Consider the following 72,089-nt stretch of genomic DNA (forward strand, 5'->3'; position numbering starts at 1 on the left):
GGATCACAACAATGATCCATGACAACAACGATTTTTTTTTATTTTTTTAACTGGCGAAATCGATTTTATTTCAACCTGCTCACCTCTATCGAGGACTCGAAAGATTGTGGTGTGAAGTAATGGCCACTTGATGTACGAATGTTTTCGTAAATTTTACATATTTAGTGTACATTGCACGAATGTTATTATTGAAAACGGCAATATTCTTCCGGAATGAAACGAAATGTTTCGTTTATTTTAATAAACGGTTGTGTATATTACGAACGATTTTGTTGGTCGCACGAATTCATTTCGTTCATCTTAGAAAAGTTTTCGTATTTAATAGCATATTATTTTTAATTTGCTCCAGCAGAGCAAAACTCAAACTTCTTCAAACAAAACCAACGAGCAGTTTGCGATGGCTCAATTGGATCCGTACTGCTCCGGATTATGGATCAACTGGAAGCGAAAGAGGTTCAGGAAATCTTCCTGAAACCGGAGGACACGGATACGGTTACTAAATAGTCAGACCGAGATCGCCGTGATGATCAACTATTGTTGACCCATATTCTACCTCTCTTTTGACGTTGATGGCTTGACGAATGATGCTTGTAAATATTACGAAGACTTTCGTATATAGCAGTGAACAATTCGTTTGCTTAATGAAGCCGTTTCGTAATAAGCCAACGAAAGTCGTTTCGTGGTTTTCACGAAAAACTCGTAGTAAGAAATAAAAGTGTTTCAATTGAACTACGAATGGTTCATCATATGTACGAAAAAAAAATGTATATTTTATGAAAATTGTCTGTACGAATCTAATTCGCAGCGATTTACGAATATATTCTATCAGTGAATCTATTGCACATCATTCTAAATTCGACACACTATAATCATTATTAGCATCTACTGAAGCGATTATATATATTCGTGGGTGTAAATTCATTCACATTTCGAGAAGTATGTCGGCCACTTTTCATACGCCATATTGACATTCTGAATCTAAACCAATTTTAACTTTTGACCAGGTTAAACTTATACTACAATTTAGCCCCCTAGCCACACCTCTGAAACCTGATGATACACGAACAAGTGTTGGGCTCATTAATTTTTTTTGAACTTATGATTTTCGATAGATTTTTGAATGCATAATTATGCATTTGAAATCATAAATGGGTTTGTACAAAGTATTACTATTGTCCGAAGATGGAGACTAGCTTGCATGGAGGTTTCAAACTGAACTGAACTAACTACTGAGCTACCTACATGTTTCCTTTGTACAACCAGACGACTTTATAGAAAAATGCTGCTTCTGTGGCGTCGTGTACATATTGGCCTAGTATCTCACTCCCGGTTACAGGTTGAGGCAATGCTGGTGGCCGGATGCACATAACTGTATATTTATACGATATTTAAGATTTTCAATTAATTTCAATAACAATTTAGAGTCTGAAGAAAAAGAAAATTTTCCGGAACAGCTCCTCAGAGTCCCTTTATTTTTTTTCCGACTGTAAAAAGTCCACTCCGAAATTTCTGGAGAATATTACATACTTCAACCACCAACTTAATCAAATCCACAAGCGAGTTTCGCATGGTTGATAACTAAACATGAAATGCAGCTCTCCATAGGTAAGATTTTTTACTCCCTTATAACCGATTGTATAACCTTTTTTCAGATGAATGAATGATAGCAAATTCCGCCTGTTGAATCGCGATGTAGATATGTAACAATGCTTTCGAGTTCATTTGAAACTGGAATTATTACGGAGCAGGTGCCCGAGCAAAGACGAAGGCCAAAATTGAATGAAATCGAATAAAAATAAGTTTGATGTAAGTATCAAATAAAAATCGTAATTTTATTTCAGATTATAATTTTCTCTTGTTTCTTTCAAATACCTATGTAGTGATTAAATATTCAGTTTCTTAGAGCAAATTGCCAGCTGATTTTGCTTTTGCAGTGTTGTTTTTACTGTCATTATCATCTCAAATTAAATACTTCTGTTCTGTTATCACAACAAATCTGGCTTGGTATCCAATATTCTGTCACTGACAACAGCACTAGTTATCCGTTTAATGATATTATAATCGACTTTGATATGTTGATCGTTGGAAGTGATCAAAACTTTAGCCAACCGAGTTTGATATACAGTCGTGATTCGCTGGTTGGGCCACAGCCACTGTCCAACTACCGGATTTGATTCGTTGGTTGGCCCGACTGACAAATGTCATAAACTCTCCAAAGAAGACATTAGTAGTGTTAAAGATTGTTAGATAGATTGTCAAAGTAAATTTGACATGAGATTTTGGCGTTCAGATGTTTCTTAGTTGGACAATGATCCAACTAGCGGAGGTCCAACTAAAAAGCGGTCCAGTTGAAAAGTGTCCAACCAGCGAATCACGACTGTATCCCAATATTGAGGTTAGTTTTTCAATTCGACTTCAATTTCTGCTCGGGTTCGGGGTCTTCTCGACGAGTGATCTCGCCTCTTTTCTTTGTTTCCGCGCTGCATTTCACGGTCTGTTGTGGTTCGCGGTTTAGTTTTCTTTTTTAGTTGTTTTTCCCTTTTTCATGATGTACAATAAATCTCAGCTGTTTTGGTTTGCGCAGTCCGTAAATATATGAGTGTTATAAAATGCCGGTAACAATCTGCTGCAAGACGGACGGCTTTTGAACATGTAATATTTGAGGCAGAACTGATTAAGCGAGTCTGTTTGAATCCACGTTCAACAGAACTGTTTGTTTTCGATATAGCATGACAAATTACGGCAGCTAGGAAAGAGAAATTACACTTTGTTGAAAGAATAATTACTTATTGCGTGGCGCTCAGTTACCCCATAAAATCGCAGCTACTAGGTCAATAATTTCTCTGTGGCAATTGGTGAAGCAAGGTTACAGTAAAAAATAATATTGATTTTGTGATAGTTTGAAAAATACTTGCAGCTGTCCTTCTTTCAGGAGTCGGGGCTCTTTTTGTTCTTTGACAACGAGTAGGTTACTAATCATGCTTGAAAAAATAACACTACTTGATTGGGCAATCAAAAATCACAAAAGTTTTAATTATTTGGTACGACTAGTGTGAATGAGATGCCATCGAATGTTGACAACAATCTAGCAGTGTGTACACCCAAAACAATTTCCCAATGCAAAAATGGCATTACATCCTTTCGTGCATATTCCGAATTAGAATCATGCTTTCTTCGCATTGTAGACCAAGCATAGCTACTGCATTATACCAACACCGCTTGATTCATGATGAAATAAATTGATTGAGAATACACGCTACCATATTATCTGCCCGCATGTAAAAGTATTAGTTGGTTTTGCTTGCTGAGTCTGCCAAAAAGGTGGTGTATTCTATACATGAATATCTCTGTGGTGTTTGTAAGAACTTCTGTCTTCATACACAGTTACGCTTTTTTTGTCTGCGAACAACTCAATTCCAACCACACTAAACACGGGAACAGTTTACGTTCAGGGTTACCACATATACAGATTATTCTGTATTTTACAGATTTTTCTTGATAATTTACGACCAAGATTCTGTATATACAGATTACAGATTTTTGACTAAAATACTGATTTTACAGATTTTTAGTGTAGATATGTAGTACCCAACGTATTAGAATTTCGAATAACACTTAAAAGGCACCCGGTACAGTTCAGATTATAAGAAACCACTAAACCGTGGAACAAAATTGTGAAATTTTGATATCATTTGTTCTCCAGACAAAGATTAATTAATTTTTAATTGTCAAAATATTTTTTGGGAAGCTTCTAATTAATTTTTGAATACAGATTTTCGATACAGAATTTTTTTTCTCGCGATGCAGATTTCCAGATTTTTTCACGAAAAATTACAGATTTTAATGTGGCAACCCTGTTTACGTTCACGAGAGTGTGTGATTTGTGCTCAGATTGATTTGCGATGATTGTTGCCCAGGGCGATGATGTGCGCTAGATTCGCATGTTAGGGAAATAATATAAACTGAAATTAACTGCCAGTGCCACTGCTACTCAAAAGTGCAAAACCATGTCATCACTGCCCTTATAGTTTATGATACTTTAAATTTAGATACTTTTACTGCAAAATACTGATATGATATCACCTGAAAGTACTGTTGATATGAGGAATGCCAGAAATGATTGGCGGACGGCTTCTATCCGACAAATGTTGAATTAACTTGTTAACCCAATGTTCCCATATAGGTAACTTTCTCCTGCGTATAGTGCGCTTAAATAATCATTAATCATTATTTATGAACCTATCTAGTGGCTAGAACTCGCATATCGCTGGTAAATTTAGGGTTTAGAGAACGCCGAAAGCTCAACATATTATCAAAACAAAATCATCACCCACACCCCACCAATTTGATGACGCTATAAACTGTACTCTCCAATATGCAGCATGTGATCAGTAGAAAGGCGAAATGGAAACTGGTCCTTGAGCGTGTATTAATATTTTCAGAGCACACATGTATCCGAGTGGAGATGTCCTTTACATGTGTATTAGTGCGGAGTCATTTTAATACTAATGCTCCGATATCGTTAAATTCACTAATACATTCTCAATTGTGGGTTTGTGTAAGTTTCTGTGGTGTAATCGCCTTAATGCATTTTTGTCCCGGACCAATATCGCTTTATATGCATTATACCAGTTACAATGCAAAATTCTCATTAGAATCATGCTTATTCGCATGTAATTCATGCGGTTCGCGTTTTGGGTGTACCAAGTAGAACCAATATTCAAAAACTCGTTTTAATCCACCTAGTGGTGCAATTGTGCCTTTCTCATTTATCCAAACTACGAGTCCATGGCTGGTTATGTTTAATATAATGGTGGAAATATCTATTAGATATTCAGTGCGATTTACACTACGAACAATGAATCGACAGCTACGAAATTGAGTTGCTATGTGTCGACGCTGAAACACTTGAAACCAGCGGCGGATCCACGAGGAGGGTTCGGGGGTTTGGACCCCGCCAAAAATTTTCAACTTGTTAAGAAATTTTAAATTAGCTTCTCAACTCAAAATCATTTCAAACCAAATTTTTCACTTGTTTTTCAAACCCACTAGGAAAATTTATTCTACAGGAATTAGAAACTTTTATTCACGTAGAGGGGTACTTGATGAAGGAAGGGCGGTTTAGGGAAGGGTGGTGAGTGATGTAGGGGGTGCCCCTCACCGTATCCCCCTAACTACGACCCTGTTAAAATACAGAAAACCAAAAATTGCCGGGATTAAGATGTTCAGAGTGATTGCATAACCTTTCTATAGGAGAAAGGCAAAAATGAAGCGAAAGTATCTTATAAATTGTTTTTTTTTTTTTTTAAAGATTAAAAGATTGAAAATCCATTTGCAATCTTGGTAGATTTATAGCTTTGAAAAAAACCATTTTTGTTTTGAAAATCGCCTGTAACTATGCGAACGAAAGAGATGGAAAGATTATTGCTTCGGCAAAAATGTGCATTTACAAAAGTTCTAAAAACATTTGGAACAATATTTGCGAGCAATTAACACATAAAAGATATAGATAGAAAACCAATTTTTCAAGAGCCACCCTACCTTAAATATTGCAAAAATCATAACGCATGAAACATTAGAGATAGCCATATAGTTCTTCTGAAAAGTTGCTTCAATTTGATTGTTTTATAATTTTGTAAAACATTATGTAGCTGAAAAGTTGATATTTTGAACAGCTTAACCACAAGGACCACTAATTCAACTAATGCAAAAAAAATCGGCAAGAAAGTTATAAGAAATTTTGCCGAAGATGTTATATGTCTAAAACGAACGGTTTGGGCGCAGTGTTGTCTTCCTAAATACAGCTTTGGGACCATAGTGACGAATTTCGCGCCAACTCGAACAAATGTTGGCAGCACCCTCACAGATTTTAATGAAACGTTTTAAAAATGAAAATTTTGTCACAAAAAAGATGGGTGGGTAATGTCTGCGACATAACCGGAGAGATGTAGAATACATAAGGAACACGTTCTTCAAATATGTTGATATTCATTGGAATTTTCGGACAAAAGGTGATTTGGGCGAGGAATATTTCAAATTATTCTTTACAAAAATGATGGTGGTTCTGACAAGGACCGTTTTTGTTGGCGTTGTTGGCCTTGGTGGGGAGATGCGCTGGCTTCGATTTTCGTTGGATGCTTCTGACTTCTTACTATTTCCGGGCTTAGCTGTTGTCCAGGAGGTGATTCTGACATGATTGGTGTAGGTGTAGGTCGTCAACCGGTTATAATTTTTCAAGCGTTGTTTACATTTGAAATTAAACCACTGGATCAATTAAAAAAAGTATTGGTCTGTGATATGAAAAGATGGGTGGGTAATGTCTGCGACATAACCGGAGAGATGTAGAATACATAAGGAACACGTTCTTCAAATATGTTGATATTCATTGGAATTTTCGGACAAAAGGTGATTTGGGCGAGGAATATTTCAAATTATTCTTTACAAAAATGATGGTGGTTCTGACAAGGACCGTTTTTGTTGGCGTTGTTGGCCTTGGTGGGGAGATGCGCTGGCTTCGATTTTCGTTGGATGCTTCTGACTTCTTACTATTTCCGGGCTTAGCTGTTGTCCAGGAGGTGATTCTGACATGATTGGTGTAGGTGTAGGTCGTCAACCGGTTATAATTTTTCAAGCGTTGTTTACATTTGAAATTAAACCACTGGATCAATTAAAAAAAGTATTGGTCTGTGATATGAAAAGTACGAAATATATCTTCGGGTTTCTGCATTGACGTTTTTGACAAATACAAGATCAATGCATGTGCCTGCAAGTGTAGTTGCTTGTGATGGATCAGAGATCAAACGAAGCTTGAAACATTCATTCATAAAATAAACAAATTTCAAATTCTCTTGTTTTGAAACATCTATGTTGAAGTCGCCTGAAACGACCATTGGAACATTCTGATTTCTAGACTAAATATTCTACATTAAAAGATGGGTGGGTAATGTCTGCGACATAACTGGAGTGTCGTAACTACACTTGTGACGTTAATCCAAATCTAATGATATGCAACGAAATTACGTTTGCATGTGAAATTTTCAAATGATTCGTTATAATTATGGTTAAAAATTCTAATTGGGAATTCTTTTCCATCACCAACTATTTTTCTTTTTTTCGAATCTACAGCATTCTTTGAAAATATTGTTGAAATGTTATTGATGAAAAACTGAAAATGCGTTTGGCAACACTGCTCACTAAATGGATGGTGGGAAGACGCACATTCGTTTTGATTATGCTAGTATTAGTAGCAGGAAAGAATGAAAAGGAACATAGCCCGAAAACGAGCAAGCGAGAGAGCGATAGTAATTCGTATTCGCTCTACTAAACTAAAAAAAGATGGGTGGGTAATGTCTGTGACATAACCGGAGCATCGTGACTTCACTTCGAGACGTTAATTTAAATCTAATGATTTATGCAGTTAATCAAAGGAGGCTGCCAAAAAGTTCGAATAAAAGCACGCGACTAGTGTACTTTGCACGTTCTATATTTTATCAACACTAGAGACAATCGAAAAAATAATTCAAAGTGTAATAGCAACATGCAATTGTGGCAACACTGGCCATGGGATGGTGGGGAACACGCACATTCGTTTAATTTATGATGTATTAGCAGCAGAAAGGAATGGAAAAGCAGTGCGCGAAAACGAGCGAGGATAATTTAAATTCTCTTTCTATCCACATATCGTATTTCTAACCTACTTGCTGAAAATTGTTAAACACCTCAAATGGATATTTCAGTTTAACTCTTATTAGAACACAATTAATTGGTCCTGAAAAGAACCGTTTATTGTTTTATTGCGGGAGCATAATTCAGACGCACTCCCCGCGACACGGTGAGCCAGTTTAATATATTTGGCCTGAAAGTTATGCGTTTGGTGCAGTATTTTGCATTCTCGAACAAACCAGGCGCACTATTTTGCATTCTCGAACCAGTAGGCATCGTTGGCTTCTCGGGGCATCATTACGACTGAGGTTTGTAAGCGTAGCTCGACTTTGCAGTCCTGTACAATCTCACGAACCAGACGCTGGAACGATAGCCTACAGATTAGTTGCCCTTTAGTTGGGGCGAAATTCTTGCAGGGCGACAGTTCCGATGAGTCACCAGTAGCTGGGGCACTGTTTCCGTCCATCGCCATTGCCAACTGCTTTCCTTCGGTGGACTGGCTGCTTGCTAGTGCTTGAACGAATACGAATGATGAGAAAAACCGACTGACCAATATTCATATATAAACACACGAGAAAGCACTACTATCGCTCTCTCGCTCGTTTTCGTTCCATTCCTGCGCCTTTCCTTTCCGTTCGGCTACCAATACTAGCATAACCAAAACGAATATTCTGTCTTTCCATCGCCTTCAATGTAGTGGCCAGTGCTAGCAAACTTGCATGTTCAGTTTTTCAATAACAACATTCAAACAATATTTTCAAAGAATGTTACAGATTTGAAAAGAAGGAAGGAAAATATTTTCACAAATTTAAATTCTTTTGTGTTATTTGTTAGCGCTGATAAAGGCTATTTAGTTTGCTACTAGCAAGGAGCTGCACAAACAAATCGATTTATGCAGTTAATCAACGGAGGCTGCCAAAAAGTTCGAATAAAAGCATGCGACTAGTGTACTTTGCACGTTCTATATTTTATCAATACTAGAGAGGATCGATAAAATAATTCAAAGTGTAATAGCAACATGCAATTGTGGCAACACTGGCCATGAGATGGTGGGGGAACATGCACATTCGTTTAAGTTATGATGGTATTAGCAGCAGAAAGGAATGGAAAAGCAGTGCACGAAAACGAGCGAGAGAGGATAATTTAAATTCTCTTTCTTTCGTTCCACACATCGTATTTCTTATATAGACGCTGGAACGATAGCCTACAGATTAGTTGCCCTTTAGTTGGGGCGAAATTCTTGCAGGGCGACAGTTCCGATGAGTCACCAGTAGCTGGGGCACTTTTTCGGACCGTCGTCATTGCCAACTGCTTTACTTCGGTGGACTGGCTGCTTGCTAGTACTTGAACGAATACGAATGAGAAAAACCGACCGACAGATATTTATATAATCGCGCTAATATGCACTACTATCGCTTTCTCGCTCGTTCTCGTGCCGTGCGTGAGCCTTTCCTTTCCGTCCGGCTTCTAATGGCCTAACCAAAGGAGTATGCCGTCTTTCCCCCACTAACTGCTCTCGTCAAGCAACCAAATACGAATAATCATAAAACAAACATGTAGTGGACCTATATATAAACTTTTCATTATTTTATTGTTCGGTTGGTCCACCATTTTGACGGCTCTGTGCGGGATGGGCTGAAAATTTTCACTTTTCCGAGTCGTTTTCGAAAGATTTTTCAAAACACAATTTTTTGTTATTAGTGCATGTTATACATACTTAAAATTTTAATACAGCATAGAGGAACATATTTTCAACAAATTGGCCTAAAAATCAAATCATTCTGTTAAGTATGATAAAAGTTATTAACGTTCAAAATCTGACGCGGTGCCGCAGCCGATATTTTGAAACGGGACCCCTATATTGAAAGCTTAAATGTATTCTACATTAAAAGCCACTTTGCATAGGGGAGCCCGGGGCTAGTTGGCGGTTGGGGTAAGTTGGCGGAATCCCTTTTTCTCTGTTTGTATTAGACATATAGCGCTGCCGCTTCTTGTGTACCTCAAGTTATGCGAAACCCGTTATCCAATGTGTTTTTGTTGCAAAACGATTTGTTTGGTGGAAGTTGTGGGTGATATTGTGTTTTCGAGCATACCAAGTAAATTTTCTAAATTTTAAATACTTTGCGTTATTTAGGATGATTTTCAATTCATTTCCTGAATGATTATATTTTTCGATAGCGCATGAAAAGAGCTTTCAGTATCTAATATCTATACTTCTATCCACAAACAAAAGTTATTTTTTAAATAGTTTTTAATAAAATATGCGGTTGGGGTAAGTTGACGGTGCTGCATGCGAGGCAAGTTGGCGGTACTATTTACAGTGCAAAAAAGTCATCAAAAAGTTTTATTTCTGGAATTCACTCCAAAGTAAGAAAATCTTTTTCTTGTGTATCTCGCCGATGTAGGAGACATTTATTCTGGCCAATTGCATGAAGAATTTCGAAAATTAGCTTTTGAATAGGGAGTACACGTCAATGTCAAAATGCCGGGGTATTGAAACTGAAATATAATAGCAAATATCGGTTAATATACAGTTTTCTTGAAAAGACATTCAGCACGTTTCAAAAGGACCCTTGACGTAATTGAATCTCCATTTGATTGGTTAGTTTTTGGAGTATTATCACATACCGCCAACTTACCCCGGGGCAGGGATAAGTTGGCGGGTTTTCCGCGTCACATATTTTTGTCTCTAAAAATGGAGACAATGCATCAAACACTTAAAAAAAATCAGAGATGTTGCCAACAGTCTGCTCTTTCATGCCGTGTATTCTATTTTGCAAGATCTACCAACATCAAAAGGGTAAAAATTGAAAACTGAAAACACCGCCAACTAGCCCCGGTCTCCCCTACTTTGTTTTTCCTCAAATGATCTAGACTGTCTTTTCAAAAGGGTAAAACTTTCTTTACCAATTTTTTTTTTAAGTTGCTATAGTCGAAAAATGACAAATCCTACAAAAAATATTGTGGATGTGATTTTCACGAAATTAGTCAAATTTTTAAATAAAAATATTGAAAAAGTTCTTTTTCGACTACTACACTAAAAAAATCAATTTTAAAAATTTAAAATCGATTTGCAAAAAAAAAACATCTTTGATTTGAATGGAATTTTGTTCCAAGATAGGTAATTATGCTCCCTACCTACCGTCAAAAATTCAAGTTGGGCCCTTTCAAGGGAAATAAGTTATTAGAATAAAGCTTTTCCTTGTGCAAACTGAATTCAGTGTTTTTCAGTGTATTTTTTATCAAAAACTAAACCAATGAAAGTCATAATCATCTCAGAATCTAATTTCCCAACTTCTGGTTGCCTGATACTTGCAAAAAGTATCAGCAACGAATTTGATATAGTATCTCGAACTGGACTGGAACAAGGCCGAAGAGATTCGTTTAACCGTTGTGTGTCCGACGCGGTACCCGGGTACCTTTTTAAGTTTCAATTAATTAAATTTCTATGTTTTATCCATAGCTGGAAATTGAAACTTAGTGACACCTTAGAACTTCATTCGGTTCTCAGGAATCCGGATTTCCGGAAGCAGGTTCCAGTGCTGGGGTACTATTTGCGAACTTCAATGGAATACTAGCAATATGGGTATCAAAATTCTTGGAATTGCACCAGTAGGCTGTATCTCGTGGTTTTGGAACCATTTAGTGATTTGACCCCGGAACGGACATTCCGGAGCAGGTTCCCGTGGGGCCTTGAGTGGCCATTCCATTCCAATTCCATTGTTCAAATTGCCATAGGGTCCCGTACCAATAAAAAACAGATTTTCGAGACAATTTGAAGAGTTTTGATATTCATATTGCTAGTACATTATTATAATTTACAAATCATATCCTAGTACTAGAACATTACTTCGGAAAATCCGGATTACCAAAAACCAGATCCATTACTCCGGTTCTATTGTACAGAATCAAAAAGTGGACGAGTTCCTGAATCCAAATTATCTAAAAGTGTCCAAATCGGTTAAAGGAAGCCATAGTTATGAGCATTTCAATTTGTGGGGACTCGGGTACCCTCGTTGGCCTGTTAAAGGTGTTTTTTTGTTGGACACATAACTGTTAACGGAGATCAGTTTTGTGGGGAGAATGTTGGCAGCACAGCCTCTTTTATGATTGAACTCACCACTACTGTCATAATAATTAGCGTTAGCGATAGCGATAATAAAAGCGATGCATAGCTGTCATCATATGACGAATGTTCCGTGCATTCCAATCGCAATATGAATCGAATACACAACGTAGGCCCAAGCCACCAGACGAAACACTATTTCTCTGATGATCTGTCCGTTAATCCGTCGACAAACCGGTGCTAATAATCGCGTTTTTCAGCTTTCATCAAGTTTTTCATTTGCATTTGTAGCGTCGCGTATATAGGGAAAAATTCGGGCGATCCGATGTTGAAAAGTCCCTTTCGCGCACAATTCTAAGCAATCTCTGCCCACCATGAAGTAGGAGACTGTAGACGGTTGCTCGCGTCGGGTACTCATTTCGTCTGACCTTTAATCGTAGCGCAAATGCATTGTGTGAAACCTGGGGGAAATGTAGGGACTGAAATATAGACATTTGGGGTGTTTGATGTCCCATGTGGAAATTCCTGATAGTTTCCAAGATTACCAAGACGAGGAACCACTTACTTCGGTTTTGGTAAATTTAAATAACATCGCTTACATGCTAACAACGTCTACACAATGAACAATCACATTATCAACTGCTGTCTTGTCTTGTACACTCAATCTCCGTTGGTACTTTCTTCTTTAGCTTCTCTATTAGGCCGTTGTATGCAGACCTAAACTTAATAGAATCCCGTTGTAGATTGAACGTGTCCGACTCTCCTTTTATTTTTATTTGGAACATTTCCACAATCAACCGGGTATCGGTTCTAGGCACCTCGTCCAATATTTTAGCATTTTTAAAATCAAAAAGGTGGCCTTCATTGATTGTATGTTGTGCTACTGTTGTGCGAGGTACCCCGAAGCCTTTACGAGGAAGCTTAGGAGAGAAATTTGATTTTCTTCTTTCGGAAATTTATAGGCAAATTAGAAGATGTTCCCATAATGGGATGGTCAGACACTTGCTCTTTAGTATACAAGGAAACATAGAAATTAATTGTTGTCGGTGGCGTAGAGCTCTTTTGCATTTCTTATCGGAGCGTTCCTTCAAAGAATGTTTCATTTTGTCCTCACATAATTTATATACGGGATATGTCGAGAGATCATGCGGAGTCTCTCCACAGTAGGAAAACTTTTTATGATTCTCTCCGCATTTTCCACAGTGTACTTTGTTTCTACAATAAGTCATTATAGGTCCAATTGTTTGCAACAACGGCAGTTCATGCCTCGCGGCACAAAAATACGAACCCCGTCCCGCCCCGTCCAAAACATCAAAGTTTAAAAGAGCAGATTCGGCGAATGGTTCGAAATGAGGCTGATGTAAAATAAGTAATTTTCGTATACTCCTCGATTTTTCCTGAACACAATTGCTTGCTTACTAGATTTTCTCCGTACTTCGCTATTAAGACCCATGTTGGAGACTACACCATCAATCTCTACTTCCTGAGCGGGTATATAGACAAGATACTTCTTCGTACACGGCCAAGTTTCTTATGAATATATACCAACTTCGTTACTGATACTTTTTGCATGTATCGGGCAACTAGCAGTTGGGAAATTGGATTCTGAGATGATTATGACTTTCATTGGTTTAGTTGTTGATAAAAATACACTGAAAAACACGGAATTCAGTTTGGACAAGAAAAAGTTTTTTTCAAATAACTTTTTTTCTTTGAAAGGCCCAACTTCGATTTTTGATGATTTTATTGGTTTAGTTTACGATGAAAAATACACTGAAAAAAATTCAGTTCGAACACAGAAAAGTTTTTTCAAATAAGTATTTTTCCTTGAAAGTGCCCAACTTCAATTTTTGACGGTAGGTAGGGAACATAATTACCCATATTGGAACAAAATTTCAACAAAATCAAAAATGTTTTTTTTTTGTAAGTCGACTTTAAATTTTAAAAATTGATTTTTTTCACTGCAGGAGTCGAAGAATTTTTTCAATATTTTTATTCAAAAATTTAACTAATTTTTGTGAAAATCGCTCTTATAACATCTTTTTTTGTAGGATTTGTCATTTTTAGACTATAGCCGTTTGAAAAAATTGGTGAAAAAAGTTTGACCTATTTGAAAAGACAGTCTAGATCATTTTTGAAAAAAAAACAGTAATGTCTTTTTGTGACAAAGTCTTCTTCATTTACAGAAAGTTTCATTAAAACCCGAGAGGGTGCTGCCAACTCTGAATACGATTTAGCACGAAATTTGTTTAGTGCGGTGTCTGGACATGTATCGCGAATGTCAGAATTTATGCTCGGCAGAGAACCTGGAAGAAATCATCGACTTCGTGGCAGATCCCGCATTCGTTGGCTATCCTAGATCGAGTATCCTGGAAATGTAAAAACATTCGACCATGATACAGAGCTCTTCGATTGTTCGGCAACAATAGTATTGATAATTGGACCAGGTCCAGTTAGAACGTTTCAACATATACGAAAACAGTTAAAAAGAAAACTGTAAATTTCCGTTAAATTAGCTGTAATAAAAAGCATTCATCGAATATAACAGCTTATTATGTGGTTCTAAAAATATCTATATACATGACCTCAGCGTCATTAACAAAACAATGGCAACCAGGAACATCTAGACTTGAATCGGTAATTATTTACGCACTGGATACATCACATTACTAACTGAGCCATACCGACACGCAGTTGCTAGATCGTTGAATGGCATACATAAAATCAACAACTATCTATCTAAGCCTAACAGAAACGAATGATTATTAATTAGACAATATTATGTCAACTGTAGTACTAAAATTTGTGTAAAAGAGTGTGCTTTGTACTAGACGCAATCACTCGAGTTATAATATATAGCGCGGCCTAAGAAAATAATAGAAAAATACTATTCTAAATATTCACTTCACTCAAGGATAATTTTGTAGCATAGACATGACAACATCCTTAAAAAATTATCAATAATTCTCGAGTACTTTTTCAAATGGACGTAAGTAACATTGAGAGCCTCCCTTTGTTTACTTTCTCTTTCGTTTATTACGACGTCATTACAACACTTTGTACTAATTTTCCAGTACATATCGAAAGCCGACGGTTTTTACTACAATATTATGCAAAGAGTAGAGTAGTAAATGTTGAAATGGCCGAGTAATGAACAGAAGAGAAAGACCTCAAAGAGAATCTCTCATTGTTACTTACGTCCATTTGAAAAAGTACTCGAGAATTGATAATAATTATTACTGGATTATGTATGTAAATCAGACTGATTTATCAAAATAGTTCACGACGAAAAATTTACATATTGTATATTTCAGGTTCCTTTTTTAGTTCAATCTTTAAAAGAATCTCATCATCAGCTGATTTCGTATAAAGTTAAAAATACGGAAATATCTACCTACGCGAACATTAATGTACCATGTCGTATTTTCCTGTGAAGATTTCCATTTCAACGATAAATGCACACGTTTCTTCCTGCGATAATCACCTTTGCTTACGTATTTATACGACTTTACTTTCATGTCTTTGCAGATAAAAACAACGACCAACACAGAGTAAAAAAGCCAGTAATTAACCGCAAAAAGTGCAACGAAAAGCGAACCAGAGAAGAACCGTGTATTGAAGTGGAAACAGCACTCTTTCTCTCTGTTAGCGCCACAAGAAATCGCGCTAAATTATCGAGAGCGAGCTGAGCCTCAACCGCGTGGCGCACCTCTTCGCGCTTATTGATGACGACAGCAACGCTTATGACGACGACCGACACGACGGTACTGAACTGATGGATGAAGAGTAGTTGCTACTGCTGAATTCGCATGCAGATAATTTCGCGTGCGCGCCCATCGAACTGTTGCGCGAGAGCCTGAGTGGAGTTCTGCGTCGACCGTTGACGCGAGCGGACGCTTTCGAAGGTTTCTAAGAAGTGTGTGCGTGCTCCAGAAAGCAATTTCTTTCCCATCGATCGGTTGCTGTGTGGTCTAGATTCCGTGTTCAGATCGATCTGGTTCCTTGAAGGAATCGGTCACAAATTGCATTCCACCACGAACGGAGTGAGTGAATGTGTGGTGGAGAAACAAGCGCCTAATCGAAGGTAGATTCGGTTTACAAACCGGCAAGGTTGGAGGTCGGCTAGTGATTTAGTTTTTTTTTTTCGTCGTCTGGAGTGAAGTTACTGGAGCACAGCACAACGATGGCAGTCGATCATACCTTGGAGCAGTTGATGGGAATGTTGGGTAAGTTTTTCGTTCGAAATTGCACCTTGGATGGCGGATTGATTTTGCGGTTGACGGAGCGAAGTGTAAAGCAGTTGAACGTGTTTGGTGTGGAAGGGGATTTTGTTTCGCTCGTAATTTTGTGAAGAACCATTAACCGGTACCGAAGTGAGTTGAATGTTAATGATAGAACCGGTGAATACTAATGCATGAGAATTGGAAAGTGAAATGTGTGGATCGTTGATGGAATGAGCCATTTGGTGGAGTTTGCTGTTCTGGTGGGCTGGTTTTACTTGAACTGAATTAGATTCGGTTAGTGTTTAATATCGTGTTTACCTTTCTTATGTTAGAAAGGTTACAAAATCGTATTAACAATCAGGGGCTAGTTCAATGAGACGAGACATGTGTTTTTTTATTAGGCATTTTCTATTGAGATAATAATGGTGTTTTTGCTTGACATCGAAGTCGAGTCAGGTTCTAACCCTAACGACTATAAGTTCATACACGTTGATGTCAGTTGAGGTTTATTATTTATTTCGCCTCAAGCAAAATCATCAACGGTGATTTTTGTTTGTTATAATTTTAGACTATCTCTTTTTTCGAGATATAACATTCACATTTTATCCGGGGAAGTGGGAGTTCCCTGCGTTATGACTAAGGCACACTGAAAAATCCAGGCGGGACACGGAGTTGAATATTAATTGATTAATTTAGTTATGAAATTTAAGCTTCGACTTCGTCTCATCAGAATCCGACACTAACTTACTCATGTCACTAAGATCGTCCAGAATTTCGTCGTCCAATCTTGATTGCGGCCACTACAGTTCTTGAAATTATAAACTTTAGTTTAATCGTAACAGGTAATAGTAAACATAGTGATTCAAAGATTCCTAGCATGCACTTTTTTCCATTTTTTATTTCAACTAATATGTAGTCACATTTTCTTTTTTTACTTTTTAACGACATTCAATTAGCTAGAGATTACTGAGTAGGGAATGTTATGAAAATTTAGAGCCATAGTACTCAAGTGAGAGCAAGGATGTGAAATATACGGATCGCAAAACTAGAAGTCATTAGAAACAGGCTTAAAATCCTACGGCTCAATCTTTTGTCTTCTGTTGGCAGGAGTCGAGCTTAGGTAGCATAACTGTGAATCACTAAAGTCTATCAACATGTCTCCTGGTAAAGACAAACTTGTTTCTATATACCGTGAAAACCGATGAAAAACCGGGTCGGCTCGCACTGTAATGAGGAACAAGTCTGTCTTTACCAGGAGACATGATGGTAGACTTTAGTGATTCGTAATCTCGACTCCTGCCAACAGAAGACAAAAGATTAGCCCGTAAGGTTTTAAGCCTGTTTCTAACGACTTCTAGTTTTCCGTTCTGTATATTTCACATCCTTGCTTTCACTTGAGTACTATGGCTCTAAATTTTCTTAACTCTCCCTACTTAGTACTCTCTAGCTAAGTGAATGTAGTTAAAAAGAAAAATAAATTTTAACAGTAACTGTTTCGTAGGCACTGCTTCACCGGTCAGAAACAGTGCATCCAGCTTTTGAAAGTTCAATAGAAAAACGAATTCATCGGTTGTGCAGGTCCTACTTGATTCCGACGATATAAATATCATCCTATTTACGGTTCGCTACTATTTCTGGATCAAGTAAATCCAACGCAGGTCTTGAGCTCGACGAGAATAGGAGCAACTTAAATCCACCTTGCTCGTGTATCTTTATCTCACGCTGAACCATTTCGATGGCCGATGTCTCTATGGAAGCACAATCAAAATAATCGTCCACATAATGCTGTTTAATGACATCTCGCTTAACGCCAGCGCACTTTTCATCAAGCTCCTTCGCGTTGTCGTTCTTGATGATCAATGGAGACGAAATAGCGCCAAATATCATCATTATCATAACGTATACGCTGGAAGGGTTCACACGATTCGTACCACACCACACGATGCGTTGGGAGTCTTGATCTTCTCTTCGGATGAGTACTTGGTGAAAATTGCCTTGATATCCACGATGAAAGCAGAATCGCAATCAGTGGCGGAACTAAATCGGGATCCTTCAGTAACGGATCGAAAACCCCTATGACTTTGCTTTGGCAAATGGAACTTTTCGGCTTTCACCATGCTGAAATGAGGCAGGTACAAGGTGCTCGTCGTTTTAGCTATTTCTTTAGGCTCCCATTCTCTAGCGTACCCCTTATTAATGTAGCGTTGAATGTTGTTACAACATCGCTCAGCGAAATCAGAATACGAATCCATTTTCTTCTCGGCAATCTGGAGCCGACGTAGCGCTTGCGGTTTGCTGTTCGAGAAGACAAAGTTGTGTTTGGAAATCTGGCCTACTTCAAATCGTTCCCCACGTCGTTTGATCGTGTGGATAGTGATGGTCCCGGCCATTAGGTCGAAGGTCACTAGGGTAAAATACATTCGGCAGAATGAATAATAGGTAGAATGGATATTAGGTCGAATGGCTATTAGACCGAATGGACATTAGACCGAATGGACATTAGACCGAATGGACATTAGACCGAATGGACATTAGACCGAATGGACATTAGACCGAATGGACATTAGACCGAATGGACATTAGACCGAATGGACATTAGACCGAATGGACATTAGACCGAATGGACATTAGACCGAATGGACATTAGACCGAACGGACATTAGACCGAACGGACATTAGACCGAACGGACATTAGACCGAACGGACATTAGACCGAACGGACATTAGACCGAACGGACATTAGACCGAACGGACATTAGACCGAACGGACATTAGACCGAACGGACATTAGACCGAACGGACATTAGACCGAACGGACATTAGACCGAACGGACATTAGACCGAACGGACATTAGACCGAACGGACATTAGACCGAACGGACATTAGACCGAACGGACATTAGACCGAACGGACATTAGACCGAACGGACATTAGACCGAACGGACATTAGACCGAACGGACATTAGACCGAACGGACATTAGACCGAACGGACATTAGACCGAACGGACATTAGACCGAACGGACATTAGACCGAACGGACATTAGACCGAACGGACATTAGACCGAACGGACATTAGACCGAACGGACATTAGACCGAACGGACATTAGACCGAACGGACATTAGACCGAACGGACATTAGACCGAACGGACATTAGACCGAACGGACATTAGACCGAACGGACATTAGACCGAACGGACATTAGACCGAACGGACATTAGACCGAACGGACATTAGACCGAACGGACATTAGACCGAACGGACATTAGACCGAAGACCAAGAAGCTGAATGTTTAGCAAAGATTATTATTTATTTATTTATTTATTTATTTATTTATTTATTTATTTATTTATTTATTTATTTATTTATTTATTTATTTATTTATTTATTTATTTATTTATTTATTTATTTATTTATTTATTTATTTATTTATTTATTTATTTATTTATTTATTTATTTATTTATTTATTTATTTATTTATTTATTTATTTATTCATTTATTTATTTATTTATTATCGAAAATAAATTTGACAAATTTTCGTAAATTTCACAAATTTTCGTAAATTTCACAATTTTCGTAAATTTCACAAATTTTTGTAAATTTCACAAATTTTCGTAAACTTCACAAATTTTCAAAATTTTCACAAATTTTTGTAAATTTCACAAATTTTCGTAAATTTCACACATTTTCGTAAATTTTACAAATTTTCGTAAATTTCATAAATTTTCGTGAATTTTACAAATTTTCGTAAATTTCACAAATTTTCGTATATTTGCACAAATTTTTGTAAATTTCACAAATTTTCGTGAATTTCACAAATTTTCGCGAATTTTACAAATTTTCGTAAACTTCACAAATTTTCGTAAATTTCACAAATTTTCGTAAATTTTACAAATTTTCGTAAATTTCATAAATTTTCGTGAATTTTACAAATTTTCGTAAATTTCACAAATTTTCGTATATTTGCACAAATTTTTGTAAATTTCACAAATTTTCGTGAATTTCACAAATTTTCGTGAATTTTACAAATTTTCGTGAATTTTACAAATTTTCGTAAATTTCACAAATTTTCGCAAATTTCACAATTTTCGTAAATTTCACAAATTTTCGAAAAATTCACAAATTTTCGCGAATTTCACAAATTTTCGTGAATTTTACAAATTTTCGTAAATTCACAAATTTTCGTAAATTTTACAAATTTTCATAAATTTCCTAAATTTTCGTAAATGTCATAAATTTTCGTGAATTTTACAAATTTTCGTGAATTTTACAAATTTTCGTAAATTACACAAATTTTCGTATATTTGCACAAATTTTTGTAAATTTCACAAATTTTCGTGAATTTCACAAATTTTCGTGAATTTTACAAATTTTCGTGAATTTTACAAATTTTCGTAAATTTCACAAATTTTCGCAAATTTCACAATTTTCGTAAATTTCACAAATTTTCGAAAAATTCACAAATTTTCGCGAATTTTACAAATTTTCGTGAATTTTACAAATTTTCGTAAATTCACAAATTTTCGTAAATTTTACAAATTTTCATAAATTTCCAAAATTTTCGTAAATGTCATAAATTTTCGTGAATTTTACAAATTTTCGTGAATTTTACAAATTTTCGTAAATTTCACAAATTTTCGTATATTTCACAGATTTTCGTAAATTTCACAAATTTTTATAAATTTCACAATTTTTCAAAAATTTCACGAATTTTCGAAAATTTAACAAATTTTCGTAAATTTCACAAATTTTCGTAAATTTCACAAATTTTCGTAAATTTCACAAATTTTTGTAAATTTTACAAATTTTCGTGAATTTTACAAATTTTCGTGAATTTTACAAATTTTCGTGAATTTTACAAATTTTTGTGAATTTTACAAATTTTCGTGAATTTTACAAATTTTCGTAAATTTCACAAGATTTTGTAAATTTCACAAGATTCTCGTAAATTTCACAAATTTTCGAAAATTCACAAATTTTCGTAAATTTTACAAATTTTCGTGAATTTTACAAATTTTTCTGAATTTTACAAATTTTCGTAAATTTCACACATTTTCGTAAATTTTACAAATTTTCGTAAATTTCTCAAATTTTCGTAAATTTCACAAATTTTCGTGAATTTAACAAATTTTTGTGAATTTTACAAATTTTCGTGAATTTTGTAAAATTCACGAAATTTACGAAAATTTGTGAAATTTACGAGAATTTGTGAAATTTTCGATAATTTGTGAAATTTACGAAAATTTGTGAAATTTACGAAAATTTGTAAATTTTTGTAAATTTCACAAATTTTCGTAAATTTCACAAATTATCGAAAATTTCACAAATTCTCGTAAATTTCACAAATTTTCGTAAATTTCACAAATTTACTTAAATTTCACAAATTTTTGTAAATTTTACAATTTTTGTAAATTTTACAATTTTTGTAAATTTTACAATTTTTGTAAATTTTACAAATTTTCGTGAATTTTACAAATTTTCGTGAATTTTACAAATTTTTGTGAATTTTACAAATTTTTGTGAATTTTACAAATTTTCGTAAATTTTACGAATTTTCGTGAATTTTAGAAATTTTCGTGAATTTTACAAATTTTCGTAAATTTCACGAGTTTTCGTAAATTTCACGAATTTTCGTAAATTTCACGAATTTTCGTAAATTTCACGAATTTTCGTAAATTTCACGAATTTTCGTAAATTTCACGAATTTTCGTAAATTTTACAAGATTTTGTAAATTTCACAAATTTTCGTAAATTTCACAGATTTTCGTAAATTCACAAATTTTCGTAAATTTTACAAATTTTCGTAAATTTTACAAATTTTCGTGAATTTTACAAATTTTCGTAAATTTCACACATTTTCGTAAATTTCAAATTTTCGTAAATTTCTCAAATTTTCGTAAATTTCACAAATTTTTGTGAATTTTACAAATTTTCGTGAATTTTACAAATTTTCGTGAATTTTACAAATTTTCGTAAATTTTACAAATTTTCGTAAATTTTACATATTTTTGTAAATTTCACAAATTTTCGAAAATTTCACAAATTTTCGTGAATTCACAAATTTTCGTGAATTTTACAAATTTTCGTGAATTTTACAAATTTTCGTAAATGTCACAAATTTTCGTGAATTTTACAAATTTTCGTGAATTTTACAAATTTTCGTGAATTTTACAAATTTTCGTAAATTTTACAAATTTTCGTAAATTTTACATATTTTTGTAAATTCACAAATTTTCGAAAATTTCACAAATTTTCGTGAATTCACAAATTTTCGTGAATTTTACAAATTTTCGTGAATTTTACAAATTTTCGTAAATTTCACATATTTTTGTAAATTTCACAAATGTTCGTAAATTTCACAAATTTTCGTAAATTTCACAAATTTTCTTAAATTTCACAAATTTTCGTAAATTTCACAAATTTTTGTAAATTTTACAAATTTTCGTGAATTTTACAAATTTTCGTGAATTTTACAAATTATCGTGAATTTTACGAATTTTCGTGAATTTTACAAATTTTCGTGAATTTTACAAATTTTCGTAAATTTCACAAATTTTCGTAAATTTCACAAATTTTCGTGAATTTTACAATTTTTTGTGAATTTTACAAATTTTCGTGAATTTCACAAATTTTCGTAAATTTTACAATTTATCGAAAATTTCACAAATTTTCTTAAATTTCACAAATTTTCTTAAATTTCACAAATTTTCGTAAATTTTACAAATTTTCGTAAATTTCACAAATTTTCGTAAATTTCACACATTTTCGTAAATTTCACAAATTTTCGCGAATTTTACAAATTTTCGTAAATTTCGCAAATTTTCTTAAATTTCACAAATTTTGGTAAATTTCACAAATTATCGAAAATACCACACAAATTCTCGTAAGTTTCACAAATTTTCGTGAATTTCGCAAATTTTCGTAAATTTCACAAATTTTCGTGAATTTCGCAAATTTTCGTAAATTTCACAAATTTTCGTGTATTTTACAAATTTTCGTGAATTTTACAAATTTTCGTAAATTTTACAATTTTCGTAAATTTTACAAATTTTCGTAAATTTACAAATTTTCGAGAATTTTACAAATTTTCGTAAATTTTACAAATTTTCGTAAATTTTACAAATTTTCGTAAATTTCACAAATTTTCGTAAATTTCACGAATTTTCGTAAACTTCACGAATTTTTATAAATTTCACAAATTTTTGTAAATTTTACAAATTTTTGTAAATTTTACAAATTTTTGTGAATTTTACAAATTTTCGTGAATTTCACAAATTTTCGTAAATTTCACAAATTTTCGTAAATTTCACAAATTTTCGTAAATTTCACAAATTTTCGTTAATTTTACAAATTTTCGTAAATTTCACAAATTTTCGTAAATTTCGCAAATTTTCGTAAATTTTACAAATTCTCGTAAATTTCACAAATTTTCGTGAATTTTACAATTTTTTGTGAATTTTACAAATTTTCGTAATTTTTACAAAATTACAAAAAATTTCACAAATTTTCAAAAATTTCACAAATTATCGAAAATTTTGCAAATTTTCGTAAATTTCACAAATTTTCGTAAATTTCACAAATTTTCGTGAATTTTACAAATTTTCGTAAATTTTACAAATTTTCGTAAATTTCACAAATTTTCGTAAATTTTACAAATTTTCGTGAATTTTACAAATTTTCGTGAATTTTACAAATTTTCGTGAATTTTACAAATTTTTGTGAATTTTACAAATTTTCGTAAGTTTCACAAATTTTCGTAAATTTCACAAATTTACAAATTTTCGTAAATTTCACAAATTTTCGTAAATTTCACAAATTCTCGTAAATTTCACAAATTTTTGTAAATTTTACAAATTTTCGTGAATTTTACAAATTTTTGTGAATTTTACAAATTTTCGTGAATTTCACAAATTTTCGTAAATTTCACACATTTTCGTAAATTTCACAAATTTTCGCGAATTTTACAAATTTTCGTAAATTTCGCAAATTTTCTTAAATTTCACAAATTTTGGTAAATTTCACAAATTATCGAAAATACCACAAATTCTCGTAAATTTCACAAATTTTCGTGAATTTCGCAAATTTTCGTAAATTTCACAAATTTTCGTGAATTTCGCAAATTTTCGTAAATTTCACACATTTTCGTAAATTTCACGCATTTTCGTAAATTTCACACATTTTCGTAAATTTCACAAATTTTCGTTAATTTCACACATTTTCGTAAATTTCACAAATTTTCGTTAATTTTACAAATTTTCGTAAATTTCACAAATTTTCGTAAATTTCGTGAGTTTTACAAATTTTCGTGAATTTTACGAATTTTCGTAAATTTCACAAATTTTCGTGAATTTTACAAATTTTCGTGAATTTTACAAAATTACAAAAAATTTCACAAATTTTCGAGAATTTCACAAATTTTCGAAAATTTCAAATTTTCGAAATTTTCCCCAATTTTCGTAATTTTTGCAAATTTTCGTTAATTTCACACATTTTCGTAAATTTCACAAATATTCTTAAATTTTACAAATTTTCGCAAATTCCACACATTTTCGTAAATTTCACACATTTTTGTAAATTTCACACATTTTCGTAAATTTCACAAATTTTCGTAAATTTCACGAATTTTCGTAAATTTCACAAATTTTTGTAAATTTCACAAATTTTTGTAAATTTCACAAATTTTTGTAAATTTTACAAATTTTCGTGAATTTTACAAATTTACGTGAATTTTACAAATTTTTGTGAATTTTACAAATTTTCGTAAATTTCACAAATTTTCGTAAATTCCACAAATTTTCGTAAATTTCACACATTTTCGTAAATTTCACACATTTTCGTGAATTTCACAAATTTTCGTTAATTTTACAAATTTTCGTAAATTTCACAAATTTTCGTGAATTTTTCAAATTTTCGTGAATTTTACAAATTTTCGTGAATTTTACAAATTTTCGTGAATTTTACAAATTTTCGTTGTTTTCGCACATCAAAGCGTCTGTATGGTTTGTCGGTGAAGATTCTTTATCTGCCTAGTAAAACTCTGGGACTTTCTGTTTTACTCTTTTACTGTTTATTGTAGCGGATTATATCAGACTGGCAGACACGGAGAACACGGAGGACGGTTAGCGAGCGAACTTAGACTGTATTGTAACGTTTATAGACGGACTAACGGATACGGAATAACGAACGACTGTACTAACTAAACTGTATTCACAAAGTAACTTAAAAAGTATAAACGTAAAGAAACGTAAAGAACGTGAAAACGTGAAAACGAATCTGATCTGGTGTGAGCTGGGTTTATATAGTCCTGATACACTTTTGGACGAACGCTATTGGTTCAACCGGAAACCCTTTTCTGACCCGGAAACATATACTGACTTGGCAATACTGCCAACAGAAGCGTAAATTATGCTTACTACAACTACACAAAATGAAACTAATCTAAATGGTATACAGATTGCACGTATGCTATGTGTACCCTATTAATCTGACGATGATAGATTAGAAATAGGCGCAAACATTCGTAAATTTCACAAATTTTCGTAAATTTCACAAATTTTCGTAAATTTCACAAATTTTCGTAAATTCACAAATTTTCGTGAATTTTGCAAATTTTCGTGATTTTTACAAAATTACAAAAATTTTCACAAATTTTCGAATATTTCACGAATTTTCGAAAATTTCACAAATTTTCGTAAATTTCACAAATTTTCGTAAATTTCACAAATTTTCGTTAGTTTCACAAATTTTCGTAAATTTTACAAATTTTCGTAAATTTCACAAATTTTTGTAAATTTCACGCATTTTCGTAAATTTCACACATTTTCGTAAATTTTACAAATTTTCATAAATTTCACAAATTTTCGTAAATTTCGCAAATTTTCGTAAATTTTACAAATTCTCGTAAATTTCACAAATTTTCGTAAATTCACAATTTTTTGTGAATTTTACAAATTTTCGTGATTTTTACAAAATTACAAAAAATTTCACAAATTTTCAAAAATTTCACAAATTATCGAAAATTTCACAAATTTTCGTAAATTTCACAAATTTTCGTAAATTTTACAAATTTTCGTAAATTTCACAAATTTTCGTAAATTCCACAAATTTTCGTAAATTTCACAAATTTTCGTAAATTCAATTTTTGTGAATTTTACAAATTTTCGTGAATTTTACAAATTTTCGTAAATTTCCGAACCGAATTGAACCCGTACACAAAAGTCCTAAAATTGAATATCCGAGCCCAAGAATATTAGGAACCTATATTTTATGAAACTGTTTATTTTGTTGTTTTAACTAGAACTTTGTTTTAACTAAATCTGTCAAGTTATGAAAATGTTGAAATGGCGTAATTGTATTTTTTCAGTTTAAGTATACAATGTGGAATTCACAAAAAGTCTTCTTTCTGATGTCAATTCATTGTAAGAATTTAAATTTCACCTTATCAGTGCTGTAATGCCTAGCTTCGAAATGAGGCTGGCATCTTAGATATATGTAGCTGGTATCACTGCCCGTTCCGGCTCAGACGCTGTTTCGAGCTGCTCATAATACGGAGAATATTGCATATCAGGAAGACCGTTTCCGAAATCCGAAGCTTTATTTTTCAAATCGTGAATAACATTTCTTTTATCGAGTACACCCTCCTTTATAACGTGGCCGGATCCGCCTATGGGCAGTGTAAACACTGCTAACAATATAAATCTGGATATGAAATTTGAATAACAAATTAGTCCATTACTCGACCAACAACGTGGCGGTAACGTCGCTACAGCCGAAGAGTTGTCAAACAATGATTTATTGTCAATGTTATTGAACTGAACTCTGTCGGTAAGCGGAAGAATGCTAATGTTCGCCGTTATCAATGCCCTCCGGGCCTCGGTCCACTGGTAATTCGAAACCGAAAGCACACAGCAACGTCATATTTCCAACAAGCAAATAATATTTGAGAGTAAGAAATATTGTCGAAAAAACGACATTTGGCAACGCACGGAACTGTGATAAGATAACAACTTGACACGCTTCAGACGTCTGCTAATCCGAACAGAATGCCTCATGTGAACAGCATGCAGTCTGCTTGAGTTCGTTGATATAGCTGTTATCAGTTATTTGTAGTACTTAAATTTTAGACTCGGATCGTGCGAAGTTTTAGCGAATCGGATGGACGGTGGGATGAATAAAAGGCTTTTTGGTTCTGACCCGAGCATCTGTCGATCGAAAGTCAAGTGACAGACGTGAAATAAACAAACGAGGAAGCTGCTAAGCACAGGTTTTTGTTTGTAATTATTTTGCGCTATTTCCACAGCAACAGAAGCGATGAGATTAACAAATTTGTCAAGAGTGTTGGCATCACCAAATAGGGTAAAGACTTAATTTTCGCCCCATTAGGGAGGGTGCCACACTATTCTATTAATTACGCAGTCTACAGTCGATGAAATGCACATAAATTGGCATCAGTATCCTTGCTTCGTTCCCAAGAACCAATTTAATACCAAAAATGTCCTGAGAATGGGGAAATACTTCTGTTTGAGCGCCACGAAAACTCGAATCGAATGCTCCTATTTTCGCACTACCATATGGGCCAATGCGTTGAACAAAGATGGCAGACGCTGCTCTAACTAACGGCTTCAAATGGGTAGGGCGATAATAGAAATAGGGTGAAAATAGTCTCCACACACTATAACCTTACCTTTGAGCGATTGCTGACAGACTATTGTTGATTTCGTTCGCTCTAGGTTTGCTCGAAACTGTCACTTTCATACGGATTTGGTAAACATTAAAGCGACTCGAATCCAAAGCCGAAAGTATCATATGTTCGAAACAATGTTTATCACTTCGTCTTCGAAGCAATTTCTGTGCATTCTTCCGAGTAAACTGTCATTCAATACATCGTAAGGTTTGCAAGCTTGCAAGTAGCACCTAATCGTGGCTTTACTGTGCCCGGGGCGAACGGTTATGGTGTCGGAGGTGTTGCTTTTGCTAATAAGTTGTCTTGTCATCAGAATCAATTTGCAGCGCAGCGTAATTTAACTTTATTTTGCATATACTTTACAGGTTTGCAAATGAGCCGTGTATGTGTGTTTTTCGAATTTGCATATGACAACCATCAATCATAATCGATAAGTCTGATCTGATCAGCAAGGTGCGCGTCTGGTCTGCACTGGACTGTATATTGTATGGTGTTGATAAGATATATGGCTGTGGAGAAGGTATTAAATGGATTTTCAAGTGCTCTCTTATCAGCGTACGGTTGGACAAGTGATTAAACGAGTTGAAAGATCGCCATAAGCTATTACCTGAACACGTGTTGTTAGTAAATATTTTGAACTTAATCAAAACCCTACTTTTAACCCATGTGTCATCTTCGTCTGTTAATTACACGAAAACTAGGTTTCTCGAGAGGCTCAACGCTAAATGCTACAAACTAAAGGTTACCTCATATTTTTAGAAGCTGCTCAGATGAAAAAACTTTCAATGTAAAATAAGAAACCGTTCCGACAATTTAAATTAATAAAATGATCAAGCGTATGAATTCAGATGTCAATACAGACGAACTGATGATTGATGCCACAGCCAGTTTCAAATGCCTATCTTGTTATTATCATGAAGACCGAATAAGTTTGTCAATTGGGCTAAATTGAAACGAGCCCCCAAAAACTATAACGGCAAACAATTTATTTCAATTTGTAGTAGGAGCTTTTGGATTGAATGAAGAACAAACTCTTTTTTTAAACATTTTGATTATCATTTAGTGCGATGACATGATGGTGCTAAAATTATCTCCATTAATAATTCCCGACCTCGAAGTTTCCAATAAACAGAACATATGTGATATGAAAAATAAATAAAGTAAGATCAGATTGCCGCTTCCGCTGTTGCCCGCGAACAATGACGTACGATCATGTGTTCGGTAGATTATTGATCCGTTGCATTGAGGGCACGATTCGCAAACAAATCGGTTAGCCCTATATCAACGTGGAGCTTTCAGTGCGCAGTGCAGTGGAAAACATGTTTACTTTTTGCACAGTACCAGACTCACCGCATATAGCGATCGAATGTCCCGACTGAGCCACGATGCTACCTAACGATGTAATTTACGTAGTTACGTATGATGATGAACGGAAATGCAAATATGATATTCTACGACTGTGCGAGTATGATAAAGTCATTGAATATCAATAATTCTACTCGGTAATACAAAAAAAAATCATTCGCAAATAAAACGACTGACTAACCAATATGAAGTAGAGCAGTTGACGGAAGGTTGTATAACGACCACCGCCCTTAAACCGGAGCTTTAATTAGAACTATCGAATTATAATCTACATTATAGTTGAAAAGCAGCATTCCATTTAGCATTCATGTGCCGTGCATGGAAAATTTCTGATAGAGCGAAAGTATGGCGTCACATATCACTGTTGGATCATTCACAGGAAGTTGGCGCCCAACTAGAGGTGCAATGAAAACAATTTCGAGTCCTGCAAGTATAAAACCTCCAATATACTGAATAAATTATGGAAAATCAATAAAACAAATAAAATGACAAAAATGGAGCAAAAAAATGAAAATGTTTATCTAATACCTAAAATGGGCAGAAAGAATAATTTAACTCAAACTAATAAAACAAATAAATTAAATAAGTTAAGCTAAAATGAAAATTAGACAATACTAAAAAGTTACAAAATTAATAGAATAAATTAAATTTAATAGAATAAATTAAATTGTTTTGAGCTAATAAATTGGATGAAATGAATTAAAAAATGACTGAACAGAATTTAGTTTAGAAGTTGAATAAAAAATCTGAACTGGAAAAAATAAATAAAATAAAGGAAATGAATGAAATGTAGAAATGTATGTATGTATGTAGGTAACCACCATCCTAGGGACTATACACTAATTACGTAAGGGCATATGGGGGTAGGGGGAGTTTCAAAATATCTTACAAATTCTTATCTGAGGCGGAGGGAGGGTTTGTCCTTTCTTACGTAATATCATAAAACAAGTTTAAAAAATTAAATCCATAAGGAAAATATTCTTTTTAATAAAAAGGGAAATATTTTAATTTGTGCCGTATAATCCTTGTATATCAAACAATATGAGTGATTTTTTGGCACTTGGTTGTACATTGTTCTGTTCGGGAACTGGAGTCACAATATGCCTTGCAAGTTAAGAAGTGTTGATACCCTTCGTGCTGGTAGACCAAATTTGTTATTTTCAAACGTTCGATTCAAACCCGCAAGGTATCTGGAAAATGTTGTAACACGCGATTGTCAAAGATCTTGAATGTCGAATATTTCCAGAGTGTGAACTGTATTTTAATTCAAGAAAATTCGAAGATAGTTAACTCGGAGCTATGCGTACGATAAGCGTAACAACTGGAACTCAGAATAAATGCATGCCAGAAGAGGTTATAAACTCTTTTAAATTCTACATCACAAGAAAATAGATGCAAAGGAAGTGGAATATATCAAAGCAGAACATGTGGACCAAATTGGAGTTACTGAATATCTGACAACAGTTATTCTTTCTACTGGGCGAGATTGGCATGCAATTAAAATTCTGCAGATGATTACAGTTAAATTTTGTCATGAGTTTTCTTGTAATAATTCTATACATATCGTTTTCGCTATCTTATTATTTGATGAATTAACCATTCGATTTTTTAATTACGATAATCATGACAAGATCTTATGTAGGGGGAGGGGGAGTTCACCAAAATCTTACGAACTCTTATCTCGGGGGGAGGGGGAGGTGAAAATCTCTAAAAAAGCCTTACGTAATTAGTGTACGGCCCCCTAGCTTGAGTCGTGCTCTGCATGCGACCTTACTTAACAATACGCTCAAATTTCGTTATCATTCTGCATTCAGCATACCGCTGTATGAAGGGCCAAAAGGGAAGTGGCGGACCCGTAGGCAGTTACACCTACTTTGTATCCGCGGGAATCAAAGAGTCTCCCTTTCCAACAATATGATCCAACAGATTGATTAACGAATTTCGCGATACTTGTCAAGCTTTACACGGAATGATTTGCTTGAAGAAGAGCGCGTCTAATAGTTTACAACTATTGGAGAGAAATTTATCTGTCGCGAATGACGAACACTTTTCCTCCTTGCCTCTGACTGGCCATCCACTTCATTGTCCAGTCGTAACTTCAATGATGCCCTGATGCACCCTCCTCACCCCGTGAATCATATGCATATAATGTCAATATATGTCATATAATATAATATAATTTAATATAATATAATATTATGTTAATGCATTAAATTAATGAATAAAACAACGGAGGTGGGCGTAGCGTAGTTGGTAAATTGATTGCCTTGTACACAGCGCACCTGGGTTAGAGTCCCAACCACCGCACATAGGGTTAAAAATTTTCATAAGATATTTTTCTAACCCGAAGAGGCTTTTATAATCCAACTAAAAAAAAATAAAACAAAAAATATGTAATTATTAAAATTAATAAAATAACTGAAAAAAATAAAATGAATAATATGGATAAAATTAACCCTTTCACGTCCTACTATTTTTAACACATATAGGGTTCCAAAACCGCTGTTCCTTAAAAGTGTTGGAGTGAAGAAACACGAAAAACCTATTTTGATTAAGATGGGTGCTTCTCTGGCGGTGATAGCAGCTGCTCTTCCTACCGTAAATAAAAATCTCCTGAAAGGTTTTCAATAGTTCTATTGGGCGAAAAAGGTATACGAAGACAGTCTAAATTGATAAGATTTATCAATTTTCAAAAATATTTTAAAACAGCGAAGATATGTCAAACTACATTTCTTCACCGTTGACTATAAATGTATCTGGCAGCACTGCTACAGTGGAATCCTATTAGAATATTTGGAATAACGTAAGTTCTACAGATGACTGTAACCGTTAGTGCTCAAATGAAAGATAATAGTTACAGTTTTTAGCTTACTTGTTTTGCGAGGCAATCTTGTCTAACCACACAATTAACAGCTGTTTGAAAACGTTATTGTTTATAAACAACATGCGAAATCAGGTGTCACAAAATCAATAAAATGAATAAAACGAATGAAATAAACAAAATGAAAAAAAAATTATCAAGCATATAAAAAGATAATAATAAACTGAACAAAATGATTGAAATGAAAAATTAAACTTGTTAAAAAGTTTCAAAGTTTATAAAACGAATTAGGGACCATCATAAATTACGTAAAGCGAAAATTGCCCAAAATTGACTATCCCCTTCCCCCATGTAACAAATTGTCACAAATTTCTCTATCCCACCCTTCCCTATTACGTAACAAATCCTTCGAATTTTTACATGTCAAAACTTGTCGTCCTCGCCCCCCTAAACTCGTTACGTAAATTATAGGTTGTCTTATAAATAGCGTCTACTTAATATTCTGGACCGAAAAAAATTAGTCAGATTATTAAAATGAAGAAAGTGAATAAAATGTATAAACTGGAAAAAATGAATAAAATGAATACCATGAAAAAAGTAAATAAAATAAGTTAAATGAATTATACGAATAAAATGAATTTTTTTTTTTTCAGAGAAAATCCAAGAAATGAAGCGAATAAAATAGATAAAATGAGTTTGAATGAAGAAAATGAAGGGGAGTGGGCGTAGCGTATTGGTAAATCGATTGCCTTGTACGCAGCGCACCTGGGTTCGAGTCCCGACCCCACACATAGGGTTAGAAATTTTTCCTAAGAGATTTTTATAACCCGAAGAGGCGAATGACCTTAAGGTTAAAATTTCTATAATTAAAAAAAAAAAAGAAAATGAATAAAAAGATTGCTGAATGAACAAAATGATTAAAATAAAATGATCATATATTCAAAATTATTCAAATTTTTAAAATGAATTAAATAAACAAAATTAAATTAAAATATTAACTTTTTTACATTTTAACGACATTCAATTAGCTAGAGATTACTGGGTAGGGAAAGTATTGAAAATTAGAGCCATAGTTCTCAAGTGAGAGCAAGGATGTGAAGTAAACAGATCGGAAAACTAGAAGTGGCAGGGTCATTAGAACAGGCTTAATATCGTGCGGGCTTAATCTTTGTCTTTTGTTAATGAGGGTCGAGCTTAGGCAGTATAACGAATCACCCGAGTTCACCAACATGTGTCCTGGTAATGATAGACGTGTCCATCTTTACCGTGACAACCGGCACTATGGCTCTAATTTTCATAACTTTCCCTACCCAGTAATCTCTAGCTAATTGAATGTCGTTAAAATGTAAAAAAGAAAATGTGACTAACATAGTAGAAATAAAAAAGGGAAAAAATAAGGTAAAATATTAACAAAACGAAAAAATTCATGAATTTAATAAATTGGGAAAAAGAGCATATGGAACGAAATTTTGAAAAAAAAAGAATTTAATCCACCTATCAGTGAAATGAGACATTTCTGACACATATCACTGTTGCATCATACTGCTGAACTCACAACAACAACTAGTTGTGAGATAAGCATAGTTTCGAGTCCTGCACGAATAATACTTCGAATAAACTGAATAAATTATATAAAAATAATGAAACAAATAGAAATAAAAAAATTTATTTATTTATAATTGATATCAACAGACACAGTGTGGTCCTAATGATAATTTCTTAATCTATTTAAAAATCATTCGTTATCGAGCACTCAGTCGAGATAGAAGTCTTTTGTCATCGGTCCGTACACTCTATAGCGACAAATAGTGTTAATCCGCGTTCAAGGTTATTTACACACTCTGCGCCTAGCTGAGGTTTCAGTATTTTTTCCCTTCTTTTGTGTTTCTGTTTCTGAGTACCGTTAGCCGGTCAGTGAAGTGAAACAGTGTTCTTCTAGTAAGCCGTCTGGATACCGTTACATACACAAGCTAAGTATTAGTTTTCGTTTCCCCTTCTTGGTTGTCTTAATAACGTGCACTGGGCAATAGGCCCGTGCAAAAATGACTTCCCCTGACGGCGGTTCATCTCAAGGTGAGATGGACGTCGAAATAAAATCGGCTCCCCGGCTCAAGGTATATCCGAGCTCGGCCACCGGGCCATTTGTGATCTTCTTTCGGACCAAAGAAAAAAAGTGTTTGAATCTGTTGCAGATTTCTCGAGTTCTGACGGATCGGTATTCGGCCGTGACAGAAATATCGAAAATTCGGCCTGATAAGCTTCGGGTGGTGGTTAACAGTTCAACTCAGGCAAACGATATTGCTGGATACGAGCCCTTTACGAGGGAGTACAGGGTGTATATTCCAGCTAGCAGGGTTGAAGTCAGTGGGGTCGTTTCCGATTCGAGTCTGAATTGCGAGGACCTGCTAAAATATGGGACTGGCTGTTTCAAAGACCCCATGCTTAAGCCAGTGAAGATACTGGAATGCAAACGTTTGCATTCAGCATCAGTCGCAGCTGACGGGAAGAAAACATACGTCAACTCAGACTCGTATCGGGTGACCTTCGCCGGCTCTGCCCTGCCTAATTACCTCCTTTTTGACAAGGTTCGTCTACCTGTTCGCCTCTTTGTGCCGCGGGTCATGAACTGTACTAATTGCAAACAATTGGGACACACAGCCTCCCATTGTAGCAATAAAGCCCGCTGTGGGAAATGCGGTGGGAATCATGCGGATGATTCCTGTGGTAGAGATGTCGAAAAGTGCCTCTACTGTGGGGGAAACCCACATGATCTCCCTTCATGTCCCGCGTACAAACAGCGCGAGGAAAATCTTAAGCGTTCCCTTCAGGGACGCTCTAAGCGATCTTTTGCAGAAATGCTTAAGATAGCTACGCCACCTGTCTCTACGAACATCTTTACCAACCTGTCTACTGACGAAGGCGACTGTGATGAACCCCAGGAGGGAACATCTTCTGCTGTGCCTAGAAGTAGTAGAAAAAGGAAGAACATTTCCTCTTCCAAGCTTCGTCGTAAAGGCCAGAAGGTGTCTCTTCATGGTCCCCCTAAAATAACTACTCAAGGAAGTACTGGTGCAAAACCGAAGCAAGTCGCTCCCGGTCTCAGTAACCTGAGCTCAGAAAAGGAGTTCCCAGCACTTCCAGGAACATCAAAAACCCCAAGTGTTCCCATATCTCAGCCAGAGAAAGAAAACAGTGCTGGCTTAATAAATTTCTCTGACATTGTGGACCGTATTCTTACAGCGTTAAACATTTCTGACCCCCTTAAAAGTATCTTGATAAGCTTTCTCCCCGCAGTAAAAACATTCTTGATGCAGTTCACTGCGAAATGGCCCCTCCTTTCAGCGATTGTATCCTTCGATGGCTAATTCATCGAACGAGGTCAAGGATTTAATCACTGTTCTACAGTGGAATTGCAGAAGCATTATCCCGAAAATCGATTCGTTTAAAATCTTACTAAATAATTTGAAATTCGATGCATTTGCCCTATGCGAGACATGGCTCACTTCAGAAATAACCCTACACTTCCACGATTTTAATATTATTCGCTTGGATCGAGAAGACTCTTACGGAGGAGTACTTTTGGGGATCAAAAAGTGCTATTCTTTCAATCGGATCGACCTCCCCTCGACACCAGGCATTGAAGTTGTCGCTTGTCAAACCAGAATTAAAGGCAAAGAACTTTGCATTGCTTCCACCTACATCCCCCCTAGAGCCTCAGTTAGCCACCGACGGCTTTGCGATATTGCGGAACTCCTCCCCGCACCGAGGCTAGTTTTAGGTGACTTTAACTCCCACGGCACGGCATGGGGTTGTCTTCATGACGATAATCGATCTACCCTACTCCATGAGCTTTGCGACAACTTCAATATGACTATTTTGAATACGGGTGAAATGACACGGATTCCTGTCCCTCCAGCGCGACCGAGCGCCTTAGATCTGTCCCTCTGCTCGACATCGCTGCGGTTAGATTGCATGTGGAAGGTAGTCTCTGATCCCCACGGCAGCGACCATCTGCCAATCGTAATTAATATTGCTAACGGTTCAGGGCCACCGAATACAATCAATGTTTCGTATGACCTCACACGAAATATTGATTGGAAGAGCTACGCGTCCGCGATATCCGAAAAAGTAGAATCGACACAAGAGCTTCCTCCGGAGGAAGAGTACGGGTTCCTGGCTGGCTTGATTCTCGATACCGCGATTCAAGCTCAGACTAAACGCGTACCAGACGCGAATTCACGCGGGCGTCCTCCCAATCCATGGTGGGACAAAGAGTGCTCAGACGTGTACGCGGAGAAGGCCGCTGCGTATAAGACCTTCCGGGACGACGGGCTGCCAGCTAGCTACCGACAATACGCGATGGCGGAAACGCGCATGAAGAGTTTGATAAAAGCCAAAAAACGTAGCTACTGGCGCCGGTTCGTCGACGGACTAACGAGAGAAACATCGATGAGCACTCTTTGGAGTACGGCCCGGCGCTTACGAAACCGAAACAGTACCAATGAGAGCGTGGAATATTCAAACCGTTGGATATTCGATTTTGCCAAGAAGGTTTGTCCGGATTCCGCCCCGGCACAGAAGATCTACCGCGCCGCGTCCCCTCACAATAACGCGAACGAAACACCGTTTTCGATGGTGGAGTTCTCACTTGCTCTCTTATCATGTAACAATAAAGCCCCAGGGCCAGACAGAATCAAATTTAACTTGTTAAAGAATCTGCCAGACTCTGCCAAGAGACGCTTGTTGAATTTATTTAATAAGTTTCTTGAGGGTAATATTGTCCCTCATGACTGGAGGCAAGTGAAGGTCATCGCCATTCAAAAACCAGGAAAACCAGCCTCCGACCACAACTCGTATCGACCGATTGCAATGCTGTCCTGTATCCGAAAGTTGTTCGAGAAAATGATCTTGTTTCGCCTCGATAATTGGGTTGAAGCAAATGGCTTACTGTCAGATACACAATTTGGTTTCCGCAAAGGCAAAGGGACGAACGATTGTCTTGCGTTGCTCTCAACAGAAATTCAAATGGCTTATGCTAGCAAAGAGCAGATGGCATCAGTTTTCCTAGATATAAAGGGGGCTTTTGATTCAGTTTCTATCAAAATTCTTTCTGAGAAGCTGCACCAGCATGGTCTTTCACCGACTCTAAACAACTTTTTGCTAAACTTGCTGTCTGAAAAACATATGCATTTTTCGCATGGTGATTTATCGACATCACGAATTAGCTACATGGGTCTTCCCCAGGGCTCATGTCTAAGCCCCCTTCTCTATAATTTTTACGTGAATGACATTGACGAATGTCTTGTCAATTCCTGCACGCTAAGGCAGCTTGCAGATGACGGTGTGGTCTCTATTACAGGTCCCAAAGCCGTCGATCTGCGAGGACCATTGCAAGATACCTTGGACAATTTGTCTGCTTGGGCCCTCCAGCTAGGTATCGAGTTCTCCACGGAGAAAACTGAGCTAGTCGTATTTTCAAGGAAGCGTGAACCAGCGCAACTACAGCTTCAATTAATGGGTCAAACTATTGCTCAGGTTTCAACTTTCAAATATCTCGGGGTCTGGTTCGACTCTAAAGGAACCTGGGGATGTCACATTAGGTATCTGAAACAGAAGTGCCAGCAAAGGATCAACTTTCTCCGTACAATAACCGGAACATGGTGGGGTGCCCACCCAGGAGACCTGATCAGGCTGTACCAAACAACAATATTGTCGGTGATGGAGTACGGGAGTTTCTGTTTCCGCTCCGCTGCGAACATACATTTCATCAAACTAGAGCGAATCCAATATTGTTGTTTGCGTATTGCTTTGGGTTGTATGCACTCGACACATACGATGAGTTTAGAAGTGCTGGCGGGCGTCCTTCCGCTGAAAAATCGATTTTGGGAACTCTCCTATCGATTGCTCATCCGATGCGATATCTTGAACCCGTTAGTAATTGCAAATTTCGAAAGGCTTATCGAGCTCAATTCTCAAACCCGATTTATGTCCTTGTACTTCGATTACATGGCACAAAATATCAATCCTTCTTCATACTATCCCAACCGTGTCAATCTCTTTCATGCTTCTGATTCAACTGTTTTCTTTGACACATCCATGAAAGACGAGATTCGTGGAATCCCGGATCACATACGCCCGCAAGTGATCCCAAGCATCTTTCATAGTAAATTTCGAGAAGTCGACTGCAACAAGATGTTTTACACCGACGGGTCAAGCCTCGACGGCTCCACTGGCTTCGGTATATTCAATCAAAACCTCACCGCCTCATTCAAACTCAATGATCCTGCTTCAGTTTACGTCGCAGAACTTGCTGCTATTCAGTATACCCTTGGGATCATTGATACTTTGCCCACCGATCATTACTTTATTGTCTCGGATAGCCTCAGCTCAATCGAGGCTCTCCGTTCAATGAAACCGAGAAAGCACATTCCATATTTTCTGGGGAAAATCTGGGAGCGCCTGCGTGCTTTGTCTGCAAGATCGTACAAGATTACCTTAGTTTGGGTTCCCTCGCATTGCTCCATTCCAGGTAATGAAGAAGCGGACTCTTTAGCTAAGGCGGGCGCTTTGCAAGGTGACATATATGAAAGACCAATTAGCTTCAGCGAATTTTTCAGTATTACTCATCAGAGAACCCTCGAAAGTTGGCAAACATCATGGAGCAATGGTGAACTGGGAAGGTGGCTACATTCGATAATCCCTAAGGTATCGACGAAACCTTGGTTCAGAGGGATGGATGTGGGTCGGGATTTCATTCGCGTGATGTCTCGGCTCATGTCCAATCACTACACGCTGGACGCACATCTCCGGCGTATTGGGCTCGTGGATAGCGGTGTCTGCGCTTGTGGCAACGGTTATCACGAAATCGAACATGTTGTCTGGGCATGTGCCGAGTACTGTTCTGCCAGATCTCAACTATTCGATTCCCTTCGGGCCCGAGGAAGATCACCCAATGTCCCGGTTCGAGATGTACTAGCAAGCCGCGATATTCTCTACATGTCCCTTATATACACGTTCCTCAAAACCATCAATATCCAAATTTAAATGCCCCTATCTTTTCTCTTATCATTCCCAGAAGTGCCCTCTTCCGCCTACCGTACCCCAACGATGGTTTGATACGACTCCAAGACGAGACAAAACATCTGTCGAATGAACCAACAACACGAGATCTACAGTACAACATCACACGCGCAGCGCGGTGTGTTCCCGATCCGTATCTGAGCCGTACTACGAAATCGTCTGGAGAACCCCTGCCGGCTCGAGGAAAACCGCCCGGCGTCCCAATACTTGATACATCCGTTCGAATCTGTAATCCTGGCCGTTGATTCCTGATGCAGGAAACTGAAGTTTATATCCCCCCCCCCGTTCAGTCTTGTCCACCCTCTCTCCCATGTCTCTAATACACAGATGTATGTCTTCACCCCCTTCTCCCCTTGAATATCTTCCCAAAACTTATGTGCCCCCCTATCTTCTAGTGTTAGTTGATCAATCCATTCGAATCTGTAATCCTGGCCGTTAATTCCTGATGCCGGAAACTGAAAGTTTATATCTCACCCCCCCCCCCTTCAGCCTTGTCCACCCACCCTCCCATGTCTCTGATACACAGATGTATGACTTCACCCCCTTCTCCCCTTGAATATCTTCCCAAAATTTATGTGCCCCCCCATCTTCTAGTTTTAGTTGAACAATATTTAATCTCGTTAAGAAATGCGCAACAGTACCACTACTTTAAAATAGCCCTAATTAATTCCCCTTAATCTTGAACCACTCTTTCTAGTTATCTCTAGTTAATAAGCTTGTAAAATGTTCCGCTTAGTTAATAATTATTTTTTCTACAATCTCCCTTCTAAAAATCATAAAGTGAATTACTATACAAAGAACACACAAATGACCCGTCCCCCAAATCTTACGAATATTATATTATACCCTCTTTTATATGTATAAGTTAGCTGTAGTTTTTTTTAGTTTTATTATATAAAACAAAATAATATTGAAATGTGTATCCCCCTAGTTTTAAGAAATTCAAAATGTAAAACAATGAAAAAATGGCACCTTTAAGCTAACGCATACGTGCCTTATCAAATAAACAAATTGAAAAAAAAAAAAAAAAATCTATTTAAAAAGTCAAATTGTAATATGCTACGTGGAATGTGAAGATCGAACTCGGATGACACTCTGTTGAAGGTCCGCTGCAAACCAATGATGGCACCGTTTACTCTATAGTTAGTCCGGCGAAGAGGTAATCGGAGGAATAAATTATTGCGAAGGGTGCGAGGGCGAACGTTCATATTTATCGCACTGAGATGCTCAGGGCAGTCAATTCGATCTTGCAAAATATCCGAAATCGTCATAGTACGGAATAGATCCTGCCGCACTTGCAATGTATCGAATCCAATAAGCAATCCCCGGCTTTCGTAACTTGGCAGCTGGTGAGGGTTGCTCCAAGGCAATCGACGAAGGGCAAACCGAACAAATCTGCGCTGTACTGTCTCAATTCGATGGACACCTTTAATATAATGAGGGTTTCACACAACTGAACAATATTCCAGAGTTGATCGAACGAGTGAGCAGTAGAGAGATTTCAAGCAGTAAATATCTGAAAAGTGCTTAGATATTCTCATTATGAACTCCAAACAGCGTGATGCTTTTGCGACAATATAGCTGATATGCTGTTTAAACGTCAGTTGTTCATCGAGAAAAACTCCGAGATCTTTGACACAATTCGCTCTGTCAATCTGGATTCAGCTAGACAGAAATCGAATCGAATTGGCGTTTTTTTCCTCGAGAACGTAATGACCGAACATTTTTTGGGGTTTAGGGTCATTCGGTTGAACTCGCACCATTCCGCAAAGGTTACCAGTTGGCGTTGAAGGAAAGCTGCATCATCAGTATTCCGGATTCTATGGTATAACTTGAGGTCGTCGGCGAAAGACAACCGTGGTCCTTCTAAACAAAAGTTAACGTCGTTGAAATACAGAAGAAAAATCAATGGACCGAGATGGCTGCCTTGCGGAATACCAGATGAAGCAAAGAACTCTTCGGATACACAATCACCTATCTTGACTGCTAGACGACGATCACTGAGATACGGTTGCATCCAACGGAGAATATTAGTACCAAAGCCAAGTCTATCCAACTTTGCCACTGCAATAGTGTGATTAATCTTGTCAAAAGCAGCTGAAAGGTCCGTGTAGATAACGTCAGTTTGAAGGCCGTCCGACATGGCATCTGTAACATATGTTGTGAAAAACAGAAGATTCGTAGATGTTGAACGTTTCGACATAAATCCATGCTGAGTCTCGGAGATATACAGTTTGCAGTGGCTGGAGATGAGTTCCAACACAGCCATTTCAAACAGCTTAGGAACTGCACTTAGCGTTGTAATACCACGGTAGTTGTCGACTACCTTTTTATCAGATTTTTTGTGAACTGGAAACATGAAGGAGGATTTCCAGAGTTCGGGAAATACTCCGGTTGTTAGCGACAATTGAAACAGATGACAAAGAGGTTCAATTAGACCGGCAGAGCAATTTTTAAGAATAATAGTTGGTATACCGTCTGGGCCTGCCGAAGTTGAAGCCTTCATTTTGCCTATCGTCAGTCGATATTGATAGAGTTCAAAGACTGGTATGATTGAGGTACATTAAGAGTCGCGCGTGAAACCTGGGTCGGTGTCAGTTTCTCGTTGGAGAAAACACTCGCGAACTTTTCAGAGAATAGTTGGCAAATCTCCTGTAAACTAGAGCTCATACGTCCTCCATAGCTCATCGTTGAAGGCAACCTGGATTCCTTTCTTTGCTCTTTTACATGCGTCCAGAAAGTCTTAGGTTCAACTTACGTTGCACGTTTCGCAAGTAATCGGCATGGCAACGCTTCGATGTCCTTTTATAGACTTGGTTAACATGAACGTAGTGTTGTCGCAGCACGTAGTCCCCAAACTTGGAGTATTTCTTCAGAGCGGCTCTTTTAGTCGCTTTTAACCGTCTCAGCTCGGCAGTGTGCCACGCTGGGTGCTTAGATTGAAGGCCACTTCTTTTGGGTACATAGCGATCGATAGCATAGCTCATAACATTGGAGAAGGTCTGCACTGCAACGTTGACATCATCATTGTCGAGAATTTCAGTCCAGTGGATATTCGACAGGAAGTCAATAATCCTATTATAGTCGGTTTTTCTAAAAATATAACTGACGGTGTCGGAAGCATTGCAGTCACGCTTCACTCGAATCGCTTCAAGCACTATATGCAGGGGAGGGTGGTATCTAACAGTCTTTACCAGGGGGAACGGTGCTGCGGTAACACTAGGCGCGTAGTCAGATTTGCTCCAAAAACAGAGATCAAGGATTCTGTTGTTCTCGTTCACCACATTATTCGTTTGGCGCAGCAGATTTATACTGTAGCAGTCAAGCAAACTGGTGATAACATCATGAAAAGATGACAGCTCGGGATAAGCGAACATAAATCCGTCAGAAGCAGAGCGCCATTTTAATCCGGAGAAATTGAAATCACCAACAATCAGGGGTGGCATTACGCATCTCGATTCGATCAAAATTCTATCGACTCGACCTTGTTTCGCATTATGTATTTCGAACCGAGCTCGAGAGTAAATTTTCGTTCGAGTTCGCTCGAAGAAGTACTAGATTATCGAGAAGTGTTGGCATTATGGAACCATAACAATCGAACTCGAAAACGACTCGAGTCGAACGCATTTGCTCGATAGTTTTATTGCTGTCGTTCGAGATTATGATTTGTGTTTTTATTTCATGTCATTCTTTAAATTGGTTAACAATTGGAATACTTAGAGGATATAAAATTACCAAAAGGTGTCAAAAGCTCCCACGTACTTTGAGCTACTTTATGTGGTATTTATTTTCACCATCAGGAACATATTTTTTTTGGGAAAAGTAATACTAAATATTGATAATAAATTATCCTACACCAAATAACAATGAAAATGTGTTAAAACAAATCGATGAAGCAAAGTGAAGACACCTTGACTTGTCTAATCGCTATCTGATAGATGTATAGAATCATAATAATTCTTGATTTGAAAGTGGTGATTTAAACAATTTTATATTCTAATTGATGCATTTGTTCCCGACTATTATACCTCAATTGTTTTCAATATCACAATATAGCCTTGAATTCAGTGCCATAATGTACGTTTGTTACACCAACAGAATTAGGTGTTATATCGTCATTTGTATTAAATGCATGAAAATACACAATATTATCTTATATAGCAAAGAAGCTTGAATCAAATTGAATTACTAACAAATTTGAATGCATCAACCGATTAAAAATTATGCCATCTACAATTTCTGGAAACCCTTCAATTTGATTGTGTTCGCCCTATCTCAAGTTGTGTGCTATAACAAAATAATTAACTATCAAGTACACGGAAAACCTCGCAAACACGAAAACGAATTTTTGTCTTGACTATTTCAACTAAAATGGCTATTTTAACGAACTAGTTTTTAAATTTTTGCGTCATCAATTGCTGAAAAAATTGTTGCTTTTGGAAGCTATCAGTTTCCTGAAAACCCCTGAAAACCAAAATTTTAATGTAAAATTAGCCATTTTTATTGAAAAGGGCAGTTTGCTCGCTATGATTATTTTCCAAAAGATTTCATAAAAGCAGTTTCGAAGTTGTGTTGTTTTAAATAATTATTTAGATATTAAATATGTTATTTAATCTAAGTATAATTGTGAATAACTCATTCTGCAGATAATACATTCCATCATGTGATTGAGGTCCGAATAAGGGACACTACCAGCTAGGCATTTCGATGTTTCGGCGCTTCAACTTTAACAGCGAGATATATTAAAATTTTGTGGTAAAAAGTTCAAGAATACAATTATATCAAACTAAAATAGTGCCCAAGCATTGAAGAAAGGTGGTGAGGGTGAGTGACGTGAACAGATTATGAACATGTTTGGGTCAGTTTATTTACCACAATCACTATTTTTATTTTGTGAATTTGACGCTCATCGAAAAAAAAAAAAACAAAACAAACTGCAATTTTGTTTACACTGAAAAAAATTCTTAGGTGGAACTAAAATTATCATACGATGAACAAAATCATTACTTATTTACTGCAACGAAGCATTTTCGTGCATGGTAAATAGTTCGTTTCGTCTAATTCACGAACTGAAAAAATGGCATCTTGATGAACGAAAAATTGAGTAGTTTTACATATTTAATGTACGGGTTATTCCACGTCAAATTTACAACCACGATTTTAATTCCTACCAAAAATGTTTGTTGCATTCTTAGCACAAAATAATTGACATCTATTATTTGTTTTGGCTGAATACGATAGATTTTTTTTTCAAGTTATGGGTTTTTGAATTTTCCATATTTCAACCACTGATAACTCGGATACTTAATTGCACGAAAAAATTTATTAATAATAAAAAGTGCGTTTTCAAAAGAGCTCATTAATAAAAAATTGATATAGTTTTTTTTTTGTTATTTATGTTATGAATTTTGCAAATGTTAGAAACATATTGAAAATACAAGCTTGGGCTTATAGGTTTTTTATTCCTTGAAAACATTTATAATTATATTGAGAACCTTATTACTTTACGAGATGTTTCAATTAAAGCTGGCCCACAACATGGCGTTTAATGTAAAATTGCCCTTTTTAATGTTATAATTGTAATATCTCGCAAAAAAAATGAGATCCACTGCAAAATTTTTAAACAAAATTTTTTAACATGATTTTTATTATTTGAAAAAAAGCAAAACAATTGATCCAACTCCAGCTCATGCGAAAATGCAACTTTTTATATTTAATATTTTTTCCATGCATCGAATACTTTCCGAGCTAACAGCGATTGAAAATTGTTCAATTTTTCTAACTTCAAAAGTTGAAAGCTCATACCTTGAAGTAAATATTTTATTCAGTCATAATAGAAATACCTGTCAAATATTTTTAGCAAAAGAATTTGGAATGAACTAAAATTTTATTTGTAAATCTGACGTTGATTGGCCCGTAAGGTGCATAAAAGTTATCATCGATGTCTAAACTATTTTTCGTGAATGTAACAAAATGATTCGTTCTTTTATCAATTGTTTTATATAGTTTAAATATTTTTGGAAAGGGTAAATTTATTTTTCGTACATAAAAGGAAAAAAATCGTATTTCTATATTACATCGGATCTTCTTGATTTGATGTTTAACAATATCGATTTTATTTCAAAGTGCTCACCCCTATTGTGTACTAGAAAAAAGTTATATTTGCGAAACTTATCCATATATATTTCGATAACAAGCAACTAAAAACTAAATAAATTAAAACAATTCCTATATTCTACCAAAGTTGGTTTTATGAAACTTATTCGTAGCAGAATTAAAAATATTTTTTTTCAGTGTATACGCTTATTTGACAGTTTCCGCTCGAACAGGCAGTCGAAATCTAGTACCGTAATCTAACAAGCTCGAAAGCTTGGTCGAATGCGATACGTAATGCCGCAATATAGTCGAAACGACTTCAAAACGTTTCGAATCGAGTCACTCGAATCGAGATGCGGAATGCCACCCCAGGATCTCATCAACCGGGCTTGCTTGAGCGGAAATCCGTTCCAGTGACTCAGTATGTGAATCAATCAATGTCGGAAGGTGGAAGATAAACCACGCAAAGAAAAGTGCGTAGCCAGCCACTTTGATTCGCACCCACACCTGCTCGACACAGACCCCCAAAGTATCGTCAATCAGTTGCGCTTTCAATCGACGATGGATAGCCACAAGTACCCCGCCGCCGGTAGCCTTGAGACTGTTGCGTGAGCTGCGATCAGTTCGGAAAACATCGTAGTTGGCACCAAATACTTGCACTGACAGAGTGCTATCGCTAAGCCACGTCTCTGTGAGGGCGATTATGTCGAAGCATTCATCCGAACTTGCTACCAAATAATCTTCGATTACTGAATTCATACCACCGGCATTCTGGTAATATATTTGTAGGTTTGAATGCCGCGATTGACTGGAAGCGAGGAGCTGATCAATGCTTGCATTAACAAAATCGGGTTCGTACTTGCCGTTGGTATCGATTTGGAAGACCCCTTCACCACTCCTGCACACAGGACCGGGACGACTGGTGAACGCTGGCTGCAATGGCTCGACTGTGGCAGGGGGATCAAGGGCTTCCATAGTGCTAGCTGCAGTGCGTCCCAGGGTGCGATGAGTCATACCAGCATAGCATAGAGTGCTTAGTCCTTCTGTGATCGTTGTAGAGCCGTATGTGCTATGAAGAGACGTGCTCGTTACGATGGGATCAAAATTTTGTTTTTGACATTGAAGATTCACAGCGGCGGTAGAGTTGTGTTCATCAGCAGACTGTAAGTGAAATTTAAATTGAGGGTGTGCAGCATCTTGTATTGCTTCGGAATGACACCCGAGCAAACAAAAAGCCCATAATACACCCATGCTCATGGGGTTTGACATGGGTGTTTGAAATGGGTTCAACCCATGAAAACACCATCACCATGGTCCGGTAGATCCCATATAAAATACCATATGTTAGTGTATTTATGGGTTATCGAGACCATTTTATGGTGTCTTGATGGTTGTGAATTTTGGCACGGACCATGTTTAAGATCTTTTCAAGGGGCTATGTGGTGTTTGAACACATGAGTATTTGCTCGGGCATATACCCTTCTTGGCTTTAGCTGACACAGAAGAAGTCGCCGATTCGTCAGGTAGACCGAGATCGCTCGCCGGGGTACAATAAGTTGGACAGACGAGTTTATCCAGAATAGCTTGGCGCTACTGTCCGCCACCAGATGGATTCTTCTCCACCGCAATCCTGATGATAGGTCGTTGAATTTTTGAATTGGTCACAAATTCACGGAAGTAGATGTTCTCCGGCTAAGAGTCTTTGGACAGAGCCTTATCCCTGTATGATTTGCTAACGCCAACTTTGAAAGTAATGAAGCTCAGAGATGAGAGATCCTTGTCCTTAGGAACTAGACGAACTATTCTCGGTTGCGGATTCTCCCCCAGACAATTTTTCACAAGGGTGAAAACTTCATCATCCGTCGTGCTGGGATCGAATGCTGACAAGTAAACCCATAACAGCTCCTCAGGTGGTGAAATTGTTTTTATTGTTTCAAACGCAGTTTTGGATCCACGAATATTAGGAATTTTTGTTTTGAGCGAATCATCTTCGCGTTTGCGCTTAGGTGTGTTTGAAACTGGATATTCAGCAATTCGTTTCCAAGGCGTTATAGCTGGGGATAGCGGTTTTGAGTCAACTTTAACCGAGAGAACTTTGACGACATCTTTCAAATCAGCTATGTCATACTTTATAGATTTCAGAGAATTGTCGTCAGGCACTATGTCGCAACAACGCGAAGCCATTCTACGGAAATTATCATTTGAGAATAAGTCAGCACAGCCATTGCACATCCAGAATAGATTCCGTGGGTGGGTTCCCAGGACGTCACGAACATCATAATCCATCTTGACGCATATCATGTGGAACGAATTTCCGCAGTATCCACGACATGTGATTCGATCAGAATCATTATCCACTTTCGAGCAGTTGTTACAAGCCATGCTTTTGATGTAGAAATAACGCCTAGCAGGTATGCAATATGCTCAGGAAAACGCTAACGGGTAACGTGCGTCAATGGAAGCGAACTTGCACACAACGTGCGACAACTCGGCTACCCACCAGCAGATGTCGCTTTTGGCGAAAAAAATGAGCGTAACGTACTGTCAGCGATGCCACATGTTTTTGTGAAATGTCTGTATCAGAATCAGGGCCGCCGAGAGGGGGGGGGGGACCGGGGTGTTTCCCCCCGGGCCCGGAGTTTTGAAGGGGGCCCGGATTTTTAACAGAAACTAAAATTTTGACAAATACATTTTCGATAAAAATTTATTAGAGAATGCAATTAAAAAATCAATATCTTGTGTATGAGGTAACTAGAATGGCGAAAATTCTAAACTACTGCATATTTGATATCAACTATGTTTATATCAACGTAAATCTCGCATCGAAACAAGATCAGACTCGAGCGGGCATAGCGGAATTTGTACATTGAATGTCATGTACGCAGCTCACCTGGGTTCGAATCCCAACCTCGCACACAGGAATAGAGATTTGTTATAGGAAAATTCTTAACCTGAATGAAGAAGCGAATGACCTTAAGGTTGAAATGTCTATAATCGAAACAAAAATATGATTAGACTTGTAAGGGTTAAACAATTAAATGGTTTGATTAGAAGTCATGAGGTTGTCTTAAAATTTCGCCAATTTGAAATCGATTTTTTTGATTTATTGAATTTCCAATCTTTGAAAGCGCTGGATTAGTATCGAAAGTAATTATTGAAAGAAAAAAACCCTGCTTATGGTCGCTACACCGGTTTTGAGGCGAATTCCGTGTCTTTGTTCAGATAAATCTGAATTCGCCCGGAAGAATCCATTGGATTATTTTGCAATTTTGCGTTGCCCTTTTCTTTACCAGGAATCGCCCAGCACCCAGCCCTCATAAACATCATCCTCGGGTTGCAGGCCCTATGTTCCTCACAAAGATTCTCGAAAGAAACTGAAGCGTGATTTCACACCCCGTGTTTGTTTACTGAGGAGCAGAGCAAAGCTCTCTCGGGTTATCCTTCACAGCGAGAGTGGTTGGTACTTTTGGATTCTTTGTGAATATCCGAGAAAGCGAATCACTACATCCAACTAAATCAACAAAACTGTTAACAAATGCAAAAACATCCAACTTAATGTGAACGTCACAGAAAGGTTGAGTGCTTTACCAAAACATTACACTCTATGTGAAGAAAATAAGATATTTTTCCTCGTAGTGCTACGAGCTACATAAGAAAACAGTGCATATTTATTTGTTTTTAAGCGTTTTATAAAATAAAAAGCAATGGAAGCGCTCCAAAATTCTGTCGAGTGATCACTTTAATTCGAAATTCGAATTGATTTCAACGCATACCCATGTGTCTCTTCAAGTCTATCCCCTGCTCAGTAAAATTCTGCTGGTCAAAGTACCACTAGAGGCGGTAACCCTACCTCAATTTGAGAGCTCAATTGGTCAAATGAGTCATCAAAAACTCTTGATATACCAAAAGACTTCGAAATTATTCCAAAAATTTAAATTTGAAATTTAAAAATTGGTTCGCCGTTCATCGATACAAAATCTATAAAAAATCATATTCAGATACGATATGATACCGAAACATTTTTGTAAAGGGGTCATACTCAAATGACGCAGCTTTTTCGGTGATTTTCGACTACCAATTCCCCCTAGCAAAGGAGCCAGGGATGGAAAAAAATAAATACGTTTTACAATTCTTTCAAATACGGCCTTTTGTCAACATTTTTATTATAACAGCAAATTGCGTACTCAACAAGGCCCTTTCGTGACAAGTATAGTGTTAATAGTTTTGTTTTAAATTTTATATGTCATGGAGAATGAAGAGAAGATCTCTCAGTTCACAATCCTGCTGCTGCCAATGATTCTAAGAAGCAACTAAATTGCTAAATTGTTTTTGATTGATTTCGAAGAGAAATTTTAACTCTGCTTCCAAACTAAACCAACTAGTTAGCAAGATTAGTTAACTAATGGAGCAAGTTAAATCCGCATACAAAATCTTTTCGTTTTGGAGGAGTGAGTGTGAGATTTTGAACGTCGCTTCCTGAACGTAACGATTTTATTTTTGAACTATATTCTAGAAATCAGTTACAACATTCCTGTAAAATATTTTAAGGTGTGCTAAGACACCAACACAAATAAAAGAATAATTCACGTTTTTATAGGATTAGGAATGTTTTCGAAACCAGTATAGCATAAAATCCAACCAAAACCCTTATTTGAAATTTGATCCATGTTTCTCATATTTTTTCCATTTTTTTTTATTCCTACGTGGATTTTTTTTTATTTTGTTAAAATTTCATTGACCTGTTTTTTCAAGTTGTGGATTGCATGTATATTTCTAGAATTGTAAGATTCTGCCTTTTTTATCTGTTTGCATACTTTTATTTTATACATCTTTTTACGTTCCTGCTTTCTTTATTTTTTTCTTATTGTTTCATATTTCATATATATTTTTATTTGTTTATTTTGTCATTCCATCTAATTTTTAGAATTTGTTTATTTACTACATTTATACTTGTCATAGCCTTTTTCTATTTCCTTTTTTTCATATTTTTTTTTGCATTTCTAAAACCAATTTTATTTATTCAAATTCATTCCAATTTGTCTTATTGTTTAATTTTTTACCTTTCTCCTATTTTCTTCCTCGTTTTCTAGTTTTTAGTTTTCCGTTTATCGTAGTTTTATTTTTTCCAATTGATCATTTAATATAATTTTTTATACCTTTTTCTTAAGATTTAATTCGTTATTGTTATTTCTTCATGTTTTCCATTTAACCTGTTTTGAAAATACTTTTTCAGTTGACCATTGTCCTATACGTTAACATTATTTTTTTTTATTTTCCTAAAAACATTTGATTTATCTTTTCTTGACATTATGCGCATTTTTTCTTACTTTTACATTTAGTTCGTTGTTTGAATTTATTTCAAATTTCATTTCTAGTGCTTTTTCTATTCTTTAAATAATATCCATTTTATTATTTTTTTTCGTGTTAATATCTTCATTTTTGTGTTTCTATAGTATGGCTTTTTTCTACTATGTTTTCTGTTTGCTCCGTTTTTGTTCAATACTTCCAATTTCCTTTACTTTTTCGTCTTTTCATCATTTAAACTTTTCAAGTTTTTCAAAATTTTCTGGTTCGTCCATTTTTTTAATTTCGAAGGTTATTTTATTCTTGTCTTTTATATATACTCCTCTAGTTTTATGCATTCTTAACGTTTTATTTATTTTTTCTATTGCTTGAAATATTTCTTGTTTTTAATGTTAAATAAATTTTATTATTCTTGATTTATCGAGTTTTTTAGTTTTATGCATTTTTTATATTAATGTTTGTATTCTTTTTAGTAGTTTTTTTTTTCATTTTCATTGATTCTAATTTTTTCCTAATTTCCTATCGATTTTTCATTATTTTCACCATCTATTCAATAATGTTCGACTTTTTTTAATCTTCGCAATATGTTTTTCTAGCTTCCTGTTTTCCTTTACCAATTTTTTATAGGTTTTGTTTTGGTTTTTCTCGATTAAACATTTTTTGACAATTGACATTTGTTTATGTGGTTGATTTTGTTGTTTTTAGCTTTTTTGTACATTCTTTTAATATTTAGTTTTCCTATTGTTTTTCCATCTCTTTTAATTTTGTCATTTCCCTACTCTTATAAATACTATTACAAAAATGGCGCTTTTCAAAGTCACCAAAACTGTCGAAGAAGTAATAAAAACTCCCAAAGTATAAAAAATTACGTTTTTTCCTTCATTGGCACTACAAACAACTAGAGCAACAAAATGGTACATAAATATAAAATTTCAGTATACTATACATAATACCAGTGAACTCCAATGGATTTCAAACATTAACTTTTTTGTACTCAGGCAATACACAGTGGGTGGGGCCCGTACGTTGGACCCCCCGGGCCCGTATTTTCTCTCTGCGGCCCTGATCAGAATAATTAAAATGTCTGTAAAAGTCTGTAGATGGTTGTGTAAATCCTATTTACACTACGTTATTAATTTAAAAGTAGCTTGAAATTAGAAAACTATTGTGAAGGAATCGCTCGAATTCGGATACAATTGTTCTAGTGCAATTTTGTTAGACACTGTTACTCTTTTAAAAGTCTGTAGATTTCTTATTACGTCTGTAGGAGACCATCAAAAGTCTGTAAAATACAGACATATCTGTAAATCTGGCATCGCTGCTTACTGTGCAGTGATAATGTCAAGTGAAAACAAAAATCACAAACAAAAACTATCACTTTCACGAATCAACACTAGCAGATAAAATCGTGCTTGAAGTCACTAAATTTCAATGCACACGTACTACCGAGTAACACGATAAACAGATAAAACAGGAATAAAAAGAATCGCGAGTGTAAAACACTAAAAATGGCCAAAAAAAACTATTAGCTCTACTGACGACCGGAATATAGCAAACAGTCCCGCTTCAATATGTTTTTTTTAGAAATAATAGTGGAGAATCCAGCTTCAATTTTCCATTCAGATATTAAACGATTTTCCTTGATTTATCAAAATATTACTTTCATTCAAGAATGTATGAGCATGAGCACGATCATGAGGACCATACAATTCCTAGTTGCTACTCCGTGATTGACCAGAACAAGCGAAATTGCACAGAGAATCAACGAACGGAGTCTGGGAGCAGCTATCCATTCTCTACTTTGAAATGCTTCGTGCTGATATGACTGCCGCAAATTGGTAAATGACTTTCGAATCTTCTCCCGAATTGTCAATTCTCGATCCTCATACATGATTAAAAAGTTATCATTTAACTCGGACACGACCATGCGTATTCCTTACGTACACTACATGCCCAGTCCATTAGTTTCGTATTTGGTCAAATACTAAACAAACAAATTAGTTTGTTTAGTTCAAAGAAAGATCAGCTTGATGGGCACCATCCTTACAATGCCATCAAATCAAAGAAAATTTAAAATTCCATACAACACAATATGTGCAATTTTGAATGTAACAAAATGAAGACTGCAGAATTGTTTGCAATAAAACATGATCGAATAAAATTTGTTGCATAATCAAGGTGGTTGATTTTCAAAGATAGGTGATAAGGGATGCGGACGAAATTAGTTAACCACCGCCTGTTACTTTCATTCAAGAATGCATGTGGATGAAATATTCAATTTATCTAATAATATTTTATTTGACGACATTTGAACTTGCTAACTGAAAAACATGATTGCTAGTATACCGTAACGGATTTTGTTCGAAAACCATTCACTCCATCATAAGATGAACATGTCGTTCGCGCAACAAACAAGCCCCCAACAGCGCAAACACGCCAAGCTCAACGTCACACACGCACACCGTTCGGTAAATATTGACGTAGCAACGCCAAAATAACAACTCACACTCATTTCGCACGACTACTCTAATCAACTCCGTCTCCAGCGCACGACAAAGAACTAACCTACTCTATTTCAATTCTCTCTTTCTCTCTTTTTTTTCCTCGACAGGCGACTTCGGTCGTTACCAGGCGTTCCAGTTTGTGCTGCACCTGCTCGCGGCAGTAACGGCCGGTGTACACATGCTTTCCCTGGTGACGGTGGCGGCCATCCCGGAACATCGATGCTTCATCGATGGAGTCGATTCGTTGAACGGCACCGGTGGTACGATGCTGGACTTTGATGCCCTAAGGGAGTACATTCCGTTGAACAAAGATGGCGAACTGGATTCCTGCTCGATTTACCAACAGTCAGGGGCGTTGGCGAATGCGACGGTTGCCTGCAGCGCTTACGTTTATAACACCACCTACTACCAGTCCTCGAGGACGATGGACTGGGATTTGGTGTGTGATCGCCGGTGGATGGGTGCTTTGGGGCAAACTATTTACATGCTGGGAGTGTTCACTGGAGCCGTTTGGTTGGGTGGGCTTGCCGATAAAATCGGCCGGAAGAAGGTATTCTGTTGGTCCGGTTTGTTGCAGTTGATTCTCGGAGTGGGGGTTGCTTTTACCCCGGAGTATTATTCCTTCCTGGTGATACGATATTTGTACGGTATCTTCGGTAGTGCCGGTAGCTATATCACTGGATTTGTGCTGACGATGGAACTTGTTGGACCAAGCAAACGAACTCCTTGCGGTATATCTTTCCAGGCTGCATTTGCTGCAGGAATCATGCTGGTCGCTGCCTGGGGAGCCGTCATTCCTAATAGACTACTCTTACAGGTGGTTTACGGACTGCACGGGTTGTTATTAATTGCCCACTGGTGGGTTATGGATGAATCTCCACGTTGGTTGTGGATGCAGAATCGGAAGCGTGAAGCTATCGACATTATTGCTAAGGCAGTTCGATTGAACGGACGAGGCTTGAGCGTCGATAAGGAATACTATCTGTCGAAGGATAAGTCCAACTACGACATGGAAGCTACTCCGAAAGCCAGTGCTGGATTAAGCGACCTGTTCAAGACTCCGAATCTCCGGAAGATGACCCTAAACGTATGCCTCTGCTGGTTTGCTAACTCAATCACGTACTATGGTTTATCGCTCAGCTCTGGCAAACTTGGTGGAAACCCATTCCTCATTCTGTTCTTGATGGCTCTGGTGGAAATGCCCAGCTACGTCGCCATTAGTTTTCTGCTGGATAAACTGGGACGTCGCTCGATTACCAGTTCGCTGATGATTGTCGGTGGAATTTGCTGTATTATAGCTGCCTATCTTAACCGGGGAAGTATCGAATCAACCACAATCGTAATGTTCGGTAAGCTGTTCATCGCCGGATCATTCGCGGTAATCTACAACTATTCGGCCGAGCTGTTCCCAACCGTGGTGCGTAATTCCGCAATGGGTCTCGGTTCGATGTGTGCTCGTTTAGCCGGTGCTTCGACACCGATGATCATCCTGTTCGATTCGTTTGATCCGAAAATTCCGGCAGTAATTTTCGGTGTGATTTCACTGATTTCCGGAAGTTGGGTTCTATTTTTGCCAGAAACTAACGGGAAGCCAATGCCACAGAGTTTACAGGATGGGGAAAACTTTGGCCGTGGTGATACCGCTTTCTCGAGCTGTCTGGGACGAAATAGGACGCACATGGAGGATATGCCACCGGCCCAGCAGATGGTTCCAATGCAGACGATTGAGCGGTAAACGGAGTGCAGCTTTCTCGTGAGTGAGGTGATCTAGTTTTAATAGTTTGGACGAAGATGGATGTTGTGTATTGCATTTGGTTGGATGATCTAGCAAAAGTTATTACCTTCTACGGTGGGATTTTCTGTTTGAATGTAGTGTCCGAACGAGTATTGTGAAAATAGATGTATAAATGTTTTAGATTAAGCATAAATTGTAGAAGCAATTGACTTTAGAAAAAATATATTCAATTGAAATACATTTTAGTTTACTGCATAACACGTTTCATTTTTGAAATGAGAATGCTGATTGTGAATATGTTATTCATTCAGTAAGTTTGATATCTAGAAAACTTTTAATTATAGTTTAGGTTAATCATGCAGGTGTCCGGTCAAATCGATAGGTTCGTCGCTTTACTTTGTGTCGAGTCTTCAAAGCATTGTAAAGACCTGGTTGTTTGTTCAGTATCGGTTTGAAACGGTGTTTTGCATTAGCACCACTGATTCGTCAGGGAAGTGTAAATGTACCTTGCAAACGTCAACCAACGCGACGCTTTCAATAGTTCTAGAGCTTTTATTCAAAACGTCATATCCACAATGAGATATTTTCTTTGTTTACTTCCTCTTTCAATTTATACCAGGGCTGACGGAATATTTTCTCCTAAGTGAATAGTAAGATTCGGAGCTTTTTTTACACACAGAAAAAAATGTTGGTAAAAAAAGAGTTTTTCGCTCTTAGCAAAAAACAACCAACACATGCTCTTAGTTTGGTAATAAAACTTTTATTTTGATTACTATTCTTCAATAGCTTAAAAGGAATACTTCTAATTTAATTATTATTCTTGATTAACTTGTTTTACTTGCAACCTAACAGTAGGCGTTGGTTGTTTTTTGCTAAGAGCGGAACACTTTTACTAATATTTTTTTCTGAGTGTATCCATAGTGACGAAAGTTCAGATATAGCGTGCGTAAGTGGAAATGAAAATTCCTCGATAATAACTGGTGGCTACTTAGAAACACCCTCTGTTAACGGTCGGTATGACCGACGGCTCAGCGAAAATATATTTGACACTACAAATGTTCCACAGCCAAGTACCAATTACTCCATTCTATTAAATTTCGTTGCGTTAATTTTCTATTCCCTCCGATACAACCTACTTTTCGCGGGTATGGCAGCCCGCATGATAGTGTCGGTTAATGGAAAGGTATCTTCGACGACCGACATTTCCTCAGTCTCAATGCAGGTCGATTTGAATATTTCTCCGATGGCAAAAATCATGCCGATAAGTCTCCTTTTCGATACAAATTATATCCATCTAATACAACCGGCCGCTGGATGGCCTACTTTCGGGCAAAAGATAAACCATTTAACATCATCGATATATGCGTAATCTAACTAAACAACACTCGGTCGTGTAAGAAAAAGTATCTTTTATACGTACCCGCCTGAGAAGTAAAAATTGATGGTGTAGTATCCAACAGTATGGGTTTGGCTCCTTCTAGAAAAATAGAAGCATTCTTTTAAGGAACGCTCCGAGAAGAAATGCTCATGAGACCCCTACACCACCGGCTACGACTTGTTTCTACGTTCCCTTGTCTACTGAAGAGCGAGAGTCGGACCATCCCATTGGGTGGGAACGTATTCTAATGTGCCTATAAATAGTGGAAAATCATTTTCTCTCATAAGCTTCCTCGTAAAGGCCTCGAAGAGTGCTGCTACAAACCGAAGAGTGCTGTTATATTTACATGGTGTAAAACCTAGTTAACTTCCGACGAAGAGCTTCCACAGTTTTAACATTATTCGCCAGGCCGAGAAAACACTATGGTGGAGCGTCTCTGGGGATCAAAATGTGCTATTCTTTAAATCGGATTAACCTTTACTAGGCACCAGGTATTGAAGTTGTCGTTTGTCAAGTCCGAATCAATGGCAAAGAGTTATTGGCATTATTTCCATATACATCGCACCTCAGCTGGCTCTGGAAGATGATAACCGACATATCTCCCAGAGCAAATTCTCATGGGCTCAGATACCGTACAGCCTCTTAAAATAAACCATAAATATTGTCCTTGCCAAGTTTAACAACCATCAAAATACAAAATACATCAAATAAATTGGTCTGCATAACCTATAAATACACTACAATATATTGTATATATGGCGTCTACCGGACCATGGTGATGGTGTTTTCAAAGGTTGATCCTATTTACAAAAACACTATAAAAACGCCATTACAGTAAGGGTGAAACTGGACCACGACCATGGGGGTATTATAAATTTTTCATTTGCTCGGTTTTCTGCCACGTATTTGTGCGACAATTTCAGTATGACCATCTTGAATACGGTTAAAATTTACACGAATTCCTAATTCACTAGCGCGGCTAAGCGCGTTAGATTTATCATTGCACTCGACCCCGCTACAATTAGTGTGCCCATTGATTGAAGGAGCTAAAGGTCCACTATATCCGAAACAATCCAATCAAAATAAGAAATTTCTCCGGTGGAACCGTACAAGGTTGTGGATAGCTTGGTTCTCGACGCTGCGATTAACCCTTTCATGCTCAACTTTTTTCTAGTGCATGTAGGGCTTCAAATTTTTTTTTTCCTTAAAAACGGTTGGGTCAAGAAACACGAAAAGCCTATTTTCATAAAGATAGGTGCTTCCATGGCAGCGCTAGAAGCTGGTCAATTTTTACCTTCTAATGCTCCATACAATTCTCCTACAATAATTACAGTAGTCCAATTACGTGGAAAACCTAGCCAACGACAGTCTAAATTTATAAGTTTTATCAGTTTTCAATAACATTGCACCATAAAGAAGATATATCCATCGTCAACGTAAACTGTCCCTGGCAGCACTAGTCCATCGGATTTCAATCAGACAAATTGCAATAACTTCAGTTCTAGAGCTGATCCTTGTAACTGTTCATACTCAAATTAAAGGCAATAATCACATTAAGAAGGATCACTTGTTTTTGTGCGCAAATCTCGCCTCAATCAAAAGTTAGAGCTGTTTAAAAACGTTGTTCTCCACAAACAACATGGGCATGAATGGGTTAAAGGTCAGACGAAACGAGTGCCCGGCGCGGACAACCGTGGACGGTTTCCTACTCCGTGGTGGGCAGGTCCTATAAGGTTTTTTTGAACGACGAATCGCCCGATTTTTTCCGAACAAACGCGACGTTGGAAACGCAATTGAAAAACTTGTTGAAAGCTGAAAAACGCGGTTATTGGCACCGGTTCGTTTATGGATTAGCGAGAGAAACAATGTTTTGTCTGGTGGCTAGGCTATATGTTGCGTATTCAATTCAACCTCCGATCGGAATACACGGAACCAAGAATTCTTTTTCAGCGATAGATCCACATTTCAACAATAGTCATGTCGCGATGAAATGAACACACTGTATACAAACATGATTGTTTTATTAACACACAATTTACCTGCCAGAAAAGATGCTCACGCTAAGCATTGCAGTGCGCATATTACCGTAACGTTTGTCAGATTATGACAGCTAAGCATCGCTTCTACGGTAATTATTATGACAGAAGTGGTGACATTAATCGTAAAGGAGACTGTGTTGCAAATATTCTCCCCATAAAACTGATGGTTTTATATTTACCTGTCAACGACTATGCCCACATTATTACAGTTCCAAGGACGCTCTCCGTTCGATGGAACATCGAAAGCATCCCTTGCATTTCCTGGTGAAAACATGGAAGATTCTAAGTGCTTCATCTCAAAAATCATACCAAACTACAGTTTGAGTTCTTTCGCATTGCGGAGACTTAGATTAGAATGGTAATGAGAAGACGGGCACCTAGGCATTAGAAGGTGATTATTTATGAAAGATCGCGTCATATTTCTAGTTAGAAAACGTTAAAAAATTGGCAAATTTCGTGGAACAATAGAAGTTTAGAAATCCCAAAGGTATCAGCAAACCTTGGTTCAAGGGGGTGGATAAAGGTCGTGACGCATTCGTTTTCGAGCTCTCCATCGAGACAGAAGTTATTTTTTCTAGTCCATAGTGCTGTGTATAACGATAAAGAATAGTGCTAATCCGCATTCAAGGTTATTTTGCCAGTTCGGTTCGGTCCTCAGTCTTTCGTTCGCGTGTGAGGATTAAACAATAGCCAGCTGAATAAGCTGGATCGGTTCGTCGTTGGACACCAGTTTAAAGCTAAGTGGTTTTGTCTTTTGTAACACATTTATTGCTTTTTTCCGTCTGCGCGGGCGCTGACCCCGTGCGTTGACGTTTTCTATGGTTCCCTCTCCGGGTGGTCAAATGGAAGTTGAATCGGGTTCAACTTCTAAGGCTTGATTCTCGATACCGCGATTCAAGCTCAGACTAAACGCGTACCAGACGCGAACTCACGCGGGCGTCCTCCCAATCCATGGTGGGACAAAGAGTGCTCAGACGTGTACGCGGAGAAGGCCGCTGCGTATAAGACCTTCCGGGACGACGGGTTGTCAGCTAGCTACCGACAGTACGCGATGACGGAAACGCGCATGAAGAGTTTGATAAAAGCCAAAAAACGTAGCTACTGACGCCTAGTCGGCGACGGACTAACGAGAGAAACATCGATGAGCACTCTTTGGAGTACGGCCCAGCGCTTACGAAACCGAAAGAGTACTAACGAGAGCGTGGAATATTCAAACCGTTGGATATTCGATTTTGCCAAGAAGGTTTGTTCGGATTCCGCCCCGGCACTGAAGATCTGCCGCGCCGCGTCCCCTCACGATAACGCGAACGAAACACCTTTTCCGATGGTGGAGTTCTCATTTGCTCTCTTGTCATGTAACAATAAAGCTCCAGGGCCAGACAGAATCAAATTCAACTTGTTGAAGAATCTGTCAGACTCTGCCAAGAGACGCTTGTTGAGCTTATTTAGTATGTTTCTTGAGGTTAACATTGTCCCAAACGGTTGGAGACAAGTGAAGGTCATCGCCATCCAAAAACCAGGAAAACCAGCCTCCGACCACAATTCGTATCGTCCGATCGCAATGCTATCCTGTATCCGGAAGTTGTTCGAGAAAATGATCCTATTCCGCCTCGACAATTGGGTTGAAGAAAATGGCTTACTGTCAGATACACAATTTGGCTTTCGCAAAGCAAAGGGATGAACGATTGTCTTGCGTTGCTCTCAACCGAAATTCAAATGGCCTATGCTAGCAAAGAGCAGATGGCATCAGTGTTCCTAGGGGCTTTTGATTCAGTTTCGATCAACATTCTTTCAGAGAAGCAGCACCAGCATGGTCTTTCAGCGACTTTAAACAACTTTTTACTAAACTTGTTGTCGGAAAAGCACATGCATTTTTCGCATGGTGACTTATCGACATCACGATTTAGCTACATGGGCCTTCCCCAGGGCTCATGCCTAAGCCCCCTGTTATACAATTTCTATGTCAACGGCATTGATGAATTTCTTGACAATTCCTGCACATTAAGGCAACTTGCAGACGATGGCGTGGATCCAAAGCTGTCGATCTACAAGGACCATTACAGAATACCTTGGACAATTTGTCTGCTTGGGCTATTAAGCTGGGTATCGATTTCTCTACGGAGAAAACTGAGATAGTTGTATTTTCTAGGAAGCGTGAACCAGCACAACTACAGCTTCTATTAATGGGTCAAACTATCGCTCAGGTCTTCACAGTAAAATATCTAGGGGTCTGGTTCGACTCGAAAGGTACTTGGGGATGCCATATTCGGTATCTGAAACAGAAATGCCAGCAAAGGATCAACTTTCTTCGTACAATAACCGGAACGTGGTGGACCAGGAGACCTAATTAGGTTGTATCAAACAACGATACTGTCGGTAATGGAATACGGATGCTTCTGCTTTCGATCCGCCGCGAACATACATTTCATCAAACCCGAAAGAATTCAGTATCGTTGTTTGCGTATCGCCTTAGGGTGCATGCAGTCGACCCATGCGATGAGTCTCGAAGTCCTGTCGGGCGTACTCCCGCTGAAAAATCGATTTTGAGAACTCTCATATCGATTGCTCATTCGATGCGACATTCTGAACCCGTTGGTGATTGAAAACTTCGAGAGGCTCGTCGAGCTTAATTCTCAAACTCGATTTAAGTCCTTGTACTTCGACTACATGACACATCCATGAAGGAAGAGATTCGTGGAATCCTGGACCATATACGCCCGCTAGTGATCCTTAATATATTTTATAATGCATTCCGAGAAGTCGACTGCGACAAAATGTTTTACACTGACGGATCAAATCTCGATGGGTCCACTGGCTTCGGTATCTTCAATAGTACTATCACCGCTTCATTCAAGCTCAATGATCCCGCTTCAGTTTACGTCGCAGAGTTAGCTGTAATTCAGTACACCCTTGGGATCATCGACACTCTGCCCACAGATCACTACTTCATCGTTTCGGACAGCCTCAGCACTATCGAGGCTCTTCATGCGATGAAGCCCAAAAAGCAATTTCCATATTTCCTGGGGAAGATACGGGAGTCCTTGTGTACGTTATCTGAAAAATCTTATCTGATTACCTTTGTTTGGGTCCCCTCTCATTGCTCTATCCCGGGGAATGAAAAGGCTGAGTTATTAGCAAAGGTGGGCGCATTAAATGGTGACATATACGAAAGACCAATCTGCTTCAACGAATTTTTTAGTATTTGTCGTCAGAGGACGCTCAACAGTTGGCAAACCTCGTGGAGTAATGGGGAACTTGGACGATGGCTACATTCGATTATCCCAAAAGTATCAACGAAGCCTTGGTTCAGGGGGATGGATGTGGGTCGAGATTTCGTACGTGTATTGTCCCGACTTATGTCCAACCACTACACCATGGATGCGCATTTGCGGCGTATTGGGCTTGCGGAGAGTAGTCTGTGCGCATATGACGAGGGCTATCACGACATCGAGCACGTTGTCTGGGTATGCGCCGGGTGTTCGGACGCCAGGTCTCTGTTAAAGGCTTCCCTTCGAGCCCGAGGTAGACCACCCAATGTGCCAGTTCGAGATATGCTGGCAAATCGAGATCTTCCCTATAAGTCCCTTATTTATACTTTCATAAAAATGATAAATATCCCAATTTAGCCCCTCTCTTTTATTTCTTGTTTTTAGAAATTTCCTCTTGTCTTGTGGAACCGATCAGCTCCAGAGTGCCACTATGTAACCGCCGTCGTCCTTACCACTACGCCTGCATAGAAGGAAACTGAAGCGAGAGCAACTCGAGGTCCGATGACTTTGGAGGATTCCCCGCGGGCCCGAAGAATACCATCCGCCAATCCGGTACTCGACGACTTTCAAGACTGATGCGCTAATTTGTTTCGCCGATGTCCCATTTGCGCGAAAGTTGCAAGTTTTACTCTTCTTTCCCTGTCACCATACACGCCTTCTCTCTCTGTCCCTGATATAACTGCTGCTACACTGATGTGGAAATAAGCCCCCCTCTGAATATCTTGACCAAGCATAAGTTTTCGTTAAAAAAATCAAATTAGTATTCTGTATTCCTAGTTTTAAGATAGCTATAATTTTTACTCTTTATTGAAACTCTTGTCCTCCATCTTGTAAATAGAATTGTATCCCTAGTTTTAAGATATCTGTGAAATTTCTCATAAATATTTGTTCCCCCTTTTGTGTATATTTTATATTTATATTGTAAGTTCTAAGATAACTGTAAAATATTTCGTAGAATACTATTACTCCCCCTCTTGCAATCAAACTGAATCCCTTGTTTTAATCTTTTTCATAAAAAAATCTTTTGGCCCTGTCTTGTATATAGAATCTTATTTCTAGTCTTAAGATATCTGTAAACTTTTTTTTCTTTTGTAAAAAAAAATATTTCAACATTGTAACGTCCTAGTTTTAAGATATCCAAAATGTAAAAACAAAAGAAATTGGCACCGCCAAGCTAACGCATTTGTGCCTATCAAATAAACGAAATGAATAAAAACAACAATTTATGTACTTATTAATTTCACTTACGCAGCTGTTTTCGCAATTAAAAAACGAAGAAAATTATTTTTTTATTTCGATTATAGAGGTTTGAACCTTAAGGTCATTCGCCTCTTCGGGTTAGAAATTTTTTTTATGAAAAACTTCTAACCCTATGTGCGGGGTCAGAACTCGAACCCAGGTGCGCTGCGTACAAGGTAATCGATTTACCAACTACTGATGTATTATACATTTCTTTTGTTTGCATTTTACCTGCGAAAATTGCGATCAAACGCGTGGGGTACGTTTGTACCCCTGTGCAACGTTCTAGGGTGAAAAACGCAAGTACAACGTTCTAGGGTTAATAGAGAAAAAATAGTAATTGTATTCAAGGACGACGTGATTTGCTCAATTATGTTGTCAGGAAGGTGTGTCCTCCTCCCCTTTGTCAGCCGCCTATGCAGACATCGTGGAGCAATGGATAGTTGGGACGGTGGCTACAGTCTATTTTCTCGAAGGTAGCAACGAAAGCTTGTTTTATATGAATGGGTGTGGGTCAAGAGTTCATTCGTATGATGTTTCGGTTCATACCCAATTACTACCCGTTAGACGCTTATGTCCGAGGTGTTGGGCTCGCGAATAGTGATATCTGCGCTTTTTGCGACGGTTATCACAATATCGAACATATTGTCTGGGCATGCACCGAGTATTGTTCCGCCAGATCTCAGCTATAGGATTCACTTCGGGCCCGAAGAAGATCTTCCAATGTCCCGGTTCGGAATTGTGAAAGTCGCCATTTGCCAAACCGGAGAGTCGCCCAGCACGGGGCCTACACGACTTACCTCTCGAACTATTCGCACTCGACTGACGATGGCTTGTGTGCTTAAGACTGTTCTGCTGTTTGCGCAGTATCTGTTCGTCGTGGTTGGTACCCTTGCATGTCGTGTTGCTTAACTCATCGTTTGCGACCGATTGCTGTGTTATGTACACGGATGAGCAATGAGTTGGATACACTATAATACTACCTCACAGGAATGTACTGACAAGCCGCGGTCTCCACTATATATCCCTCGTATGCACCTTCTTGAAAACCATCAATATACAGATTCAACTGCTAATTTTGTTTTTTCTTATCTTTCTCAGGTGAAACGAAATATCTATGTAGTATGAGTTAAGAACCATGAGACCTACAACTCAAACATCACACACGTATCTTGGTATGTTGCCGATTCACATCAAAGTCGTACTACGAAATCGTTTGAAGGAACCCCTACCGATTCGAGGAGGACCATCCGGCGCACTGGTACAAGATGCCAGCTGATGAAGACCGTCCGAGTCTGTAATCCATGCCGTTAATTTCCCGATGCCGGAAACTGAAAGTTTCCCCCTGCTCCCCCTAAATATATCACCGAAACGAATTCTTCCCTCCGTTTCTTTTCTTACTTTAATTGTCAAATGACAGAATCTCATTGAGAAATGCCCGACCGCACTATTACTCATGAAGATAGTTCTATTTAATCTCCACTAATCTTAATAAAATTCAATGACTCTAGTTATTCCTAGTTTTAGGATGGTTTTAAAATTGTTCTCCATAATTTATAATTATGTTATTCCCTCTCGTATATGTAGTAAGATAGGTGTAAAATTTCCTTAGTTTCATTATAGTTTAGCTTTAAGAAATTTAAAATGTAAAACAAAAAAAAAAGACAACTTCAAGCTAACGTAAATGCACCTTATCAAATATACGAATTGAGTAAAAAATACAAATACGGAACCTACACCACACGCACAACTCGGTGTGTTGCCGATCCGCAACTCAGTTGTACTACGATATCGACTGAAGGAATGCAGTCCAAGTCTGAAGTCTCTGATCTCCCGTTACCTGAAACTGAAAGTTAATATGTTTCTCTCTGTGTTATCATTTTTCACCCTCTTTCCCCTGGTACCCAGATGTAGGAATTTACCCCTCCCCTGAGTTTCTTCACGAAGCATATTTGCCCTCCCTCTGTTTTTCTAGTTTTAATTGTACAATAACATTATCTCGCTAGGAAATGCCCAGCTCACTAAATAGGTCTAATTGACCCCCCTCCTAATTTTAGTAAACATATTTGGCCACTCTTGAAAATCGAAATGTATACCTAGCTTTAAGATAGCTGTAAAATTTGTTTAGTTTCGTCAAAAAAATAAAACTGTGAGTAAGATGCTAGTTTTTAGAAATATCTATACATATAAATGTCAATATTTGTATTTATAAGATTTTTGGACTCCCAAACGGCTTCAGCGATTGCCGACAAAATTATTTCATAGTAGGCATTTGCTATGGGGCGTGTTTGTGTGCTATTGGTTGGGAACTATGTGCTCGCCAGATGGCGCCTCGGAACAAATTGTGTTCTACTGCTATTTCGTTGAAAGAGGTAGCAACGCGCGACGGGTGTTAGCTAGTCAAATATAAAACAAAGAAATTGGCACCTTTAAGCTAACGCAAGCGAGTCTTATCAGATGAACAAATTGAATGAAAAACAGTGATCATCTGAGGAATGCATTTTGCATCGTAATTAGACGCCATTTTCACGTTGTCAACTTTGAATAAATATAGAGATGTCAGTAGGCTTGTTCTTCGAGAACTTATCAAATATTCGGTATGGAGAATTCTCTTCACCGCCCACAATGACAGTGATTTATCAACATACGAGACAGTAAACTTCGCACCACGATTATGATTTCGCTTTTGTTAATACTTTTTTTCTCTCTTGTTTAGTTTTTTTCTTCTCTTTTCTCTGTTAACTGATAATAGTTTCCATATTGTTTATTTTTCCACTTCTCGGTCTCTGTTCCTCAGCTTCAGTAAAAACATTATCAGTGGCAATTAGTTTACAATATATATGTATAATAATTACAATGATTCAATAATTGAAAAACTTAACGATTTCTTCTTCTTTGTTTGTTAGCATCATCGTCTTCACATATAATAATAGTGTGTAGTGTGTGGCGGTTTTTCTCTTTCTCTCTTTCTCTCTCGCTCTCCCTCTCTCTCTCTCACTCTCTCTCTCTCTGATTTCATGTCTCGCTCTCTACATCGCCATTTTTCGCACTGCTTATTCGCTAGGTATGAATTTTTTTGTTCATTATGAACTGTTGTTTAGTGTTTTGAAGCAAAATGGCTTTCCCTTATTATCTGCAGGCTGCCGAATCTAACAAATATATAACAACAATGCAATACGTTTGCTCAGTTTGCTTAAAAAACCGGTTAAGGGAGGTAGGGTGGGGTTAACGGGGAAAAACGGAACTATGGGGAATATATATGCTACACACAGTTATTAAGCATTTTGCAACGTAACATTCTAACTGACTTCTAACAACAATATCGATTGGAGTATGTTTCGATTAGAATTAATTTGGAGTATGCTTTTGAGTGTCTTTCTTTCGGGCGAATCGGTTCGATTGTAGTTACATAGGTCGTACGACGAACTTAAAAAGTGGCTTTTGGCTGTGTTCTTCAATTTTGACAGATAGGTAATTGGAGGTTGCGGTTTTGCTTCTGATCAGTGAGATTTCAATGCATTGTGTGAGTAGTGGTTCTGTCCATGGGCTATTCACAGTGAGTAGTTTTTTGTTTTGCGTTGCATTTGCAGTTATTTTATCCGTTTATTTCGTAAAAAATCTAAATCTGTTTGTTGTATATAGACTAAGTCGGTGATTTCACGCTTTTGTTCGTTTGTTTCGATCAACCAGGTTTGTAATTTACCTAACAAACCCGTCCATCTTTCGGTTGCCATTTTGTTTGCACTTTACATGACTTGCTGAAAGAGTATTGGTAGCATTTTAGCTTTTTGTATCACCGCTACAAATATAGGTGTGTTTTGAGTATATGCGACTTTTAATGTTTAATTTACACAATGAGTTTCGCCATCAGCTTTGGGATTGGCAGCGGCTGCTTTGATTTGTTATTTTTTAGCTAGCTTTGTTTAACCTTTTACTTTTATACAAATACCTATTTACATCTTCTGTTTAGTACAGTTTGCGTTTTGTACGCTCAACTCGTCGGTCTTCCGTCAATTCTTCCGTTCACTAAATCAGACTATGTTGATTCGGTTAATGGCTCTCCTATATATGTAGGTAAATGAAGCTTCATATAATTGTCATAAGATTCCTTTTTGCGTTTTAACTCGTTTGCTTGACTGACTGGCTTTAATGTTCTTCTCTTATCGGCAACTGAAATTGTCGTTTCCCGTTATCGGGGTTTCGAAGCTCGTACGTGCGTTTGAACATTTTCCCAGTCACCTACAGTTTCGATCATTCTGCTGCAGCCTACAAATTGTTGAGCCGGTTCGATTGCATTAACTAGACGCCTACTTTGCAGCACTTTTTGTATCACCGCTCGCCAGTACATATCGGAAGCGAAGCCATTGTTCATATTCTTATTATAGGTTAGAAAGGTAAATTTGAATCACACTCGATTTCATTTCGATTTCCTAGCTCTGGTTTACACTCTCAACCATGTGGCTAAGCTTGTTTGTATTTTTATTTTCTTCGTTTTTTTTGTGTATAGTTGAAAGATCTGTGTCCAGGTGGGTTTATCTATAATGGCCATTGTTAGGTTAGTACCAACAGTGCCAATATGATTCTGATGAGTTTTAATGTTTGCATTGAACATTGATTGAATTGTTTGGTTAGAGCTTTACGATGGATTTTAATTGGATAAATAGGCGTTTGTACTAGCGAAAAGGTAGCATGACAGTTTCTGTTTTCAACCGGAACGGTGGAAGGTAAGACAATTTTGTAATTGTTCCTTAGTTTTACGCAAGTTTAAATGTTAAAAATGTCTGCACAGTAAAGCTAACGTAACATGTCGTGTCAGATAAACAGACTGATTGAAACTACAAGATGAAGCTCAAGTTAGAATTGGAAAGACATTTTTTGCCTACAACTTTGTCGAAGACTGCAAATCAATAGAATACAGTAGAAGACTTTCGTAAACTTTTGATGAAGCCATGTTTGAGCCAATTTTGCACAAGGCCGAGCAGCATATGGTGGTGGATCAGTAGTAGATTTCCACGAACCTGCTTATTTTACAAAAATAATATTAGTTTTAGACTTTCAGATGAAGTATATACGATGCAAATCCTTCTAGATAAAGACCCACCATATCTATCGTTTGTTTACTATATATCTGTCAGTGTAATTTCAATCGATCACGAGACCTGTCAATGGTCCTCGTTCTAGAAGGTTTCGTAGAGATTTTCTGCGGATTGAGTACTTTGACAAATTTTGTGCTCGATTGCAATGACACTGACAGATAAATGGTAAACAAACTATAGAGATGGCGATTCAGTGTCTTTAGTTAAACGTATAATTAGGCAATCCATTCGACGTTTGTTTGACAATTCAGCGGTGGGTTCTGTCAACAAGTCTACTCCTGCGAATAGAAAAACTCGTCCGACAAACAACTTTGTTAGTTCGATTCGTTTGATGTTGGATCGAATCAACGATATTGTCGGACGTCGCACCCCTCGGAGTAACGTCAGAATAAGTAAACAAGAAATAATCAGCTGATCACAAACGTCTCATGGATTGCCTAATTCCTTTTCCTAACGAACTGAAATCAATTTGCAGTTTTCGAAAAAGTTGTAAACAATAAAACAATCCGTCCTAATCTCACAATTGATAATAATTCGATGTATTCAATGCCATCTAGCGATGCACATTCTTGTAAGTGGATTCTTTCAATGCAAATTGTCTAAAAATCTCATGCAAACTTCAAGGGCTCAGGTCCGGTAGCTTGACTTATCCGATTCGGTTCAAATTTGGAGCAAATAGACCTGATGGAACTAGGAATCCACTCCACGTGGATTTATAGTCTCACCAGCAGCTCTAAACTTGATCAACATCGGTCAATTTTAGCTACCGGACTTCATGTTTGAAAATTTCTAACCAAAATTTATGAAATTATTACCTTGGACCGCATTCTACCTTTTCGCTCCGTGCAAACCACTCAACATTGCTTTGAAGCTTACTACTCCATAATTCTTTACCATAAAAGCCGCTAGCAGCAGAACCAAAGCAAACTTTTAGCATACATTACATACATATTTCGTGTAGCGATTGCCTACGGACAGCATTATTTTTGTTGGGGTTTGATCTTATTCAAATACAATCATTTCCTAGAACTTCCAATCCAATTTAGCCATCAAATGTGTCTTTTTACTTAGGAAAAAGAACGCAGCATTAATGTATTTAGACTCATATCATTTTTGGTTTGGTTTTTAGTTTGATCGTCAATTGTTGGTGTCTGTGTGTGTGTGTGTGTGTTCTTGTGTTTGTGTACATGTTCGTATAAAGACTGGTAAGCGAAAGTGTTTCTCAGTGGAGATCCGAATCCGGTCAAGTGCTGTCATCGAAATTTCACGTCATTACTTTTTCTATCCATTTGTTTTAGATATTTTATTTTCATTTTGAGTGAAAATGAAAGATTTTTATGAATCTTCAAGTTATTATTTGAGCGCTATTGCCCAGTAACAAATGTAGCTTCCTGAAAACAACTACAGGGGTTGTTAACGTCCGGGAAATAACCGCGGTGTTGACGTAGGACTATTCGATGACGTATCATATTATTAAAATTCTGCTTGAATTTATTTTCAACGGCTAAATTTACACATTAAGTTCGATTCGCCGGGTTCCGTGAAACTTTTCTGCATACTTGAATAATATCCCGTTCGGCAATCAATCCAGTAAAACTATTTTATTACCGAGTTCTTTGCACAAAAGATCTATAAGCATCTGTCAAGAAGAGTATATAGTTTTCCGTAAATTTTCACCGATAAAAGTCAAGGAATGCTGGATAGTTTAGTTGCCTTGTATGCAGCTCACCTGGGTTCGAATCTAAACCTCGTATGAAGGGTTACAAATTTTTCTAAAGCGATTTTTCTAACCCAATAAAGAGACAAATGACTCTAAGGTTAAAACCTCTTTAATAAAAAAAAAACAAAAACAAAACTAAATTTGACAATGACCAGTAAAAGTAGCCTGCTTTAGTCAGGATTTTACATGGTTATAGAAAGACTTTTACACAAAATAATTGTCCTACAGTCTTACCTCGGTTATGTTGCGGACAAAATGGAAAAAAATGTTGATTTCGTACTATCCGTCGTTTGACTGACTAGCAGTCTGTGGAAACTTTACGTATCCGGCAATATTGATTGTTATTATTACACTTTTAGTAAAAGTTCCGGTAAACTTCAATCATCTGAATTAGATAGATTCGAACGTTGAATCTGTACCAGAGATATACATTAAATTGAAGAAACGCAGTGTTCCAGCCTGCAACGCATTAGTGAACTCCAAATTCTGTGTCATTCGAGCGGTAAAAAAATACTGAAGGTTAAAAACTTAGGCTTACGAAAGTCACATTTATTCAGTTCCATCACCTACGACAGTCAGTACTGATATCATGTTATATATTAACCCATATCAAAAGTTTCATTGTCTGGAGCAATACAAAAACAGAGGGTTGAAAATTGCGGAAATCGAAATTACCATGTAAACGGAAGTTGACAAAGTATAGGTGCGACTGTATGACCTAGCATCGCGTACCCCTCTGAGCCAATTGCAGAATATTTTTGGCAATATAGAGAAGTGGAAATTGTAATATGTGAAACTTTTTCTCGGGTATTCCATTCCCATTTCTTCCTACTTGACTATACAATTCAAATAACATGAAACTGACTAACATCTGATCGCAGTAGCCATAAGCGTCGAGCTCGAATATTTTGCTTCGTTGTCGTCCATTTTCCAACAAAAACTGAAATGCTGTTGTTAATTTTTTTCTGTTCTTGCATTTTTCTTGTGAAGTTGTTTCTACCTGCAGCGACAAACTTTCAGACATCGCTTGCTTAAATCGATGGAAAGTGACTGGTAGTTATTTGGAGGCGCCCTTCGTTAAGGGGGGCGTCTGGTGTAGTGGGTAAAAAATCTACTTCCTTTTTATTCGCTTAATTGTTGTTATTGAACCCCCAGAATAATCTCCCGCAACCTCAGAGGCCACGCTGAACTTTTTTGGTTTTAAACAGCCATATCAACCACGGAAAATGAAATAAAAAATTTTCTCCCCATTATTTTGAAGAAAAGTGAGTGAAATTTACTGTAAAATATGAGTTTTTTTGGTTTTTATGAAGACATTTTCCGACATTCAAACCTTTTTATATTTTTTTGGTTCATCGAGTAACTACAAGTCTATACTTTAAAAATCTTTCTGAATTTTCCGTGGCAGACAATTTATCAAGAGTTATCATGTCCGTCGTAGCGCTCCTCGACGTTGAAAGGTTTGGTCATCTACACTTGAAACTCTCGTATGAGTGGCTCTGCGCGATCGATTTACATTTACGATTTACATTGCACAAGAGGTCCATTGCTGCCTTGCTTTCAAAATCGTAAACTAAAATTACTTTCGGTTTGAGCATTTTACACCGTCCCCCTTAACGGGTTTTATGACCGATAACTCAGCAATGACGTATTCATTGTTTTCCGTTACCACAAGTGTTTCGCAGTTGAATACCAGTTTGCTATTCTTTTTCATTTGATAACGTATATTCTCTGTTCCTTTAGATAAAACATTCTTTTCTCGAATTGCCATGTTCAACTTATAATGCTAATAGAAGCCTACATCAGGCTCAATGGAGGTCGATTCGAACATTTACCCCGAGTGATCAATTTAATAGCAGTTATCGCACCGATAAGATTTTATTCCAACCCAAATTAGGTTCATTTAATTAATGCCGTGCCCTGAATGGTCTACTTCCGGATTCAAAATAATTTATTAACCTTCATCGATATTTCGGCGTTCTAACCAAGTAATTCTCACCCGTGACCGATATCGCCAAGGCCCGGCCAGATAAACTGAGAATATTCGTTAGGGACCTTAGCCCATTCATGCCCATGTTGTTTGTGGACAACGACATTTTAAAAAGCTATAACTTTTGATTGAGGCAAGATTTGCTTACAAAAATAAGTAAGGCTAATAAATGTGACAATTGCCTTTCATTTGACTATTAACAGTTACAAGGATCAGCTCTAGAACTGAAGTTATTGAAATTAGTCTAATTGGATTCTAACGGAGCAGTGCTGCCAGCGTCAGTTTACGTTGATGACGGAAAAGTAATTTTTCCTATATATTTTTTATGTTGTACGTACCCGCCAAAGATTGATGGGGTAGAATGTGAAACCTTGTCTTCGTAACTTTTAGTAAAAATGGCATGACATCCATTAGAAATTGCTTGCGAATAGTGCTATTTACGCATGTCTTCTATCTAGCGGTATTTGTGCTGTCGCATATCTGCCACATAATGAACCTTCTGACGATTTCAAAAGGGTTGTATCATTCTGTGGCAGAGATGGGTGTCGACTCATAATCTGCAGTGATGCATATGCCCACAACATAATTTGGGGCAGCTCAGATATCAATTTGAGAGGCACCGAATTGATGGGATATTTGAGTAGTACAAATATGCATGTACTCGATACAGGAAATCCCACCCACCATCCATTTTCACGATCTGGTATGGATGAGGTGTTAGATTTAGCTCTCTGCTCTGACAGTATTACGCATTAGTTGGCGAACTGGTTCGTACTAAACGACTTGAACTGTCGTTATCAGATCATAATCATATT

The 72,089-nt window shown here is 37.2% G+C and overlaps 1 protein-coding gene across 1 annotated transcript; it reads left to right on the forward strand.

Moving 5' to 3' along the window:
- The first annotated feature begins 15,586 nt into the window (after window positions 1-15,586).
- On the forward strand, window positions 15,587-54,801 carry LOC131688561 (organic cation transporter protein). The gene is made up of 2 exons (XM_058972890.1): window positions 15,587-15,954; window positions 52,916-54,801. The coding sequence occupies exons 1-2, from the start codon at window positions 15,912-15,914 to the stop codon at window positions 54,541-54,543; spliced, it is 1,671 nt and encodes a 556-aa protein (XP_058828873.1). The 5' UTR covers window positions 15,587-15,911; the 3' UTR covers window positions 54,544-54,801.
- Window positions 54,802-72,089: the final 17,288 nt, after the last annotated feature.

Source organism: Topomyia yanbarensis, chromosome 3 (genome assembly GCF_030247195.1).
Source record: "Topomyia yanbarensis strain Yona2022 chromosome 3, ASM3024719v1, whole genome shotgun sequence".
NCBI lineage: Eukaryota > Metazoa > Arthropoda > Insecta > Diptera > Culicidae > Topomyia > Topomyia yanbarensis.

Bases quoted from the DNA above. Each gene is read 5' to 3' on its own strand.
- LOC131688561 (XM_058972890.1), top strand. From the start codon at position 15,912: ATGGCAGTCGATCATACCTTGGAGCAGTTGATGGGAATGTTGG. The intron at 15,955-52,915 runs GTAAGTTTTTCG...TTTCCTCGACAG, and splicing joins GCAGTTGATGGGAATGTTGG to GCGACTTCGGTCGTTACCAG.